Source organism: Mustela putorius, unplaced genomic scaffold, assembly GCF_011764305.1.
Source record: "Mustela putorius furo isolate JIRA1106 unplaced genomic scaffold, ASM1176430v1.1 tig00000129_pilon_pilon_pilon, whole genome shotgun sequence".
Taxonomy (NCBI): Eukaryota; Metazoa; Chordata; class Mammalia; order Carnivora; family Mustelidae; genus Mustela; species Mustela putorius.
This window is the reverse complement of record NW_025421290.1, coordinates 20,375,072-20,445,783: the sequence shown is the minus strand read 5'-3', so window position 1 is coordinate 20,445,783 and position 70,712 is coordinate 20,375,072. Positions and strand designations below refer to the sequence as shown.

Below are 70,712 nucleotides of genomic sequence, written 5' to 3'. Positions count from 1 at the left end.
GAGGAAAAGCGGTGATTCTCCATCCAACCTTATATCATAAAACCCCAGGGCCACTGACTAAAAATATGGATTGAGATTAGCACATTGAGATCAGCAGGCCCAGGGTCTGTATTTTCATGATTCTTAGACCAACAGGGTGCCTGGTATTGACTGGTTTGTTATGTGTCACATTCCAACACGCCATCATCTTCTCAGAGAGGAACAACAGCTCCAGAGGGGAACACAGGGCAGAACTGATACAATTACAAAATGTATCAATGCAAAAATGATCTGTCCAGTGCAGCTGCAAGCTCCCCAAGCAAGAGAGAGCCAGGCAGAGGAGGACTCAGTGGGTTGGGGGTTGGGAGGGGGAAGAGCGGGCGGGAGATCGCAAGAGAAACTGAGAGGGGAGCTGATAGAGCTCAGGGAATGAGAACTGGGTAAATCCAGCCATCAAAGTGGGATTTTTTTTTTTTTTAAATCATTGTAGAACTTAGAACATCAAGCTTTTTTTTTTTTTTTTAAAGATTTTATTTATTTATTTATTTGACACAGAGAGAGATCACAAATAGGCGGAGAGGCAAGCAGAGAGTGAGAGGGAAGCAGGCTCCCTGCTGAGCAGACAGCCTGATTCCCTAGGACCCTGAGATCATGACCTGAGCCGAAGGCAGAGGCTTTAACCTACTGAGCCACCCAGGCGCCCCTAGAACATCAAGCTTTAAACCAACTGTCTTATTTCTCCATCTGCATTCATCACAGTTGAAAACAATGGTGGCTCCCATCATGGGGCAGGAGGGACCGGCTTCAGGTCAATGGCAGGTTCTCCAGCAGCATAGGGGGCCCATGAGGGAAGAGACTTTGGAGTTCTAAGAAGTGAAGGGAACTCAGGCTAGTCAGGGAGCTGGTTGTGGCACCTCAGCCCCTTTTCTGCCTCTCAGTGTGTGGCAGCTTCATATATGTGAGTTCTTAAGACCACAGTGTGTTGCCTCTGGGCTTCTACTTCCAGAGTTCAAATCCCAGCTCTTCCACTTAGCTCAGTCCTGGCAGATAGCAAGTGCTGAGTAGACGCTGGCCTTTATTATTACTTCTTCAGTTGACAACAGATCATGGGAGAGGTCTGGTGGGCTGGGGTTCTGCTTTCATATATTGAGTATGTGCTTGGTGAGTGTCCACTGTGGACTGGGGAGGAAGGGAGGGAGAGCAGCGAGGAACATGTGGCTCAGTCCTGGGCAAACTGGACTGTGGAGGGCCTCTTTGTGCGCCTTGGTCTCCCCTCCTCTGAGTGGCTGCTTCACCTGACCAGGCGGAGATCTACATGCAGGGCGATGAACAGGAGTCCTTTGCTTCAGGGACAGGGGAGCTCCCTTGCAGGGCATGTTCCAGGCTGAGTGGTTCCTGTCAGAGCAAGCTGACAAATGCCCCTGAATTCACAGGGATAGCAGGATGTGAAATACCTGGAAGGAAATAGAAGACGTAACCTTTGCAGCTCTTCCTCCCTCCTTCCCCCAGAGGTTTAGTTATGAAACTGATCGGTCAATTATCTGCTTTGGTCAATCAAAACTTCATATGTCATGCTTATGATCGCTGTGCTCAGATTCAGCGGCTTTACCAATGTCAGGTCTTAGATTTTACGGGAGGCTGTCTTTGCCCCTTTTAAGAAGGGTGTTTAATCCCGGCAACATAATCTGTCTTCCTTCTCAAAATCCCCAAAGCGACTAGCAGTTAGCTAAGACAGGGGAGGCTGTCTCTCAGCGCCATCTAGTGGTCAGGATGGCTTGTTTTCGTTCTTCATCTTCTTTTTTAAAAATATTTATTTGAATGAGACAGAGCCAGAGGGGGAAAGAGAATCTCATACGGACTGCACTGAGCATGGAACCTATTGTGGGGACAGATCCTACAACGCTGCGATCACCACCTGAGCTGACACCAAGAGTCAGTGGCTCAACCCCAGCACTACCCAGGCGCCCCAGGATGGCTTTTGTTTTCTTTCTCTTTCTTTCTTTCTTTCTTTCTTTCTTTCTTTCTTTCTTTTTTTTTTTTTTATTAAAGAGCGTTTTTTTTTTTTTTAAGATTTTATTTATTTATCTGACAGACAGAGATCACAGGTAGGCAGAGAGGCAGGCAGAGAGAGGAAGGGAAGCAGGCTCTTTGCTGAGCAGAGAGCCTGATGTGGGGCTCCATCCCAGGACTCTGGGATCATGACCCGAGCAGAAGGCAGAGGTTTTAACCCACTGAGCCACCCAAGCACCCCTGCCTTGTGTTTTCTTAAAGAACCCAAGCTCCAGCTTTCCTACTCCCAGCTACACCTAGGGCCCCTTCTCTTTCCTTCTGATCTGACCAGTGCATGCTTTGGTCACCTTGAAAGGAGGTGGTTAATGGAGGGCTTTTACTTCTGTCTAAAGTGGAGACTTTAAACCTTAAACCACATACTTTGTTCCTGTTCAATGTTGCATGGTTTCACGGAAGGGGATTGGAAAATTTCACGGTACTAAAGGATGAGGTAAAGTAGAGAAAGATGTAAAAACGGTCTCTCTTTCCCAGCTCTGAACACTGGGCTTCAGCAGTTCACAGACCATAGCTTGGCACTTCTTCCAGGCATCTCTCACCTAGTCATGGCACAAGAGCAGGAACAGGAAGTCTCTGCTGCTGGTTAAGGCCCATCTTTGCTCTGACACAGGTAAAGTGATGAGACATGGAGCTAGAACCAGACTGCTCAACTCAGAATACCGAGGGAATCCACAGATTGGGAGATGCGCTCAAGTAAAAGTGAGCTTTGGACAATGTTCACAATAGGCAAACTATGGAAAGAACCTAATTCATTCTAGGATAAAGAAGATATAGTATATATATACAATGGAATACTATGCAGCCATCAAAAGAAATGAAATCTTGCCATTTGCGACGACGTGGATGGAACTAGAGGGTATTATGCTGAGCGAAATAAGTCAATCGGAGAAAGACAACTATCATATGATCTCCCTGATATGAGGAAGTGGAGATGCAACGTGGGCGGTTTGGGGCATAGGAAAAGAATAAATGAAACAAGATGGGATCAGGAGGGAGACAAACCATAAGAGACTCTTAATCTCACAAAACAAACTGAAGGTTGGGGTGGGGGGGAGGAGGTAAGAGGGTGGTGGTGGGGTTATGGACATTGGGGAGGGTGTGTGCTATGGTGAGTGCTGTGAAATGTGCAAACCCGGCGATTCACAGACCTGTACCCTTGGGGATAAAAATACATTATATGTTTATAAAAAAATTTTTTAAAAATTTTAAAAATGAGCTTTGGAGAGTTCAGAGAGTTGGTATGGACAATGCACCTTTCCAAAATGCAATTTCTGCATTTCCAGGTTCTGAATTTCCTGATTCAGGTCCAAAAGAGGGTCTCTTGCCAATTATAGTGAGGGGGCCACCCGAAGGAATGAGGTGGAGCCAACAGGTCTCATACCTAAGAAGGGAGGTTGGTGATGGAGCAGAGCACACAGATTCCTAGGATCAGAAGCAATGGGCATTGCTCTAGGGGTAGCACATGACTGTTGTTCCTTCCAAACACTACATGTTTCTCCACTGGCCACTGGGGAGACTCTCAGATGGCTCTGGAATGGTCTGATCTTGAAAGCAGGAATTTCCCTACAGAGTATAGGGGATTATTCTTACATGGACTCAGGATCTCTCAGGAAAAAATGCTCTTGGGAAGAACATGGCTCTTTGGGAAGCAAATTTATGTTAAAATAAATCCATTAGAATATTCAGAATAAGAAATTTCCCTAAATATCTTCACCATTCAAACCACTGGGAGATAATGTCCATATGTAGTAGTACACATAAGATTGGAAGCTATTTATAGGTAAGGAGCACTAAAATTTTTCTAGGATCTTTTCCTCTACTCCAAATCCCTGCTTTCCCTGACACAGTTCTATGATTTTTTTTTCTCTTTTTTAGAGAAGGAGAGAGTGGGGAGGGGCAGAAGGAAAGGGAGAGAGAATCTTTTTTTTTTTTTTTTAAGGTTTTATTTATTTATTTGACAGAGAGAGAGAGAGATGACAAGCAGGCAGAGAGGCAGGCAGAAAGAGTGGGAGAAGCCTGATGCAGGGCTCGATCCCAGAATCCTGGGATCATGACCTGAGCCGAAGGCAGAGGCTTTAACCCACTGAGCCACCCAGGATCCCCAGGAGAGAGAATCTTGAGCAGACGCCACACCTAGCACAGAGCCTGAGTCAGGCTCAATCTCACTCACAACCCTGAGATCACAACCTGAGCTGAAATCAAGAGTTGGAGGCTTAACCGACTGAGCCACTCAGGTGCCCCAAAAGGTATTTGTATCTAAATGTGAAGTGAAACAACTTCTAGAAAAGTGTATTTAATACAAATTATTTTATGTAACACTGTAGGTATGCAGAACTATGTATATATTCATGTACATAAATATGAATGGAAGATTCTCCCCCGCAAATATTAACAGTGATTATCTTTGGGTGTAGAAATTTGGTGTAATGCTTTTAGTTCCTGCTTTGTTCTTTTCTATATGATTTTAATGTTCTAACAGAGTATGAATCATTTTTCTAATAAAGCTATTAAAATGTTTTTCAAGTATTGATCTCATCAGTAATGTAGAAAGCTGAGATTCAGGGAAGTTGACAACTAACTCCATATAGCCACAGTCTGCCAGTCAAAGAGCCAGAATTTGCCCTCCTCTCTTCCCATCCCTCAAGTTTAATGTCAACCCCTTTGAGTCACAGCTTGAACTGATAAAGGTCCTGGGGAGCGATATTGCAAACAGACACCCGAGAGAACTGGGGGTCCGTGTTGAGATCAGAGGGGACTCACATGTTTTTGATGTTGCTCAGATCCCTGCTACCTCTTCAGAGCAATTAAGCTGTGACCACAATGGCGTTACTGGGTTCCTGTTCTGCACTGTGTTCATGTGGTCTGGCAGTTGTCCAGGTCTTGAAGACACAGACACAAGTTTGGGTTCAGAGTTAACTTGGGCCCAGTTCTAATCCAAGACCACTTACATCCTGCAAGGGAAATGATGTATTCAGCCACGTTCTCCACTTGAGGGAAGAAGGAACATGTGGCTAGTTGGATGGAATCCAGAGGACTGACTTCATGGGGCTCTTGGCAGGAGCAGTATGGTGAATGATCTCAAGGAGGAAGTCCAGAGTCCGTCTTCCTTCCCTCCACCACTTCTCCCTTCTCTGCACTCACCCATGTTCATCTACACTCCTTAACAGTAGTCCTGGAGACCCTCACACCCTTCCCTTGATGTTCTTGGATTTCTGGGACATTATCCTACTCCATTCAGCCTGCTTGTCAAGTGGCAGGACTGGGAGTGGGACCCACTGAGCCCAGTGTCTTCCTAGAACGAGAATTTGGGTTTAAATAATGAAAGCTCAGAGATAGGCTACTGTAGTAATTTCCCATTATACAAACACTCCAAAGGGCACTTACTGGGTCAAGAGGAGGCCCCGAGCAACTGGTTCCCTTCTCAGCCTATGCACTCTGAACGCAGACATGCAGTTTCTAACAAAGCACTCAGCAGTGCCGCGTTCCTTTTTGTGTCATCAGAAACTGCACTCTTCTTCCCTCCCTGTCCGCAGACCTTCTATTGTCTTCCCTGAAGGAGGTCACAGCTTTATATACTCAACATAACAACCCACAGATAGGAAAGAAAATCCATCAGAAATCACATTGCTTCCTTCCTAGGTATGTATCTTGCTGAAAGACATAAGAGAAAGCAAACCTTGACCTAAGCTGTGGGCAAGAAAGAGGGGCAGACTCTTTTGACAGAAAATGGTGTATATATTTGCATGTATGCGTTAATCTTGAGCCATGGTGGAGAGTTTTCTTCATTGAGTGTGGTAGAGAGAAAACCAGGTCATGGAAACAGCTCTGTGTCATAGAATGCAAATGATCACAGACCTTCCACAACATGGGAGGTACAGAATTTAAAGCTAGGAGCATGGGGGTAATGCTTTGTCGTTATAGACCATTGTATATGGCTCTCATATCCACGTGCGTAAGTCTCCATCTCTTTATTTGTGTGACCCTAGACCTTAGCATAATGCAGGGTACATTAAAGGTTGTTGAAGTGAATAACAAGTTCTTGAAGTCAGGTCAGCCCTCACAACAGCACATTGCTTGGGGAGAGAAGACACTAAATACACACTTATTAATTAGCATTTGAGACTAATAGGATGCCTAATTGAACTAATTCCCTAGACAACTCAGAGTCCCTGGGATCGTTAACCTATCAGGCTTATGCAACCTTTCCTGAAGATGGCAGAGTTCTCCTAGAAGGGCCAACACAAGGACGGTAAAAAGAATCAAAACGGGATTTCTCCTACCCTTGGTGATGCGATCTGCACACCCCACTCCCACCCCCACCCTACCTCCAATCTGGGCTGCCACAGAGCCAGCTCCTAAGGCAGAGACCTTTCGCCTCAGATCTACAAGAAGAAAGATCTTCTCACTCTCACCCATCCGAGGGCCAAGAGGGGCCCCGAACTGGGACTTGGATGAGATGCTGTGATAGAAATTCTTAGCCTATTAGTGTTGCCAAGTCCCAAGATACCCCGCTGCAATCGCCTTGTCTGGCCGAAGGTTCTCTTTGAACTGATACAGTGAGGTCGGGACAGGCACACAGTGTCCCCCCAGGCAGAATGGCTTAAATAGCAGCATAAAAGCTTTTAGTTGCAAAGCCTTCTCATAAGCAGGCTCGCCTTAACAATATCCCTTTGTCCCTCCTCAGGCGACTAAGCTCCTTGTATCCTGGCAAAGGGAGGCACGGAGGGGAGGTGACCAGCCTGGAGTTTGGTTTCTAATCTCCAGGGCAGAAATTCTTTCCAATTTGCCCAGCACCTGGGCTGACTGCTAAGTTGGAAATGAGAGCAGCTGGAGAGTGGGGGGTGGCTCTCTCCATGATTCCCAAGTTTTATAATAAACTCTATCTCACCCCCCACCACCAAATTTACAACCTTCACTATTAAATCCAACACTTAGAAGTATGAGGCAGCATCATCTCAAAGTATAATTTTCGTATTTTCATTCTCCTTTCTTTTAGATTAGCCTCCCCCCCACCAATTTACTGCTAATCTCATGAAACGGCACTCATTTCCAGGGCTGTGTTAGTGCACACACATTAATGTCTTAATGCTTTATGGATGGATTCACATTATCACAGATTGGTGAGTTCTTCATTTTCGGGCTCGAGGTGTTCATGAATACTGCATGGTCCTTATTTGTTGCATTATTTTTGATGGCTAAATAAAGAGAGAGGACACGACTTTTAAATATCCCCAAAGAAGCAGCACACACATTATTTTGAGACCTATGTTTAAGTTCCTACCCCTTTCCCACATAGACATAAGGCGAGCAAAACTTCTGATAAATCTGCAGTCAACGGGGGTTTAACCCTGTTCCCTGGGGTTTAACCCCTCCTCCCCACTACCGGTACCCCTCTTCCCCTTTCAGAGGCATTTTATAAACATTTGAGGACATTCGTAACAACTTTTTGCAGCTCGCCTCCCCTTATCCCAATTCACCTGTTGCCGAGCATAGCTCAGAACTGGAAAAATCCATGAAACATCTGCCTGTTCCTAGCTCCATACCAACCCCAGCACTGGCAGTGATTGTATTCAGCAACCTTGGCCTTCCTGTCCTGGTACTTTTCGGAGCTTTCTGCTGCTTTTTCAGGCTTATGTCTTTCTCTCCCTTCACCTTATTTCAGAGCTAAGCGCTCTACTAGGGCACCGAATCAGGTGTGAATTCCCCCGCACTCTCTGCCCTGCCCTCCGCCGTGGCATGGACATTTGCTGTATGGGGCTGCATAGCAGTCTTTGGCCTTCTTTGGGAACCACTCTTTGATTTCTCTCTCACTGCATACTTCTTGCTCGTGATGGGGGTGCTGGGAGAGCCTGTGTCAGAGGATCCTGCCCACCCTTCCCTGGCCAAGAGGTGGATGCCTGATCCAACTTAGGTAAGTTTCACTCTAACAGGAGCAGAAGTGATAAAAAAAAAAAAAAAAAAAAGACTGAGGTCCTGGGAGCCTGGGTGGCCCAGTCTCTTAAGCGTTTGCCTTTGGCTCAGGTCATGGGCCCAGCATCCTGGGCGTCGGGCTCCTTGCTCAATGCGGAGCTGCTTCTCCCTCTCCTTCCTGCTCATGCTCTCTCTTGCTATCTCTGTGTGCGTTTCTCTCACATAATACCTAAAATCTTAAAAAAAGGCAAAAGAGATCGAAGTCCAGTTATTCAACAGCAGAACCCTGAGAAGACTCTCAACTGTTTCCTACTACCCAGGCTCCCAAAGCTGTTCTGGTTCTAGCCTTTTTGAGTCTGTTTTGCCATCATTCCCTTCAATCATGTGAGCCATCTGATCATATCCTTTCAAGAAATTCCTTTCAGACTTAAGATAACTGAAGTCGGTTTCTATTCCTTGCAACCAGAGAATCCTAAATAATGCCAGTTCACTCTTTAGTCTCTCTATGATCCTTTCCTTCCTATTTCCAGAAAGGACTGTTACAAAGAGACCCCCTCATTTTCAATTTCAAACTCCGGATGGTTGCCTGACCTCCCCTTATACTGCTAAAACCATGTTCATCTTTTTGGTTGCCTGACCTCCCCTTATACTGCTAAAACCATGTTTATCTTTTCTGAAAGACAAGAACTCTTCTGCCTTTCCACTAAGCAAACCATCCATAAAGGGGTTGCTCTTGTCCACCACAAGCAATTTTCTTGATGAAAGACTTCTTTTTTTTTTTTTAAAGATTTTATTTATTTATTTGACAGACAGAGATCACAAGTAGGCAGAGAGGCAGGCAGAGAGGGGTGGGGGGGGAAGCAGGCTCCCTATCGATAGAACAGAGAGCCTGATGTGGGGCTGGATCCCAGGACCCCGGGATCATGACCTGAGCCGAAGGCAGAGGCTTTAACCCACTGAGTCACCCAGGCGCCCCAGAAAGACTTCTGTATGCTTGTCAGGATCAGTGGCCTGAGGTTTCTGCTGTTGTTCCTCACCCAGCTGGTTTTCCTGCAAAACTGGTCCATGTTATTCCAATCTTGAGATTGCCTTTGCCTTCAATGCTTCCTCTGTGCCTATCCCACTTATCGCTTTCTTGCCCCAGCATCTGGGATGAACTATGCAAATATACACACCATGCAAGAGACAATTCTCTCTTGGCCTCCAATTTTCATGCTTTGGTCTCCCTCCCAGGTCCTTCCTGATCTGGCTGTGGGCCAGTCCCCCCACTGAAATCACTCTCTTTTTTTTTTTTTTTTTTTTAAAGATTTTATTTATTTATTTGACAGAGAGAAATCAAAAGTAAATGGAGAGGCAGGCAGAGAGAGAGAGAGAGAGGGAAGCAGGCTCCCTGCCGAGCAGAGAGCCCGATGCGGGACTCGATCCCAGGATCCTGAGATCATGACCTGAGCCGAAAGCAGCGGCTTAACCCACTGAGCCACCCGGGCGCCCCTGAAATCACTCTCTTGAGCCACATCTCTCCTGACTTGTGGTCAGAGGGCAACCCCCAGGGAACCAATTCTCTCTAACAAGCACATAGAAGTCTTTCTGTTTCTCTTGAAAGTCATCAAGAAAATTACTTGTGGTGGACGAGAGCAACCCCTTTATGGATGGTTTGCTTAGTAGAAGGGCAGAAGAGTGCGTGTCTTTTGGAAAATATGGTTGAGAATCTAACCTATTCAAGGCACTTGAGAGACTACAGAGACACTTGAAAGACTTGCTTTTCCCCTACCTGATGGTAGAAGAGAGATGTGGTGAGAATTACTACTAACTGCCCTATTATAGCAGGGACTTGTCACTATGTATATGTGCCTGACAATAGGCTAGATACCTAAAATTATCTTATTTATGCTTATAACAGCCTGGGGGGCTGGGGATTATTGCCATTCAGTTCTCTAGATGAGGATATAGCCTCAGAAAGTTTAAATAAATAGCCTTAAGACATCTGACTAGGATGTGGAGTCTGGACTCAAATCTCCCTTGCTTTGATAAGTCAGGAAGACAAATGAGGGGCTGGCGTCCTTTGGTGTGTGTTTAGTGCAGCAGAGCTTGGTCTGTCCCATGCCTTTCACCTTGAATCTGTACTTGAATCACTAGAATTACTATAACTGTGCCTTCCTTCACGTGGGGTCACCCTCCCCACCCACTCCCACAACACAATGGGTGAAAAGCCAGAGGATCCACCATTGCCACAGATGCTATTTTTAGGTCTGCTTCTGGAACTGACTGCTTTCCCCTGTACATACCTAATCTTATTGTAAATTTGTTGGGTCAGACAGCCCTAAAGGACCAGGGATGGAGTGTGGGAAGACCTGAGTTTGGCCTGCCTTCTGTCTTTACTAGCAGTATAACCTTGAACAAACCATGCAATCTCTCTAAGACTTGATTTCTTCATTTATAACACGGCGGTTAAAATAGCTGCCTTACCCAAAGAGAAAAAGATATGTTAATTGTAAGACACTTTATGAATTTTTGTTAGGAAGCAATGATTCCTAATATAGAAACGAGGAAAACCCAGATCGTGCAGTTAAGTCCACGGGAGAGCTGGATACCGTAGAGACCGGCTGATGCCAAGCCTTGTTCCTTGGTTCCTTATCCTTCCTTCTTCTTGATTCTGTAACTGGCGACTTGGTTTCTACACTAAAGATGAAAATATTAATATTATATATGAAAACATTTTCTATGATCTCAAAGTTTATTTTTTTGTCTCTGGTTTTGAAGGAACTTTAAACATTTTTGTGGGCCCTAAAATATTTTGGGCACTAAGCATTGCACATGCTGTCCATTAGTGTAAGTCCCCTGGAATTCAGATCTTCTGCCTCCACAGCCCATTCTGTGTTCTTCTGTGCAATGCTGCCTCCCAGAGCCAGGGACAAAGCCCAGTCAGCTACCAGCCACAGTCTGAGAAGCAGTGTGGGAGAACCTGGGCCTTGGAGACAAGAGGGCACAAGGGAGGTCCCTCTTCAGTAGGTGGGCTTTGCTGCCAGACTAACTGAAGCCCCTTTTTGCTAAGACGACTCTGGGAGGGGGCTGTCTCCTCTCTCTCTGATAGTGTCCCAAGGACAGCCCACGAGCCTCACTGCAGCCCTGATCCCTTCTGCCTACTCCCTGCCTTATTTCCAGCAGAAAACATTCTCCTGTTATCGAAGGCCTACTGTGTACTGGGGACTGTACATGGAGTATATCATTGGATCATCACAATGGACTTATTTTTAAAATTAACATATAATGTATCATCAGTTGCAGAGGTAAAGATCAGTGATTCATCAGTTGCATATAACACCCAGTGGCCATTACACCATGTGCCCTTCCCAGTGTCCATCACCCATTTACCTCATCCCCTCTCCTCCTTCCCCTCCAGCAGCCCTTGGTTTGTGTCCCAAGATTAAGAATCCCTTATGGTTTTTCTGCCTCCTTGGTTTCATCTTGTTTCATTTTTTCCTCTCTTCCCCTATGATCCTCTGTCCTGTTTCTCAAATTCCTCATATGATAGTTGTCTTTCTCTGACTGACTTATTTCACTTAGCATAATACCCTCTAGTTCCATCTACACTGTTGCAAATGGCAAGATTTCATGTTTTTGATGGCTGTGTCATATTCTATTATATATATATCACATCTTTTTTTTCAGATTTTATTTATTTATTTGATGGAGAGACATAGTGAGAAAGGAAACACAAGCAGGGGGAGTGGGACAAGGAGAAGCAGGTTTCCCACTGAGCAGGGAGCTTCATGAGGAACTCGATCCCAGGATGCTGGAATCATGACCTGGGCTGAAAGCAGGGGACTGAGCCACCCAGGCACCCCTATACCACATCTTCTTTATCCATTCATCTGTCGATGGACATATGGGCTCTTTCCATAGTTTGGCTATTGTGGACATTACTGCTATAAACATTGGGTGCAGGTGTCCCTTCAGATCACTACATTTGTAGATTCTATTTATTTATTTAGAGATTCACAGTGAGAGAGTTCCCTCTCCCACAGCAGGTGGAGTGGGAGAGGGAGAAGCAGGCTTCCTGCAGAACAGGGAGCTTGATGTGCACTGGATCCCAGGACGTTGGGATCCTGACCTGAGCTGAAGGCAGATGCTTCATGACTGAGCCACCCAGGCATCCTGCTACATTTGTATCTTTGGGGTAAATACCCAGTAGTGCAATTGCTGGGTCGTAGGGCAGCTCTATTTTCAACTTTTTGAGGAACCTCCGTACTGTTTTCCAGAATGGCTGCACCAGCTTGCATTCTCACATCACAACATTCTTATGAAACAGGAAACTAACTAAGGGGAGCCAAGAGCTCGTGCTACTGGCACCACATGGCTGAGTACTTCCTACACTGGTTTGAGAAATCCAACCTAACTCCTTCTGCCCTCATGGAACCCCAGTGCTTTCTTTCTGGAAAGAATGGCTCAGCCAGCCTAAGAACTAGGTATGGATGGGATGGCCTTAGATCTCTGTCCATATTGCCTATCCCTAGTTGGAAACACCTTGGTTGATCTTTGAATAGCCTGGCTGGGGACAGGAGGTTGATGAAGGACCCATGGCACCATCAAGCAATCAGAAGACATAGGATCAGATTAGGTTCAGGTCGTTGGAAAGCAGCCAGCGTCTCCCCCAGACTTGGGGAGACCAGCTGGATCCTCATGTTCCTTTTCTTTGAAGGAAATTTAAACATTTGACACTGTTCTGGACTTGTGAGAACTCTTTGTCGTTGTGGCATGTGGGAAAAACAGGTTAGAGGGCTAGGAGAGATCAGGCCTAGGCACACACCTAAGGTGTCTGTGTGTGAATTAGAAAAGGACATCTGCCCCTTCAGAATGGACTGTCTACAAAAGACAACCCCAGGGGTCATTACCTATAAATTAAACAAACCAAAAAGTCGTTTCCTCTTGCTGTCATACCCAGTGCCAGAATTGAGGCTTGGGCTGGGGACAGGAATTGGATTACATTCCCATTCCCTGCTCAGTCACTCTACAGGATCCTAGGACCTGTCTGACCCACCTGTCTGACATCAGGGCCCTCTCACCCATTTCCCAAGATCTGTATTTCCGAATTTCCAGGTTTTTCAGATGACATTCATTATTTTTCCACCTTCTAAGAGAAGAGATCTAGACTGACCTAAGAACAACGTGTGTTTAATCTTTTTGGTATAAACTAAATGTGGGCCTTCCAGCTTCAGACCCTGCTTTAGGCCAATTCCTTAATTTCCATAGGCCCCAGTTTATCCATCTTGAAAATGGGGATAATAAAAACGACCTTGCAGGACTGATTCAATGAATAGACAGCCCGGAACACAATGCCGGCACGTAGTGGGTCTGCAACACCACGTGGTCCATGGTCCTCAGGTGGGCGAGACCTGCAGGATGCTCACAGCCGGCATTGTTCGCGCAGTCCCCCACAACTCTTACAAGCTGGGAGGTGAGGGGCTCGGGCCGGTCCTCTCCCCCGGGGCTCCTGCGGACACCTCCGTGGCAGGCAGGGAGGCCGGGGCAGGGAGGGCCGAGCAGCTCTGCACTGCAGCCACCTGCGCCACGGCCGGGGCCGAGGATGCGCTCCCAGGCGCCCTGGTGCGGCCGACTCCCGGAGGCGGAAGGCGGCGGGGTCGGCGGGGCAGCGGACGAAGCGGGCGAGCGGGCGAGCAAGGAGTTAAGCGGGGCCGGAGGCAGCGCGCCTGTCAGACGCGAGCATGTGCAGTTTGCACAGCATCCGTACTATGGGTGAGTGCCGCCGCCGCCGCCGCCGCCGCCGGGGGCTCGGCTCGGCCCGGGCAGCGGCGGCTGCAGCCCCCCGGACCCCGCGCCGCCGCGGCGGGCGCCGACACACAATGCGGGACTAGGCGCGGCGCGGAAGGGCCGGCGGCGTGGGGGAGAGGCACGGCAGGCAACTCGACGCGGGGGGAGCCGGAGCTCCGGGCGTGGGGGCGGGGAGCAGGCGGCGCAGGAGAGCGCCCCGAGTCCCGGCGCGGGAGGAGGAGCGGGAGCCTGCCGGGGAGACGGCGCTCCTGGCCGCACCTGCACCCGGCGGGCGGCCGGCGCGGCCCTGCCCTTGCCCGCTGCCTCGGCTCCGCACCGGTAGGTGCCCCTGATGCCGGCGGAGAGGCCTTTTCGCCGCTCGTGGAGGTGGCCGCGCGGGGCGGGCAGCGCCGAGTGCGGGGGGCCCGGGAATGGTGCGGTGATGGGGAAGACGGGGCTGCCGGGCTGGGGGCGCTGCCCGATCCCTCTTCCTCTTTGCTTTCGGTTTCGAAGCGGCTGCCCGGGCTGGAGCCCGAGCCGCAGATTAGAAGGTGCGCCCGGGCTTGGCTTCCCTGCGGGGGATGGGCGCACAAGGGGGCGTGTTGGGGAAGGGGTGCACGTTGGCAACTTTCCCCGCTTGAGACAAAGGGGTATCGGGGAGGTGCGGCGGGGTGGGAAGGGGCTAGCGGGGATCTCCGGCCCGGAAGGTTGACATCCCCCCTTTCGTCCGGGGGGAGAGCACCTCTGAGGCCGCCTTGGGAGCGCCGAGGGGGGCGCCAGTTTCAGTGGGAGCTAGGGAGCCAGGGCATGGGAGTGAGGAACACCGACCCTTCTGAGTTTGAGGCTGAGGACTTTCCTGTAGGGGATGGAACCGTGCCAAGATGACCCTGCTGCCTTCTCCCCAGGTGCATGGGAAAACTGGGTGATGGTGGACTGAACACCTGGGTGTCCTCCCTTCTCCGAGTCAGTGCCTTGGGGACCTGGCGCAGCCGCCTCGTCGTCAGCTCTCCATTTGTCCTCTCTGTTTCGAGGTTCTCGGTGGGAGAGGCAGGTTTGAGACGGGGACCGTTCGAGCCCTGTTCATGGCAAGGACAGGGAGACATTGGCCTCTTTCCCAGGTATCTTCTTTTCCCTCTTTCAGCGCCAGTCAGAAGCTGACCCCCTTTTCTTCCTTCCTGGGACTTTCTCCAGGGTTTTCTCGGGGGTATGTTTGGTTGCCTCAGGTACTGAGCTTAGGGTGCTGGGTTGTTCTGATGCCACTTCGAAACCTCCCTGGAGAAAGGGATCACAACCCCAGGGAGCTGTGCCAGTGTAACCTTGGGGGCTCTGCTCACCAATTCTGTGCTCTCAGCACGGAATAACAAAGGAGCTGTGACTCTGGCCTTTACACTTCGGACCACCTGGTTGTCTCTCTTGGCTCTAACCAGGAAGAAGAGGAAAGATGAGGGATGAATGGCTTGCCTAATGGGGATGGGGTCCAGGTGGCTGGTGTCTCCCTCCCTAAGCCCACTCGCATGTGATCACTGGCTTCCATTCTGTGGTGGGACTGCCCACTGCATTTCTTCCTCTTAGAAAGGACAGCCTCTTGAGAGTTGGGTTTCCCCGTGGTTGCAGAGCAGGACTACATCTGCAGGACAGAAGCCACTGAGGATGGTGGGGAGCTGGACTGCTGGGTGCCTCTCTTGCCTGGTGCTGTGAATGGGCTAATGATACGAGTGGTTGGGCCAGGGGTAGGCCATGTTGCTCTGGAGACATGGTGGGGGTGGGCTGGGATGAGGTTTGGCCTTCCACTCCAAGGCTTTGTATTTGGGGACAGAGAGGGGTAGCTGGGAGACAACAGGTCCTTGGAGGCCGGATGACAAGCTGATGTAAGGTCGACTTTGGCCACTCAAAGGCACTGGATTAAGGGAGGTTCCAGGACCAGTAAGGGGTGGCAGAAGAAAATGGAGTCCCCTGAGTCCTACATGTGCGGCTCTGGAACTTGTGGCTGAAGTCTGGGGCAGGTGCTGGGCTGGAGATCACCCCTACCCGCCTTGTAGGGATCTTTCCTTTCTAAATGGGTGGGGTTGATTTTCTGCTTAGCCCCCCACTGGGTTAGTCACAAGCTGTTTACTCAGAACTGAGAGTAAGGATATGGAGGCCTGACCTTCCCTCCCCTGGTGGTGAGAGCTGTTCCGGACAGTTCCTCAGATGTAGGGACAGTAAGATGGGAAAACCATACTCCCCCGACTCCCTCTCTTAAAGCAACAAGGCATAAAGTTTTACCTTTGTAAAGTGATTTAAGAGGTTTGGGTCCTTGAAAAGTGTTAAAGGAGTTAGGGAAACTTACACTGTGTTTATTTCACTTGTATCAGATTTATATATTGTTTCTAAAGGGAAAGGTGTCATTTTGCAAGAAAGGGCTAAATTACAGCTTTTGTGAGAGGGAAGGCTCAGCACTAGTTTTCAAAGTGTGGTTTTTAATTGGAAGACACTTGCTGCGGCGCACAGGCTGCAAGCGTTTTTCTGTCTGCCTCCGTACTCCCAACATCCTAGGGCTCCTTCTGAGGAAGATTTTCCCCCATAGACAGGGTCCAGCCTGGACACCAGCAACAGTCACCTTCCAAGCTCTGAGAAGGGTTTCTGTTGATGTCGGGGACTCTGATGTTACAAGTTGAGACCTGGGCGGTAAAGCGAAGCCGTTTGGTCTTATCAGAGGCCATATCAGATCTGGCTGTCCTTGAGGGAAAGGAAACCTAACTCCCCTTCCCCTGGCATAGCCTTGCCATTTTCAACTTTTTATCTCTTTACTCTCCCTTTTACCTCCTCCCCTCACCCTTAATTTATAGACAAGGTGGTTTGGGTTTGTTTGTTTTTTTTTCTCTTTTTTTTTTTCTTTTCTTCTTTTATTGCAAGAACATTCCTCTTAAGTTGTGGATAATTTCTGACTTGGCGAACTCTCAGCTTCCTTTGTGGCAACACCCTGGCTAAGGAGGGAATGTCAGAAGGGATGTCGGGAAGAAATACGGCCCTTCTGGCCAGGTCTTCTGTTTGATCTACCAATCCACCTCAGAAGTCAGGGGCTTTGAATTTGAAAAGTGAGGTGTAAACGGATTTCTGGTGAAGGGCTAGGAGGCAGCGCTTTGGCTGTGGGTTCCTTAGAGGGAAACTGAGCCACACTGAGAGTGAGGCCAGTGGCAGTGGCATGCGTGAATGTCTGTGGGAGGCAAGTATTCCTTTCCTGTGACTTCACCGTGTTTGAGACAAGTACTAGAGAAGTCCCTAATAAGGCGAGGATGCACCAAGGGAGTTTAGGAACCCGTGTGCTTGGTGTCCGTTGTCCCTGTGTCTCAGACTCTGCACCGTGGGATAGTTCATGCTGCTGTGATTTTAGGAAAAGGATGTGGTTTGCACACCTGCAACTCACATCCCTAGACAGAGCTGCAGCTGAATCAGTCAGGTCTCGTGCCCAGATAAAAAGGAGGGCCTGCTCCCTCGCCTGGGCTCACACCCATCTGGAAGGTGTGGGCCCCCACTCTCCTCCACCCAAGGCTGTCCTCAGTGTTCATTTTAACATCAATCCCCCTATATATAAATTTAGTGGGGTGGAGGTCACAGAGTGGTATTGGTCCCCTGCTCCTTCAAAGGAAGGTTCTGAAAGATAGCTTTCTACCCTCCTCTGATGTTGGTGTTTCTATCTTTGGGGTTGGTCACAGTCCTGTTGGCAATGTGAAGAGTAACCAAAATCATTGCCAATTTCTGTTTCTGAACGTCCAGCTGCCCATTATCTTCTACTGTGCTGGCTCCCCAACAGAGAGCTTGATATCCCTTCAGGACGCTTGGCCCCAGTGTGACTGGTACTGTAGAAGTTAGGGCCAACAGTCTACACGGATAAGACTTGGGTCTCAGGTTGCTCCTTCCTGCTGCTCCATCCTTTAGAAGCATAACAGTTAAAAAAGAAAAACTTGCATTGTCAAATCCTAACCTCATGTAGGGAGATCTAATAGATGTGAGGGGGGAGTGCATAATCTAAGAGCATTTTTCGGCCATTCCTTTCTGCTTCGGAAGCCCCGCCTTCAGAACACACTGGATTCGCCATTTCTGATTGCTTCCGCGGTTGAGCTTGAGTGGTGAATACTTTCTAGCCGGTTCATTCATTCACTGTTTCCTTTCAGTTCTTAAGACGCACCCCATCACATGAGTTTCTGGAATGGTCCGTTTCCGTCAGAAGTGTCACTCACCCGGAGTTTTCATGAAGGCCTTGATACCAGCCCTGAGGATGTAGGGATGCCAGCCAAGAAGGAGACTGAAGAGCCACAAAGAGAGGATTCTTTTCTGGACTTGTGAAGGGTGATTCATGCTTCGAGATAAAATGTGCTTCCTGGGCTCCATGGCTTCAGTGCCTGCACGGGCGGTGGAGGGCCAGGCCCCGGGGGGGCAGCGAGAAGCCCACCTTAGAGACAATAATCGATGTGCTTTGGAGCGGTGGTGGGAACCTATTTTTAGCCTACTGCCAAACCCTACCTTCTTTTTTATAGCGGTCCTTGGCCACCCCCCATTCCAATTTCTAGGTTCCCCCTCCCTCTCATTCCCAATCCCAAAAGCCTTTTGAAAACCGGGAGCAAGGCAGCCAGGGTACTGGTCTTACTTTCAGCTCCTTCTAAAACAAATATGGACGAGAAGTATGGTCAGCACTGGGTAACAGAAGGAGACGCTCCAGATTTTTTTTTTTTTTTTTAAGATTTTAAAAGCTCCAGGTTTTTGTTTTGTAACTGTGTTTTTTGCCTTCTATAAACAAGGGGATGACTTTCTTACATGGGCCTTAGGAGACTTAAAGCTTCCATAGAACCTGCAGTTTCTAGCATGGGGTGAGTGCTGGTTAAATCGTCAGGTGTGGTACCTGGATGTGACCAGATATTCAGATTTTTAGGTCATTGGGCAATGACGCCATTTGTGCAGGAGCCGACAGCTGGCAAAGACTTCCAGAATCAGGAAATCTTGGATTTCCTCCCTTACTGACCTGTGTGAACTTGGACAACCGATTTCAGCCCTCGGAGCCTTAATTTCACAAATGGAGCTTTGGCTGGTTTCAATGATCATAACAATGATAGTAGTGACAGCCACCATTTATTAAAGACTTACTGTATGCCGGGCATTGGACTAATCACTTGACATACGTTCTCTTTCTCTCACAGCAATGTTGAGTTAGCTACCATTAATTATCCCCATCTTATAGCTGGAAAAACCGAGGCCCTGAAAGATAAAATGATGGCACATGGCACATGACTAGCAAGTGTCCAAACTGGGATCTGTCTGATTCTTTTATGTTCTATAACCTTGGATCAGGGGATGAAACAAGTGTTGAGGAGAAGTTAAACATGGTGATAGTGTCAGTAAGATAGAAGGAGAGCTGATGTGGACTGTTAAAAGGTGTGGAGCTAGTTAAAAGGAGATGGAAGTACAGATCCTTATTTGAAAAACAACATCCCAGTGAATGTTCGGGAAGGAGAGAGAGGTTGGTACCCTGCACTGAGGAAGGAGACCAGATGGCCTGGGAGTTACTATAAGGGGAACCAGACTCTCTGCTTGGCATAGGAATGTGTCTCATAAACCCCATTTCATTTTGATGCCAAAATTTGTCTCTCGCTGAACAGACTCTGGGCAGCATTTTTCTTTCTGTCACCCTACTGCCACGAGTCATAATGGCTTATCTTTGCCGATCTTAATGCCAGACCTCATCCTCTAACCCAGTTTCGGGGCCTTCCCCTGCTCACTGTTAAGAGTCCAGCTGTGGAGACCTGATTCTGACTCTGGGGTCCCAGGTACACTCTGGAAAGGGTAGAAAGCATCGGACTGTCCTGTTCTTCGGAGAAAGTCTTTGTGGCCACCGAGTACTCCCTTCAAAGTGACCGGCTGGTTCACTAAGTTGATTCTTATCATTTTCGTCCTTATTTGTTCCAGGCAAGTTAATGCTAAGGCTCTTCTACCATTTTGAGGTGTTTGTGGAAGAGGAATGGAGGTGAAGGTGGTGGCCTGGGGAGGTAAGCGCACCCCACTCTGAGAGTTAGTGTGATGGTGTGTAATGGAGCCTCATTCTGGAGGGCAGGGGGATTTGGGTTCTCTTGGCTCAGGGACTCTGGTCACATGACATGGGTGCTTTGGCCTTTCATTTCCTTATACGTAAAATGAGAATGCTGCAAAAGAGATTCTGGAATATTCTGGAATATTCTCCAGCAATAGTGCTGGCTGATCCAACAGAGTCTGGACAGTTTGGTCCTTTCTCAGGGAGTAATTCAGCTGAGGTCTAGAATTGGAGGAAGTTAGATCTGGGAGAACAGAGGTGGAGTTGAAGGAGAAAGATGCCAAATTAAGGGACAAAATCAGAGGAGGAACAAGTCCCTTCTTCTGAAGGGGACCTGGATTAGGTCATTCCTCCTTTGATTGCTAGGAGGCCGCATGTTTACCCTGCATTCACCAGCTCATAAATGGTGAGGAGCATGCCTGTCTCTTGTCTTGAAACCTCAACTTCACACCCCCCCATCTCAGACTGTCCCCAACTGAAGGCAGCAGGGGAGTTGTGTATTGGTGTATGTTTCACATTCTGCACTTGGATTCGGCAGACTCTATGGCATGGTTCAACCCAGGATACCCTCCCCCCTGCCCCACCACGAGGCTCCGGGACCTGGGTGCTTTGACTGATGCTTTCTGGGTGACTCGGTGTTAGTAAGAACATGTCTCTCTGGCTTCCCTCACTTCCCCTGGAAGCTCAGCCTAGGAACTCAGGGAGTCACAGCTCTTCCGTTCCTGGATTTGGGTCTTCTCAATTTCCCTTTGAACAAAGCCATTTGTCCAAGGACCCTTGGATTCTGCTGTCCATTGGTACATGGTCAATTTTCATTTCATCATATTCAAGGTTGAGGAGCAAGTGAATTCCCAGTGAACCCACCAAACCAATCTCTTCTTTCCACACCTGCCTTCCTTTTTCTCTTAGTTCCTTATTGCCCTTAATCCCATTATTTGCAGGGGTGGTTACCGTACCACTGCGAATGTGAGAGATGATCTTTGCTGGTACAGGGACAAAACGTTTCATTTAAATAGCTAGGTTTCACGAGTTAATGAGTATAAAGAAACAAGATTCATTGGGTTGTACTCAGAAAGTGACTTAGTTTTGTCTTCCACTGTTCCTTTGTGCTTATTCAGTGGGATTTGCTCTTTCCCTGCCCTGGGATGAAAACTCAGGCCCTATAACGGTTTGGGTCATTCTTAGGCAGTAGACGGTCCTATAGTCACTTTGAGTCACAGAACACAGCCGGAATTCAATACTTAATCTGTCTAGTCCTTTGTGACTGGGCTGGGAGGGACGAGAAATGGCTCACTTGGTCAGCACCAGCGTCTGGTGGCTCCCGGCTTCCAGCTTCCTGGGCCTAGCAGGTATTTTGATGCTGAATCTCTCTTGTGGCCTTGTTCATGGCTTCCTCAGAGACAGCTCCCCACCAGCTGCTGGGATATTCACTTCCAATTGTCTTGAAGAGAGCAAATTATCCTCTATTCTAGATCATTGTTCTTTCATCAGCCCCTAAAACCCAGTGATTTACCTCCAGTCTCTTCCAGCTAAGGTCCTGCAGTCTGTCTGGGTGGCCCTCTTGGACGAGACCTGCTTGGGTCTCAACCCAGCCTTCTGTTGCACATCGCCCCATTAGCCAGCGGACATGGTCATGCATCCTTTGGTGCAGTGAACCTGGGAATACAGGAGGACCCCCCCCCCCACACACACACACACTCCCTGCCAGCTCAGCCGTCTACCTTAGCTCCTCTGACAGCCAATGGCCAGCCTGTGTCTCTCACCTGGAGACCTAGGGTGCCTCGGGTGGTGGTCAGACGCCAGTCCATTGTCCTCCAGTTGCAGGGTCAGACATCCAGTTTCCCGAGCTGTCCTGTTGAAGCCCCTCTCGTGGGCCTGGGAGTGTCAGACCTGTTATCCTCAGTGCCCTAGTTAGGACTTTTGATTTAACCTCTAGCTATCTGTGTATCAAAACAATAACTCTTACAAGAAGTTCATGACGTCACAGATACGATCAGGATAAGGCTGCAGTACCTATTTAAAAATTTAACTTAAATAAAAAGGTTAACAACGGCTAACACTTAATTGAATGCTCACGATGCCAGGCACTGTCTGCAGTCCTAGAAACATGCTCTTCCACTTAACCCCCATGGGGGAGATGCTTTTGTTTTTTTCCATTCTACAAAGAGAGCAAAGAGAGGTCAAGCGGCTTGTCTAAGGTCACGTCATTGGCATCAGAGCCGGGATTCAGATGGGAAGGATCTGAGCCCTGAGTGTGCTCCTTTAGCCCACTGCACGCTGTCTCTGCCTACAAGGGCAGTGGGCAGCCGTAAGTCATGAGGTAGAAAGCAAATGGTTGGCAAATGCTACCTCTGGGACCTAAGTGTAGGTTCTTTACTCTGGTTTTCAAGCTCTCCACGCATGGCCTTTCTGGCAGCTCCTTCGGTGCCCTTTGCAGGAACCTCAGCCCCTTGCCTGCCACCTCTGCCAGGCATGTGCCCTCCCCTGCCCAGAGAGCCCTCCTCTGCTTTTCTCCCTCCCCAAATCAAAGTCCTTTAAGTCAGACCCATCTTTGCTGCAAAGGTGTATGTAACCAAAAGCACTTCAGCTGGGATCTTTGACTTCTCCTGGAATTTCATTACTATATTGGCAATGAATATGGGCTTTTCTGCAAAGCGCTGTGAAGGGCGGTTAGCAAACCCAGATTCTGATCTCTCTGTGCAGTTAACTGCCTGTTGCTAACTCATGCAAGACCCGAGACCTCGCCGAACTTTGGTTTCAACATTTTTTTCCTCCAGATTTTTATTTAAATTCCAGTTAGTGAACGCAATGTATAATAGTTACAGGTATAGAATTTAATGATTCATCACTTACGTAGGACCCCAGTGCTCGTAGGAGTGCCCTCCTTAATCCCCATCACCCATTTCCTCATCCCCCCATCCTCCCCTCCAGTAGTGGTTTCAACATTTGTGAAGTGTGAGTGTGGATAAGCTGCCTTCAGCCTTCAGTATTTATGTTTAAAAAAATACTTAAATCAGTATTCCTGATTTATGTTTACCTTCTTGTCCCCTCAAACCTCTAAGCTCTTGAGAGGTTGAACTGTGTGTCTTGACTGTCTTCTACCTCCCATGACTCTGCACAAGGTTTTATGCACAAAATGGACTATTAGTCGGCTGACTGGTGGGAAATGCTGCTCTAGGTCTGCCCTGAGCTTGACCAACTTCTATAATTCACCTACTTCTGGGTGATTGCCAGCAAGGACTTGGCAGTTTTCTTTTCTGCATAAGGTTTGGGTCTAACCTGCTGCCTTTTCTCTTTGAGAGACCTAATGTAATGCCTTAAGGTCCACGTGCCTTGATGGGCAGCGTCAAAATCCAAAACATTCTAAAACCAAAAAACTTTCTTTAATTCACGCAGTGGCCATACCTGCTGTAGCCGTGTCTGGTGTGTGGGGTGTGACTATTCACAGGTCTGACTGCAGAAATGTTAGTGTGTTGAAGTGCTTGGCTTAGACCCTGCTGGGGGGATTACATAATCCATGGGATGGATGTATTCTACATCACTTCCTAAAAAAAAAAAAGAAATCTAAAAAATTCTGAATTCCGAACTTGGGAAAGCGATGGGAGTTCTGGGAGGTGTTTGTCCACAGAGGTTCAGGACATGTCTAACATCTCTAACAACGTGTCTCATATTGCCCTTGCCAGCTCAACCTCGACCTAATCCCGGCCCTGATTGCAACACAACAGCTCATGCCTTAGTTTACCAATTCGATTTTTTTAAAAAGATTTTATTTATTTATTTGTCAGAGAGAGAGAGCATGCACAAGCAGGCAGAATGGCAGGCAGAGGCAGAGAGATAAGCAGGCTCCCCACCGAGCAAGGAGCCCAATGCAGGACTCGATCCCAGGACCCTAGGATTGTGACCTGAGCCGAAGGCAGCGGCTTAACTGACTGAGCCACTCAGGTGTCCCACCAATTTGATTTTTTAAAAATATTGCATTACAAGATCATATGTCTTGATTTGTGAGTGTTTTGGGGGCCTTCTTAAAGTTTGTGCTCTCTTGCCTCACCCACTTAACCTAATCCTAGCCCTGCATGACTTCTGAACCTTAGTCTTTCCTCTTCCCACATCCCTATTTCTGGGATGAACTGGTGTGTCCTGAGAGTGGGAGCCGTGTGCTGGGTATTTGCAGATCAGTTGGTTCTGTGGGGTCCTGTTGGCTCCTTGGATGAATGAGGTCTGCAGAGACACTTGTAAATTGGTTCCTGGAGACACTTCCTACATCTGGATGTTTCCTTGGAGCACAAGTGAGCATGGTTCCTCTACTTCCTTCTAGGATATGATGTGACCTGATGTTTAAAGAAATAAATTAATTTAAAAAATATATATATGCCCACAGATACTCCTGTGAAATAGAAAATTATACAATGTTGGAATCTAAAGTGTTCCGTTGTGTGTGTGTGTGTGTGTGTTTAAAGTAATCTCTGTACCTGATGTGGGGCTTAAACTCATGACCCTGAGAGCAGGGGTCATGTGCTCTACCAACGGAGCCAGCCAGGCACCCCTCTATTGTGTTTTACTTATCTTTTTGATGAGGAAACTGAGAGGTGATGATAGTGTTGCAAATGTCTGTAGAAGAGCCAGGCTCAGACATCTTGTTTCTGGAACTTCCATGGGCACTCCAAGCTGAAAGTCTGTTCCCTTCTTCTCTTTCCAGGCCCTGGTATCCTCAGATGGTGAGGAAGACTCATGAATCAGTTAGCTAGTCCCTCTTGATTGAAAGACACATTTTTTTTTTTCAGTCCTTAGTCCCTATTTGGCAGTGATGGGTGTACTTACGGGAATTCAGGCTGTCTTTCTCCCACCATTAAATAACCATTCCTCTCAGAATCTGAGCCCGAAGTATTTCTGGCTTGCCTTTTAACCTAGTGGAGGTCCTCTGAGATCACTTCTGTATCCCTATTCCTGTCTGTGCTTCCTCACAATATAGCATTTTCCATAAATATCCATAAGCACCCTCTTACATACTGTTTATTCATCATCTCATCCATTAAGAAGACATTCCCCAGACCAAACCTGGCACCAGTTTCTTTGACTTCTTCTAAACACATCTTTGCCTCCAGACGTTGAACCATGTGTCATTTCCCTGGCCCCTATGGATGCCTTGTGGTCTTTCACCTATTGTCCTCAGGCTAGAAGATGCTGAGATATAGTATAATTTAAATTAGTCATGGAGATGAAATTTTCCAAGATGCCCAGTTGAATAATCTTTTTAAGCCCCATAGGCTGACCACATCATCTGTACCCCCATCATTCAGAAGCCTCACGGCAATATCTGTTAACAGACCATTAAATTTCTTCCATTTTGAAGAAATGGAAGGAAGAATGGGTTCCTTTTGAAGCCTCCATAATTCTGTTCACCCCTTGATTCCTCTTGGCACTGCAGTTTCCCTTGATTCTAGGGACACATGATGTGGAATGGTGGCCCCTTTTTATCTAGCAGATGTTTGTAACAAATAAATTTCCTAAATGATAGGACTTACCTATATACATGTTTAAAAAAATCAATATAACACCCTAACTGTAACATCAAAGAGAAAAAAGGGAAAAAGTTAGTTGTAATACAATATCATGTATTCTAGTAGGTAATTGCTTGGGCACGACTACACGGAAAACAGAAGGAAGAAGTCAGATGCTTGAACCTGTACATAGATTCACTGCGAACATAACAGCCACAAATACCCACAGATACAGGTGTGTTGTGTGGGCGACTCGGATACCAGGAGAGGCGCCACTGAGGTTGACGTGATTTTCCCAGATGGTCAACCACTCTTGGTAAAGTTCCAACAAATAGGAGGTACAGTATTCCCTCAAAAGGCACTGTGATGACATTCCCAGGCAATTCAGTATCTGTTAAAACCATGCAAAAATCCTCTGTATTTATTTCAGAAAGGGAGCTTGGTTCTAGATGCAGATGATTATAAGCGGGCTTTTCACTTCTGTGAATATTCTAGTGGGATGTTCTCAAGTCCTATGGGAGAGTTTGTTTGTGGACCACTGTGGGAATTCCAGGTTCCCACTGCTAAGCACCTGTAAGCACCCCCATCCACCGTGGCCCTGACAGAGGCTCCCTCCAACCCCGGGGAAGCCCCGTGGAGAGCTACCAGTCTGGAAGTCTGGAAGAAGGACCAGGACCAGGAACTGGAGACCTGTGTTCCAGGTCCGGGCTCTAGCACCTCAGGACTTAAATGACCTTAACTCCGGCTGCCTGGCTCTGTGAACGGGGTTATGATGACGCATGTGTCCTGCTGGTATTTGGGATTGGGGCTCACGGTGCTCCCCTCCACGGCCAGAGCATCCCTGTGTACCCCACAATACATTTCCTGTTGACAAGCTTTCCCTTTCTGTGTTTTTTTTCCTTAACATTTCAACCTCCTGAAGTCTCTGTGATCTAGGAAAGAACACCCCCCCCCGTCTCTGCTTCTCCAGCAGCTTTTCTGTCTCGGTCCCTTTACAAGCAAACTTCCCCAAAGCGTTATCCTCCAGAATCAGCGGTACTCACTGTCTCTGTCACCTGCTTGTGTGGGCGCCCTTCCTTACTGACTGGCCCCCAGGACCTCAGTGCGGCTAAATCTCTCCAGCCCCTGTCTGACATGCCTCTGCAGCTGACCATGGTCCCCCACAGTCCCCACCCCTGCCTCCCTCATGGGGTCCTTTCCTGGAAGTCGTCCTCCCTCGTTGGCCCTTGCTCAGGCCCCTTCACAGAGCCCCGTCCTTGGCCAGCCTGGATATCACTCCTCCCCAGCAGGCTCGCTCTGTGTAGCTTCAGAGACCAGACCCGCTGCAGCCAGAGTCCGTGGGCCCTTCAGACTGGAGCCTCTGAAAGGCAGTGCGTAGTGGGTTGTCTCTTCCCCTCTTCCTTCAGAGAATAACGCCGCTCTTGCCCAAGTCAAAAGTCTGAGTATCACCCTTGACCCCCGCCCCCTCCCCCCGCAGAAATCCCTGCCAAGTCCTGTCAGTCCTGGGTGCTTTATTTTATTTTTAAAGAGAGCCAGAGTGCGAGGTGGAGTGGAGGGGCAGAGGGGGAAGGAGAGAGAATCTTAAGCAGGCTTCGGGTCAGCGAGGAGCCCGACAGGGGCTTGATCTCAGGACCCGGAGCTCAGGACCTGAGTTGAAATCTAGAGTTTCACTGACTGAGTCCCCCAGGTGCCTTCAGTTCTACTTTCTTAATAGAAGAGCTCTTCCATCTTCACTGATTTGAGTTGACTGCTTGACTCTTGTCAGCATTCAGGACTGCAGACTCTGCTTACTGTTCAGGCTAGATTAGGATCTTTCGAGGTGGTCAGCACGGATGCACTTATGGTCCCATAAATAATTAAACATAAATTAATATAATTCTAAGTTATAAGATAGAGTCATGTTTCCAGAAATGGCAATATTTATTGGCACACTGAAGCCACAACAGCTTCTTTCTGATGCTCTCTCATTTTTTCTCCTTTTAAATAATTTTTGTTGGTGCCCCATTGTGGCTGGCACCATGAGCACATATGTCCAGGTCAGCCGGGCCATCAGGAGCCAGGTAAAACAGTGGCTTCCTGTGGCCCAAGTGGGGCCTTCACCTCTGTGGCCTTTGTGTGTCCCTGGTGGCACAACACAGGTCCTGAGTAATTGTTCATTGAATGTGTGAATGAATGCCTGAATCATGAGATGAACTTGAAAGGGCTCATTTATTTTTTATTTTTTTAAAGATTTTATTTATTTATTTGACAGACAGAGATCACAAGTAGGCCAGGAGGCAGGCAGAGAGAGAGGGGGAAGCAGGCTCCCCACTGAGCAGAGAGCCCGTCTCGGGCCTTGATCCCAGGAGCCTCAGATCATGACCTGAGCTGAAGGCAGAGGCTCGACCACTGTGCCATCCAGGTGCCCTAAAAGGGCTCATTTAAGTGAAGAGCACTGTGAGAGTCAAAGTTACCGTTACCATTTGTTTTCTGGCGTTTGATAGTGGAATTTCCAAGATTTTTTTTTTTTTAAAGATTTTATTTATTTATTTTTTATTTGACACACAGAAAGAGAGCACACGTAGGCAGAGAGACAGCGAGAGAGAGGGAAGCAGGCTCCCCGCTGAGCAGAGAGCCCGAAGCGGGACTCGATCCCAGAACCCTGAGATCATGACCAGAGCCGTAGGCAGAGGTTTAACCCACTGAGCCACCCAGGCGCCCTGGAATTTCCAAGATTTTATAATTGCAGTGTTTTGAAAACAATGAGCTGCACTCTTGTGCTTCGGTTTTCATATTCCAGCCTCCTTAGCCCTGAGTGGTCTGCACACGAAAGATGTGTATAAGGTCATCTGAATTAATAAGTGAATTTGTACAGTGTGATGGTTTGCTTGATTCCCCTTAGCCTGCAGGAAAGCTGCTTCTAGAGACTGCGGCACCTGTACGTTGTGACCACACCCAGCTGTGGCAGACAGGACACCTGCGTGTGTGTGTGTGTGTGTGTGGTGGTGCGGGAGGTTTACTGTAGAGGCAGGTGGTGGTGATGGCGGTGGGCTGTGGGAAATGGGGCATGCACCCTAGAAAAGTCTGTGTGAGATCTTCCAAGTGAGGAATAGGGCCTATAAAGGCCTAAATTCAAGCCATATGAATAGGACGAGCCACAGGATTTGAGGGGTGGGGGAAATGAAATGTCATATAATACCTAGAAGGCTGCGGCTTAACAAATATAACCAGACTCGTTATCGTGGGCTTGTGGATGAAAAAGATGCCAAAACATCTCCAGAAGATATTAGCTTCATGTGATAAGAATGGACCCAAAGGTTGAATCAGTCCTATCCTCTGGTATTAGTAGGGAGGCCTCCTGAAAGATGGGGAATCTTGGGGAGAGGAAGGAGTAAATGGATGGAGAAGTAAGACAAGGGGAGGTTGAAACTGGGAGAGGAAATATGTCCACGCGTGACATTTTGGCGGAGCTAGAGTTTTTGTGTCCTCCCTGGATTCCCCCTCTCTGTGTGCACCACCCATGCCCCACACCCTGTCTGGTGGAAGGGGCCCTTTTGTTGTGGTTTTTCTCCAAAATTTTTTATTTGGAAGTCATTTCTTTCTTTCTTTCTTTTCTTTTCTTTTCTTTTTAAGATTTTATTTATTTGACACACAGAGAGAGAAATCACAAGTAGGCGGAGAGGCAGGCAGAGAGAGAGCGGGAAGCAGGCTCCCTGCTGAGCAGAGAGCCCGATGTGGGACTCAATCCCAGGACCCGGAGATCATGACCCGAGCCGAAGGCAGCGGCTTAACCCACTGAGCCACCCAGATGCCCTGGGAATCACTTCAAACTTAGAGAAAAGCTGTCAGCATAGTACAAAACACCCATATACTATAACCAGATTCAGTCTTTTTGACCTTTGACCTCCTTTGCTTTATCATTTATGTTCCTTTTCTCTCTCAAGTTTTTTCTGGACTGCTTAAGAGAAGGTTGCCTACATCATGGCCCTTTCTTTGTAAACCCTTCAGTGTGAACTTTCTAAGCATAAGAATGCCATTTTATATAACCTTCAGCAAACTGAAGGGTGGGATATGATATTTTATGCGATATTGATATGATACTTTCTGTGATCTGCTGGCAGTATTCCAGTTTTGTCAACTGACTCGATATCGTCCTTTATGGCACTTGTCCCTCTCCAGTACGAGGTCCAGTCTGTAGCCCCATTCTGCATTTAGTTGTCACGTCCCCTTGCCTCTAGAACCATTCCCAAGCCTGTCTTTGTCTTTCAGGACATTGACATTTTCGAAGAATATAGCCTTGTCCTCCCCCTTAAAAAAAAAAATAGAATGTTTTTCTCTTTGGATTTTTCTGGTGTTGCCTTATGTTCAGACTCTGGGCTATATACTCCCGAGGGGGTTATAATGAGTGACATTGCATCCTTTTCAGTGTTTCACGTCCGGGGCACTGGCTGGACATCTGCCCCTTATATGTGATGTTAAGTTTGATCTCTTGGCCAAGGTGTTGTCTAATTCCTTCACTGTGTGTTTACTAATTTTCCCTCGCTACTAACAAACAATCTGTGGGGAGACAACTGAAGACCATGTAAATATCCTGCTCATCAACATTTGCCCTTAGATTTACCAATCATACCCTCTGGGTTTACAGGTATTTCTGGATCCTAGGCCAGGGGTAGGAGTTCAAAGCTGTCTGGGACCAAACCAGGCGGGCCATTTCAGGAGCTTCACCCAGGTGCTGTGTGGGCCCAGCCCTGTTGAGTAATTTCCAGAATAATTTCCTCTTCTACTTCCACTAGGGAGAGCAGCTCATTTGTCATTTACTCAACTGACATGTAAGCATGTTCTTGCAAAATCTTCTCACCTTTACTCCGGCACAGCAGAGCATAAAAAGAAAGCTCGTGCCCTCTCATTGTCTTTAAGAAGCCTACGGTAGAGTAGGAAGACCAGACTTGGACTCACTGGAAGGTAAAGGGCAGATAACTTGTTCTCAGCACTATGACCCCAATGGGCAGCTCAACCAGACCTGTCCCATGTTCCTGGAGAATCAGGTGGCCTTAGGAGTTTGGGGAAGAGGGATGAGTGGCTTAGGGGGGATGCAGGGACCTTTCTTCAAAGAGGGTAATCTCTGAGTGGGCACTGAAGAACAGGCAAATACAGGTAAACAGAGAGGAGAGATAAGGGCACTCCAGGACGGGGGCTGTGTGCTCAGAGGCAGGGAGATGGGAGCGTGGATGGTGTGACTGGGGAGCAGTAAGTTATGGGCTGGCCTGGATAGGGCCAAATGTTGGCACAGCGGGCAAGATTGTGCGACCGAATCTTACTGAGCACCTATCTTGTGCCAGACATTTAAAAAATAACTTTTCCAGTTCTCACAGTAATAGTCATTTGATAAAGGAAGTTCAGAAAAGCAGACCTATATAGGGTGCCTGGGTGGCTCAGTGGGTTAAAGCCTCTGCCTTCGGCTCGGGTCATGATCCCAGGGTCCTGGAATCGAGTCCCGCATTGGGCTCTCTGCTCAGCGGGGAGCCTGCTTCCTCCTCTCTCTCTGCCTGCCTCTCTGCCTACTTGTGATCTCTGTCAAATAAGTAAATAAAAAAAAAAATTTAAAAAAAAAGAAAAGAAAAGCAGATCTATATAAAGAAAAAAATTTAATGAGATTGTTCTTTCATCCAGAGATAACTGGTCAACCATGGTGTATTTCCTTCACTTGTAAGGCCTTTAACATTCTTCTGGTATCAGACTTGTTTTGGTTCATGGATTCAGGAGCTCTTCTTATCCCTCAGGGAATACTAATTGTACCTTTAAAAATGTTTCCTTCTTTTGACTTTATTTTGTTTTCTACCTGTAACTTCTGTTCTCAAATTTGGTGCTTCTTTGGCAGTTTTGGTTTGGTCAAATGTTTAGTGAGTTATGGTTATGTGTTCCTCTCTTGGTACTGTGAGGTTTTTCAGTGCGAACCCCAATTCTGGGCCAGTCACTGGTTGTGGGCAGGAGGGTGGAATGTGCCTGCTAGGGACTGGTGTTGAGGTGTTCCCTTTGCTTCCCTGCCCCCGTGTCCAGGACACAAGTCTGGTGGGAGGGTGGGAGGGGCCCACTTGCCCGGCTACTCCAGATCCAATCACCAGCTGCTCGGGGCTTCTGGTGTTCCCCACCCCTGCTGGTGACCTGGCTCCAAACTTGAAGCCCTCACAGCCGCTCCCCTGACTGAGGCACAGAACCCTCAGCCCCAGCTGTTGGGGTTCAAATCCTAACCCAGCACTTATCAGTACTCTGACTTTGGGAAAGCTAGGTCACTCTGGGTCTTATTTATAACGTGAGGATGATGATCTGTATATCAAAGGTTTTTGTGAGGGTTACATAAGATCATGCATGCAAAGTTCTTAGACTAGTGTCTGTCATAGATATGCCCTGGATGGGTGCCTGTTACTAGGATTATTATGTGATTACTTGTTTTCATGGTTTTATTTTGGGGGGTTGTGGTTTCTCCATCAGTTGAATTCCTTTTACCTTACCATCTTACCATCTTCAGGGAACCCATATCCATTCCTTCTTGTTTTCTGGTGCTGTAATGGATTTATTCTTCCTAGAGAAATGTCTCTTCAGTCATATTCTGGGGCCTTGGGGGAGGGAGGCATAGGCATTTCCTTCACGGGCTTTTTCTCTGAGTATGTGCGAGTGTGTTATTGTTGTCTGTGATACACATCTGGGGACATCTGGGCCAGGGCAGGACTCACCACCAGGTCTGGGTTACCAGATGCTGACTCTGTCCTGGACAGGACTGGGAGGGATGGCTTCTCTTCTCAGCCTTCCTCAAGCTAGTTTGAGGCTGTCCTAATGAATGTAATGGGTCCTCTGTTTCTTTTGTCAAAAGGAATGTTAATTATTTTCAGCAGTCTAATTACGTGGCTAATGAGAGACTGACTGTGATAACATCCCTTTAATTACTCTTGCCTAAGTGCTGTTTGGAGCCCTATTTTGAACATGTTGCAAGCCTCGGTGCTTTTGCTGTAGATGGAGCTGTCCAGCGAGAGGCTGAGTCAGGGGTCCAGGCTGCTGGGCTGCGTGGCTGCTGCCACGGGTCCCCAGCCTGGTGTCTGGGGGCCTTTCCTCCGAGCCATCACTTAAATGAAAGGGATATTCGGACTGGATCACATATAGCGCAGACAGAGACCGTCACAGCTCCTTCAGAACAACTCGTTCCCATCTTTCTCCCCAGCGTCTCTGCCCTATAGGCTCCTCTTGGCCAGGCCTCCTCACTCATGGAGGACCTGTGCCTTGCCTTTTCCCCTATTCAGCACTTGGATATTGAGTACCTACTGTATGTTTTATCCAGGACATGGGGATGCAAAGATAAGAAGATCAGGGTTTGTGTAGCTTTCTATAACAATATTTTATCATGCTCCTTCCTTTGCCCAGGAGAAATGCCACATGTCTGGGTTCCTACCCCTACCCCCTTCTCAGATTTGTCCTCTGTAGTGTGGCCTTCCTGGGCCTTCATGGGCAGACCCTTGGCAGCAGCTCTCCCAAGGCCCTGGGTGGACTTGAGCAGACTGGGAGGGGCAGCTCACGTGAGACCGTCCACCATGAGGACCCACTGTGGGTGTCCCCACCCACATGAGGACAACTGTGGGTGGCCCACTGCTATGGGTAGGTAAATGAAGTCCCCTAATTCTTTTTTTTTTTTTTTTAAGATTTTATTTATTTATTTGACAGAGATCACAAGTAGGCAGAGAGGCAGGCAGAGAGAGAGGAGGAAGCAGGCTCCCCGCTGAGCTGAGAGCCCGATGCGGGGCTCGATCCCAGGACCTTGGGATCATGACCTGAGCCGAAGGCAGCAGCTTAACTCACTGAGCCACCCAGGTGCCGCCCCAAGTCCCCTAATTCTTGTCTGCACATTCCCTTTTCTTGTGAGTGGTGTAAGAGAAAAAGTGCTAGTAAAAACCTTGGCCCTCCCATCTTCTAGCTGTTGTTTAACTTCTTTGAGTTTTCCTTGCCTCCTGAGTAAATCTGAGTTAATGTGTGCCTCACAGACTTGTGACGTGAATCGATGGGATGGTCTGTGTAGAAGCTGCCTGGCACACAGGAGGTGCCTAATAAATGGTCTGGACTTCTTTTAAAACTTCAAATAGCACCCCTAGACGGAGTTATAACCAGAGACACAGGGGCTGGCCTCATTCACCAAGAGCTTTCTCCTGGCTCTTGGATGTCAGTCATGTAAGTCGCTGTTCAGACAGCAGAGACTTTCATGGAACAAGGGTTCACAGTCCCCCTGCCCCCTCCATCTCACAGTGTTAACTAGGCCTGAGCCTGAGAAAGAGAGGGAGCGCAGGGATGTCCCTTCAGAAAAAACTCAAAATGTGGCTAGTGCAACCGAGGGACAGAATTTTAAATTTTATTCATTTTTCATAAATTAAAATTTATTAAAAAAAATTTTTTTAAGTGGGCTCCACATGCAGCATGGAGCCAGACGCGGGGCCTGAACACATAACCCTGAGATCAAGACCTGAGCTTAGACCAAGAGTCGGACACTTAACCAACGGAACTACCAGGCACCCCTAAAATTAAAATTTAAATAGCTACATGTAGCTAGTGTCTATCAAATTGGACAGTGCTGTTCTGGGGATTGTGGAAAAACAGTCTAGTTGTGTATTTCTTGTTCTTGGCTGAGGCCTCCCCTTCTGGCTTCTAGTTTTCTCAGTCCTCTTTCTAGAAGGTAGTGAGAATGTGCTAGGCGGCTGTCAAGGGTCATGTGAATCGAGGAGAAATAACAAAGTCTGGGCAGGACCCAGAAGGGAGATTTGGAGCCTCCAAAGCTATAGACATCCTGCCGAGACGGACACACCTTGCTAGGCCTCTGACCTTTCTTCTTCTGCCCCTCACTGTCTGCAAGGGCAGAGCTGCTGGTTTGCATGGTGGCAAAGGTGAGAAGGTGGTGTTCATTGATGTGATTCTCATGTCAAAGAGGTAAGGTCCAGATGCGGAGGGGCGGGGGGCGGAAATCACCTGAGTTAGTTAAGATTTTCTTCATTCCAAATGACAGGATACTTAAGCTAGCTGGAGTTAAAAAGGAACACTGACTTTCTTGTTAAAGTGAGACCGCCTAGAGAAGGCCTAGTGAAGTCACTTCAGTTCTTTTGATGAGCTATGGACAGAAATTCCAAGCCACAGGTCAAAAGATTTCACTTTGCCTTTCTTTGTTCATAAGTGCAGTGCCTAACAACTGACTGGACCTGCAGTTTCCAGCTCTGCCCACAGGGGGGGCCTCAAGTTGTCGTGGCATGTTTCCTTAGCAGCTGGGACTTTGCTCTGGCCCAGCTGGCACCTTAGGGACAACCAGATGACTTTTGCAATCAGGGGCAGGGAACGTTTGACCCCTTAATTACATTAACTTTAGCTGCTCTGGCCTTGCTATTTCTCAGACTTGTTTTTTTTTTTTTTTTTTTTATAAAGTAGGCTCCGTACCCAACACGGAGCCCAGTGTGGGGCTTGAACTCACGAGCCTGAGTCAAGGCCTGAGCTGAGATCAAGAGTCAGACACCTAACTGACTGAGCCACCCAGGCAACCCCCAGACTTGTTTTTTGGGGTCTTTTAGGTACTGTTTCCTCTGCCTGGAATGCTTTTCCCAAAGCTCTTTGAAAGGCGTCTTTGCATCTTTCTGATCTATGCTGAAATGCTACCTCCTTAGAGAAGTGTAAGACTTGCTCTCTAGCGTTCAGTGTCTCTGTCCCCACCGGGCCTTTTCCCTTTTTTGTGGCCTGCTGTCAGACATTCCAGTATGCTTTATTGTCTGTCCACCCGAGGGTGGTGGACTCCTGGGGGCAGGAAAGCTGTCTTGTTCACACTCAGGTCAGTGCCTTCAGCAGGTATTCCATCCACATTTGCTGACCACTGAAACACAACACCTTGAATAAACAAATTAGCCCTGGAAGAGGGTTCTGTTGTTTAGAAACCTCTGGGGTGGCTTGGCTGTAGAGATTTGTGAAAAGCAGGGCACTGGGTGTCCTGCTGTTCAGGGAGCCCAGGTTTATCCTCCAAAAGAGCCGCTGGGGTTTTTTCTGCCCCCGCTGGTAAGGCAACAAAGGGGCAGTGTCTGCATTGCTCCAGAGGTCACCTGTGCAACACCCCAGAGGACGTGGGCAGTAAGAGGGAGAGCCTGGATAAATAAATTCCTGGTCACTGAGTCGGTGAGGCTGTGAGGCTGCTGTCTGTGCCTTCCTAGCTGCCGGGAGGAGCCTTCCTGGTCTCATGTGACCGCGATTTCAGGGCCCCTCAGCTGCTGCCTGATGGGATCTGCCGAGGGGGATTATTCAGGGGAGGGGGGCAGCTCTTTACTGTAACATGGGCCTTGCTCTGGGACGGCAGCCAGGCAGCTAATTAGAGAGCCCAGCAGCTGTCCAGCCTTCCAGGCAGCAAGCAGCAGCTACCCAGTGCTGGGGGGTAGGATAGGAGGGAAAGGAAGGGGCATGGGACCAGAGACCACCCTCCAAGGTGAAGGAGATGGATGGTCTGGGTTTGTTCAGAAGGGGACATTGAGGAAGGTGCATAAGATTGGAGGGGCTGGATGGGAGGAGAGGAGGCTACACAGGTGAGACAGAAGACAGAAGGGTGAATTGTCGGCTGGCAGAGAAACCCAGATTTCAGGAAAACAGATAAATGAGGGAGCGTGGACGGACGGGGTCACATGGAGTGTGTGGGCTGTCTGTTCTCCTGTCTCCCCCCTGACCTTCCCTCCGCCAATCAGGGCCAAGGGCCCGGGTGTCCTTGCTTCCCAAGGGGAGCTGAGCAGATGCGGCCTTTGCCCTCGGGGGATTTGGAATTCCCTTTGCATTCGTGCCTTAGCATGGTCTCTCAACTTGGGAAGTTGCCAAATCCAGTTGTGTTCAGGGCTGGTCTTACTATAGGACAAGTTAAGAGCAGTGCTTCGGGGTCTCCTGGAAAGAACCAGGGCACTTTGAATAATTAGAGAGCTCCCCAGTGGGTCCTGGGGGCATTTTCTCTTCATTTCCTGGGCACCTGGGGGTAGGGGAGATTTGGGGAAGAGGGGAGAGAGAAGAGAGAAGGGATGGTGTTTGCGGGCCACTTCCTGGCCCCAGTCTTAGGTTCCAAGCCGTGGAGATTGCACGGAAATTGGGGGTAGGTTTGGTTTATGGGTTCTGGTCAGAGAAGTAGAGCTTCAATCCCGAAAGCCCAGCTTACCCTAAATAGTTATAGGGGAGGGGAGAGAACGATGCAGAGGGGAATTTCCTGCCAGCAGCTGCTGGTTAAACCTCTTTGGGAAATGAATGCTATGTGCATGAAAACTGAATGTGCCTTTTGAGAGTACCAGCATTTGTAGAAATAACAGAATAGGCATTGTTTTTCTCTGACCCGAGGCCGAGCCTGGCCGCTTGCCCACATAGGAGCCTGCACTTTCTCTGGGGACACCTGGGACGCTTCCTCGGGCGACGCGTCTTCTGTGGTGCGCAGACCCAAGGCACCCACTCATCTAGCTTCACCTTGCTGTCCAGGCGATGGCTCTTGAAGGTGGGAGAAAGAGAGCAAGTGCCCTCCTTTCTTCCCTCATTGGCAGAGATCCCCCTGTTCCTGTAAGCCAGCATTTATGGTCCTTTGTGGGAGACCGCCCTGTCATGACAGTTGCTAAAAATTAGGGAAGAATGTGAGATATCCTTGGTTAGTTAATTACACTGGATAATGCCATCACCCAGGAATTTAGCTGGGCCCTTCTCAAGCTGATTTGTCCATCCATCCAAAAGAAATTCCCTGGTCTTGAATTCACCGTGTGGAGGGGCAAACAGACAATAATAACTTTGAGATGGGACAGGATGTTGCAGGGCAAGGATGTTCAAAGTCCTGCGGGAACATTGGTGATGGACTAGTTAGGGGCTTAGGATGGCATCACAAAGGAATGAGGAGGGCGCAGGGTTTCAGAGGAGACCCCGGGAGCGTTGATGAAGCTGGATAGAGGGACTCGGGCAGTATGTTTACAAATAAGCAGCTTACAGAACGGACTAAGTAGATGCTGGGGAATGAAAGGTGTACACAGGCAGACACATGGGAAGCAGCTTGAAGACACACTGTGTGGGGAGAGGGGGGACTCTGGAGCCAGGGACAGCTTGTGCACTTCTCAACAGAGGTGGGACTCCTGTTAGACCATCGTCTCCTTGTCCAGGCCCCACCAACTCTCTGGCGGAAGAACCTGCAGACCAGGAAGCAGGAGGTGTCCAGGGCCAGGCCGGCCGAGGCAGGGAGCCTGTTCTGACCTCAGCGGCCTCACCAGCCAGCCGCGGGTTTCCAGGGCTGACTGCTGCGACCAATAGGCTCTGCTGCCAGGATGTGGGCTTTGGTTTCTCTTTCTCTTTTGTCTTGTGCTTGCTGATGTGGCCCGCTTAGGGCCCTGGGGAAAGGGAAGTGCCGGTGGGTGGGATTGAACTCCCCAGGCACAGGTCCTGGCGGTGCTGGGGGTAGAGGGGGTGTCGGACATGCCCCATTAAATCCCCTTCCTTGAGGTAATGGGTATGTGCCAGGCAGACTGGGAGAAGCGGGGAGGATGGACAGGTGGGGCAGGTCGAGGCTCCTGTTTGGGGAGGAGCCAGGGAGGACCTGGGGAGGACTGGGCTCCGCTGCCCCGCTGCACTTCGCTCTCATCCTTCTCTGGTCTCAGTGCGGGGGGGGGGGGGCAGGGAGGGTACTTTGGGGGTATCCACCCTCCAGCGGATCCCTATCCCCACCCCTTCACTTCTCCTCGGCTCCCTGCTGCTTCTGGGGAGCAGAGGCCCAGTGACCCCAGCTCACCTGGGAATTGCGGGGAGGGAGGGGGAGTGAGGAAGCTGGCCGCATGCACCAGAGGTGGTGCCCCCTCTGATAACTATTGCTTGGCTGTCCATGGGGTGTGGCGAGGGGGTGTGTTGGGGGGGTGGAGGGCGCCAGTTTCTGGCTGGGTCCTGCTTCAGGGACCTGAGCTCCATCTTTGGGCTCGTGCACATGGTGCTGCATCCAAGGGGTTTTTCTGAGAAGCTGCAGGACCTTCACATTCAAGTCAGAATCTTGATCAAATGGTCAAATCTCAGGGATATATTAAAAATGTGTCTGTGGCCAGGGGCATCAGAAAGTCAGATTTGTATCGGTTTGTAGTCGGTTATTGATGTTAACAGGAAGGGCTTTAATAAGAATAGTGATAAAATAGAGTGAAATAAATATTGGGGTGGTGGGATTGTGGGGAGAGGGATCTGGCACACCTTTTGTTGGTGTGCTTGTTTTTCTGTGTAGTTGTGCTCGACTCCCCAAATGCCTCCGTTATCGGCCTTCTGGGAGGTTCCTGACCGCCCTTGAGAGCAGATGTGGCCACTGCAGGGCGAAGGTGAGAGTGTAATTTGAAGCTAAATGAAAAAGGCACTGGAGTCTAAAATTATACTCCCTCTCAGATTTACAAATGTGCACACATTTACTTGCAGAGTAAGAAGCCCTAAGTCCTAACCCCGCGTGTGAATGGCCTGGGACGCACCCCAAGCTGTCATTGCTGGATTAACCAGACCTGAGCAAACAGGACAGTACAGAGGAGGGAGTAATTTCCAAGAGAGGCGCTCAGGGGCCCTGGTGGGATGACTGCCTGGTGCTGAGCCGGGAGCCTGGGCAATTGTCGTGATTGCCTTGAGGCTGCCTTTCCTTCTGGCCCAGGGGGCAGTGGAAGGTAATGAACGCCTCCTCTTTTATTCCCAGGGACACATGGAAGCCTCCTGCCGACCAGCCAAGGATCAGCTGAGCCCTGGGGCTGATGCTTGCCGCCACTGCTGAGAATGGCACCGAGGCCCAGCCAGGCACCAGGACAAAGGTTAACCGGGGACACTCCTGGACAGTGACCCTGATGTCTGTTCTGAGCCGTGCACTCAGAGGTCTGATAAGTGAGTAATGTGACAGGCTCCCCAGGGATCCCGGGCCCTCCCTGCCTCAGGGGCACTGACGCAGGTCTGGAGGTTCCAGTTCGGAGCCTGTGTTGTGTCCGAGGGCCCGTCACGGGGGCCGTAGTTCCAGGATAGGCGGGGAGGGCCAGGCCCCTTCAGGTCATGCCCTGTGTTGGAGCCGGCTTAGAGCCATGTGGCCTCTGAAATATGTGCCCCACCCAGATGGGCTGAATGAGTGAGGTCAGACACCCAGCACGGGGGAGATGACATCCTCCCACACTCCCTTTCTTATCTGTAGGCTCCTGGATGCTTTGGGCCTTGGGCTTCACCTCTGTGCCATGAGAACTGTACTTCATCTGGGATTGCAGACTTTGTCCAGAGCCCATGAGCGGTTCATGCGGCCTTGGGGAGAGCATCCAGGGCGCTGGGAGGAGTGGGATTTCTGGTGCCTGAGCTGCTACAGAGGTGGCCACCAGGGGGTCAAGAGGAGCAAGCCTTCTGCTGCTTTTGGTCTCCTCCTAAGGCCAGACATGCTGCGTGTAGAGCGTGGGACCCCCTGACCGTGGAGCTTCACCTGTCCTCGTATGGCCTTTCTTTCCAGACTTGGTCTCTGGCTTTTCCTTGATGGTGCTTTAAAAAATGATGATTGGCTGCTTTCCCAGCCCCAGAGGTCTGTCTAGCCTGAAGGCCGTTGTCTGCGTAGGGCAGACAGTCCCCCTCTGGGTCAGCCAGCAGAGAGCTCGCCTGGAAGTCACAGCAGGGAGAGCACCCCCAACGGGACAAGCTGTTTGGGAGCTGCTGGACTGGCCCCCGGGGACCTGGAGCCTTAGATTCCATGCAGGAGCTTGCGGGGAAGGAGAAGGGCGACTAGGTAATTCTCAGCTTTAGCCAGAACTTGCCAGTTGACAGTTGAAAACTTAGGGCTGGCATCTATGTTTCCCTCAGCCTGGGCTTGCAAAACCAGTTTGTGGTTGGAGGGCTTTTCAGGAAGTGGGTCTCTGGGGCGATCTGTAGCCAGGGAGGTGTGCACCTAAACTCGGGGGTGCGGTGGGGGTGCAGAGATGGCCGTGGAGGCCATGGCGGGAACCCGGTGACTCAGATCAGAGACCTACGACCCACATCACGCAGGATTCCCCACCCAGGGCAGTCTCTACCAGTGGCCTTGGGACTGTTGTACCCTCTGGTCGGTGATCCCACTCCAGAATTACTCATTAGGAAATCTTTTCTTAGGAAATAACCCCAGAGAAGAAAAGGGCTGAATTCTTTTTTAGAAGCATAAAAAGGATGTTTCTTATGGTGTTGTAGTAATAGTGGAAATGGGAAACAATTGTTCTCTCTTTGTTGATCATGTAGGTTAAGGAAGTTAAAGTTTTCCACCTGGTGGAATAGCATACTGCCATTGTACTAACGAGGACACAGACAATATAACAACTTGGAAAAATGATTATGATATACTAAGTGAAAATGTCAGGTTACAGGAGAAGTATATTAAGGATTAAGGTAATTTGTAAAATAAACACATGAGAAAGATGGCCAGGGAGACATGATGGTGGCTGCTAGTTTGGTGGACTAGGAATTCCTTTTCTTTTTCTTTTTTCTTTTTTTTTAAAGATTTTATTTATTTATTTGACAGAGAGAGACACAGCGAGAGCGGGAACAAAGCAAGGGGAGTGAGAGAGGGAGAAGCAGGCTTCCGGCTGAGCAGGGAGTCCGATGCGGGACTTGAACCCAGGACCCTGGGATCATGACCTGAGCCAAAGGCAGCTGCTTAACGGCTGAGCCATCCCCTTTCTTTCCATGATGTGTGGATTTGCTTCTTGTGAAACTGAATGTATTCTGGATGAATATACGACACACATTAACAGTGACTTTCTCTAAGGTGTGGGGGGATGGGGGGCTTTTGCTCTTCAGGTCGATCCTTTCAGTGATGTTTAAATTTTAGGTGTGAGCACATGTTACTTTTATAATCAGGAAAAATAATAAAGATCTTTAAAAATGTTAGAACTGAAATTTTAAAAAGACCATATTTCCCAAGAAAGAGAAGAGAGAAAGGCTGAGGGAAGCTAGTTGTTTATACTTGCCCTGTGTGGGCCCATTCACCCTCCCATTCATTCATTCACCATGCCCCCGGTGTTAGTAGGTCTCATTGCCAGGCACTGGTCTAGGCACTGGGCACCCAGCACTGAACAAGGCAGAGCCCCTGTCCTCCTGGAGCGTTCATTCTTGTTGGGTGAGATAGACAGCAGACAAGTAGCAAAATACCAGAAAGCGAAAGTGCTGTGAGGACTGAAACAGGATGATGTCAGTCACAGGGAGGCTATTTTGAACTGGAGACTTGGAGAAGGTCTCAGGGGTGACTGGTTGAGTTGAAATCTGAATAACAATAGAGAGGCAGGCCAGTGAGGTCTGGGAAGAGCCTTGTTGGGAGGGGGCGGGGGCAACACACAGGATACTCAGCCTGAGGGCCCCGCCCGCCCGGTGCCCTTCCCTGCCTGAGCCCTGCTGACTCTCTGTGCCAAGCTGACTCTGTTCCCAGGGCCCACCTGCCCCCTGTGCCTGCCAGCTGGGATTTGGTTAGCATCGGAGGCCTTCTAAAATCCTCTCCAGCTTGCTGCTTTGTGTGGAGTGGTCTGCTGCTGCTCCAGGCGCCAGGCTTGGATGGAGAGTGTGATGCTGGTCACTGCTCTTGGCTGGCATTTCTGTGGCAGAGCTGGGCCATCTGAGATCCCCAGCCATGCTGGGGCGGGCTCGCAGTCAAGGACACTCTGGACAATGTGTGTCCTGGTGAAAGGTCTTTGAATGGCACCTGTCTTGAGGCCCTCTGTGGTGGTGGCCGCTGTGGTCCTCTGAGGTCAACTATGACCCTGGAGGACCATCCCATGGGTCTTGCCGGAACTTGGGCTTAGAACAGAACTTGGCCTCTCAGAATAGGCTGAGAGCCTTCAACAGCTTGGACACCAGTCCTGAGCTTCACTGATGATCTTTCTAGAAGCTCGTGTGTCCTTTTTGCTTCCTGTTGTCTCTCCATACACCATCCTGGCTTTCCCGAAGCAGAAACTCAGAAACTGGTGGTGCCCGCAGAGGTGGCTGTAGTCAGCTTCAAGGGCGGTGTGCTGAGAAGGCTCTGGAGCCAGACTCGCTGGCTTTGAATCCCAGCTCTGCCTTTTAGAGCTGGAATTACTTAGCCTCCCTCTTCCTCAGTTTCCCTAGCTGTAAAATAAGTTTGAGTATTATCTGAGGTAGTACATGGTAGGTGCTGGGAAGAGAGCCCGATTATTCCTGTGACTTGAGAGGTGGAGGGAGGACCAACTTCGGGGACTTTCCTGGGGGATGCCCATAGCAAGAAAGGGTGGAACTCTATGGCATTGGGGTTACCCAGTGACCCCAAGTATTTAGCTCTACTTGCTTCCCTTCTGGCCCTGGAGCAAGTGCATGGGTTTCCCCCACCCCTACCCCACCCACAATCTGACAACCACAGAGGAAGCTCAGGACGGCTTCAGAACTTGCACCTTTCACCCAAATATTAGGACAACTACCCCCCCCCCCTTTTTTGCACTCACTTCCAGCACAGAGCCTGCCGATGGTCTGGACTCAGGGTCTCTGCCACTGCCTTGCCCTCGGGGGCCCCTGAAGCCTCCAAAAACTGAAGCAATTTTGGTGCCTAGAAATGAGGAAGCGAATGAGGTGAAAGAAGGAGGAAGGCCTGCCTAGTCTGGCTGCATGGAAGGGGAGTCCCGGTTTTCTAGCAAGATGATTCTCTGCACAGAAATTCCCAGAGTCATTTTGTTGTGGCACCTTAGCTTCCTGGGACAAGATGGGAGTTTGGGGTAAAACCAAGGGCGATCATCTCATTTGCTTTTGCCTGCAGCCTGTCTTGGACTTTTATGGCGCTCTCTTCATCCTTCTCCGCTTGCTCTGCTCTCTAAGGAATGGCTCAGTGGGTTCCAGGACTCGGTGAGATACTCTTAGGGAGCAAGAGTCGGTACCCCTCCCTCCCAATCACCTATCACCCGTGCCCTTGGAAGGGCAGTGCCCTGCTCTGACAAGTCACCTTTGCGGGCACTCTGTGTTCACAGGCCCTTTTATCAACAAGTATGAGGGCTCTTTACTTGAGTGTTGTTCCGCAGCATCCTGCTTGTGAAACCGTCCCCAGCTCTCCAAATTCCTTTCTCTCATTTTCACCCTTGCCCATGCTCTCCTGTTTTCTTCACCTTGAGTTTTCTTTCCCTGACTGTCCTCTGTGTCATGGTCCTCAGGACAGGTGTGTTTGTCACCAGGAGAAAGAGACTGACTTCCAGTGAGCTGCTGGTTCTTCCTGGTGCGGGACTTCACAGGGCTTTGATCCCCGTGCGGAGCAAGGAGGTACTGGGAGAATCTGGGGGCAGAGTCCCCGTTCAGGTGTGGGGAGGCATGGCCGGGGCCAGGAGAGCGTGGGGGAGCTTGTCCCAACTCAAGAGTTTAAGCCCTCCCGTAAGTGTTAGGAATGGGTTCAGGGAGTGGAGTTTTGAAAATCCAGCCAAGCCAGTGTGGCCTCTCATGTTAGTGTCTGTGGGGCTGTCCCAGCTGATGACACTGTCTCATGTCCCTCCTTTCTGTCTTCGCCCCCATCTCCTGGCCCCAGTCAGGACTTCCAGCTTTCCCATTTGTCTCATGCAGAGTTGGCATGTTCTTCTGGCACAACCCCTAGGACGTGGCCTGACCTTGCCTAGGTATGCTTCCCCTCTGCCTACCCCTGTTCTTCCAGTATGGAAGATTCCAGAAATGGGATCCTATTCTTGGGCTCACCTTGTTCTTTCTCCCCCATCTTCTCTTCTATTTAGCAGCTTTCCCTCCTTCACCCTTTAACAGTGGCTCCTTCCATCCTGCTTCTGTTCATAGGGTTTGGAGGTCCAGCTCTTCCAAGTCACCTGCTCCAGGGGTGACTGGAGCCCCTGGGTTGTTGGGAACTCCAGTTGCCTGGGAAACCATCCTCCGCCATGTCTAAAGATGAGACCATGAGGCAAGGAGAGCAGGGTTTTTAAGTCAGCATTAAGGTGGGGCTGACCTGAGGGGTCCACTAGTTCTGTCAGGCCACTGTGTAAGTTGAACAGGGAGTCCCTTCCCCTGGATCCTGTGGGCCAGAGGGGCCAGAGGTTACGAGTGCAGGTCGGGTGGACAGACCTAATTTCAGAGGAGCCAGAGTTGGGCGGGAGGCAGAGTGGTCTCCGGGCCACCGCAGCACCCCCCTCCCCTGCCTCTGGTCATGGGCACCTCCTCATTCTCAGCCTGGGTCTGTTCTCTCCCACTCTGGGGGAGGCTAACAACCTATTGGGGTTTCAGGATAAAAGGAGGGTGTGGGAAGCTCTGCCAGGAACACTAGCCCTTTCGTTCTGCCCTTCTTGTCAAACCTGGACCTCAGAGGGCTAGTTCTGAGACCCCCTCGCCCTTCATGAAACCTCCCGAGCTACACAAAAGCTGGAAGCTCGCCTTGCCTCTCCTCAGCTTTGTCTTTGTTCTCCTCTGGGCTCTACATGCAGTTATTGGTTAAGGAGGGTTGCTTGGCTGCTGGGTTGTGCTCTGGTTGGACGTGAAGACCTGACTTGCCCGGTAAAGAAAGCTGCCCAACCACTAGTGAGAGCAGGGGCAGAATGACCCTGCCTCAGGGAGGAGGGAGCGCTGGAAGCAGAAGCTGACCAGGAAGCCTGGCTCTGTGCCAGAAATGGAGCCACCCTCTCTGATCATTTGCTGTCATCTTAGTAGTGTCTGTCCCCTCAGTCACCCTTACGGTAACCCCCAGAAGTAGTTACCCTTATTATTCTCACTTCACCTGTAGGAAAACCGAGGCCCAGAAAAGTCAGGTAACATGCCCTACATCCCACAGGGGAAGGGTACCAGGAAGCTGGAAAGGAAAATACAAGGTGGGGAGACCAGGAAGTTAGGATCTGCAGCCCCTGGACTTAACCATTTCATGCTATTCAAACCCAGGAATCATGGTTTGTGGTTGGTGATGGTTCAGGAGGGTAGGACCTGTATGAACAGTATGGGACATGAGGTTTTCTTAGATTTGTCCGGCGAATTTGTTGAGCATATTCTATATACAAGGCACAAAAATGACTCATACATAGTGCTACAGCAAATGTTTTTAAGATAAATTTTTTTAAATAAAAGTTTAGACATACTTGTTAGAAAAACATTTTAGGTTATACAGAGAAGTTTAAACAAGGAAACAAAAATCACTTGTGATGTCAACCATCCAGAGATGATTATGGCTAATTTTTTTGTACATTTGTTTTTTTTCTCCAAGATTTTATTTATTTGACAGAGATCACAAGTAAGCAGAGAAGCAGGCAGAGAGAGAGGGGAGAAGCAGGCTCTCTGCAGAGAGAGAGAAAACTGGGACTCCCCTTCCATGCTCATCTACTAAGAGCATGATCCCAGGACCCTGAGATCATGACCTGAGCCGAAGGCAGAGGCATAACCCACTGAGCCACCCAGGTGCCCCTTTTTTGTACATTTGTACAAAATCAAAATCATATTAATTACTCAGTTTTGAATCCTGCCTTTTTTTCTCTCTTACCATTATATTAATCAGTCACCAAGCGGCCACTAGTGCAAAGCATAGTGCAAACTGTTGTCACAGAAGTGAACTGGGTGCAGAGGTGGACAAACAGGGCAGTTGAGGAGGATTATGGGTCATGAGCCATGGGTTAGGGGTGGTGGCGCCAGTAGCAGTTGGGAAGGGCACCCCAGGTAGCAAGAGCAGTCATGAAGAGATCCAGAAGACAAGATCTGAGGCCATGGTATCTCACGAAGGGCTTTGCCAGCCGTCCCTAGGGGTTCAAACCTTCCCAAGTGGATGGTAAGGACACACTAGTGGGCCTTATGTGGGAAGAAGCATTGGATTTGTGTTTTAGAAAGACTGCTGTTTCTATACGCACTTTCCTAGCTGGGTAAGTGAATTGGAAAGGAAAAGGCAAGCGGGGAGACCAGCTGGCAGATGACTGAGGGCATCCAGGTGAATGACGGTGACAGCTTGGAACAGAGCAACAGCAATGAGAAAGGAGGGTCAAGGGGAAGAGATGATTTCAAACATAGTTAAGTGGTAGAAAGGACAGGAGGTAATGGCCGATTTGGTGGCTTTGCCATGTGACTTGCTTTGGCCAGTAAGATGTTCCTGGGCACGACTTAAGCAGAGTCTTGAAAAGCGTGGTGCAGTAGGGTCTGCTTTTCCATGTGCCTCTGCCCCTGCATGAGAAAGCCTGATGGGGATGAGAGACAGGTAGACCAGAGTCACCCAACCAAGGATAGGACAGAGCCCCAGACAAGCAGCCATTTCATGATCGAGGCCAGCCAAGATCTGCCAACCCACACACAAGCTGTGATAATAAATGAGAGCTGATTTACAGCACTGAGTTTTAGAATGCTTTGTTATGAAGCATGAACTGATTAAGAAATGTCTTCTTAAGTTGAATGCGGTGTGCCAGGCACTGTTCTAGGCACTGGGTAATGCAGCACTGAACTGGACAGACAAGGTCCTTATTCTCAGGGAGCTCATGTTGGGGGGCGGGATGCAGCAGAGGAAGCTAGAATGACCTCAGGGCCTCCTGCTGCCAACTGGGTGCAGGGTGAGATCACAGAAGGGAAGATGAGCTTTAGGGAAAAGATACTGAGTTTGAGGTGTCTATAGGACGCTTAGGTGGAGGGGTTGAGGTAGGAGTGGGATACATAGGTGTAGGACACAGGAGAGATATCTAGATGGGGACTGGAAGTTATCACCATAATAAAACAGGAAGTCATCTGGACCAAAGTGAGATAGAGGAAGTGCTCTGGCAATTCAGGCGAGGAAGAGAGGGCTGTGGGGATGAAGATGATTTTATTCTGAAGGTCATTTGGAAGCTGGATTTGTACTTGTGGACGGTGAGAGGAAAGGCACAGGAAACATACAGACAGGATCTTACAGAGGCAGGAGGGAAAACCAGGAGAGCAGCCAGTGAGAAGAAGGCTGAAAAAGTGGGCTGGAGTGAGATCCTAGAGAGTCTTAAACATCAAGCCAAGGAAGCTGTGGCGTTTCATTAGGACCGGGGATGGAGTCGGGGGGGGGGTGCTGGGAACTGAATGCTTTTGAGGAGGGGAGCAGCACTAGGCAGGCATGTCTAGGAGCCGGGCAGTAGTGTGCAGAGGGATGAGTGCTGAAGTAGAAATCGGGAGATGTGGATTCTGGTCTCGGCCTATCCATTCACCGGCCCTGGGGTATGGGACAAACCCGCTTCTCTCAGCTCCAACTGTCTCTCTGAAAAAATGGGAGTGAAACTACCTGCCCTTCTTCGCATGAATCTTAATTTTGTAATTACCAATGACGAAAACTGGGAACGGAAGTGTCTGGAAGGGCTCAAAGCGATACACCAGGGCGAGTAATCTTGTGACGAGGCCTGCGTTAGCTGGAAGGCGGGGCAGCGAGTCCCAGAGAGGGAGGCCGACTGCAGGTGCAGCCTGTTCACCTCTGTCCCCTCACCCACCTTGACAGAGGGGTCAAGCCTGGGGTCCACGGGCAGCTGGCAGAGCTGGGATTTGTGTTTTCATGCCCTGCCTTCCCATTCCTGATGCTCCCCTGATCTCTCCCCATCATGAAGAGAGGGTCTGCTCCAGAGAGGCCTGTGACCAGAACAGAGGAGTGCAAAAGAGGCACTTCTCTTTCGGGGAGGACACGGGCTAGCAAGGTGGATCGAGAGGGCACACCCTTCTAACAGGAAACGGGGTAGCACTGAATAAAGGACAAGGAAAAGTAGAGAGGCCTGTGGGCGAGGCCAGCCTTCAGGGAAGCTGTCTGGGACCTTAAAGCCCAGTGGGGCTAGAAGAGAGGAAGTAGAGAGGAGGACTCTCTCCTCTGTCAGCCACTGGTTTCCTCTCCGCATTGAAACTAAACACCCAAACCCGCTTAATGGAGCAGCTAAAGACAAATGTGACCACGACGAGCTGCCACTTTATACCCATTAGGATGGCCATCCTCAAAAAACCAGAAAATAACAAGTGCTGGCAAGGGTGTGGGGAAATTGGAAGCCTTGTGCATTGCTGGTGGGAATGTAAAATGGTGCAGCTGCCGTGGAAAACAGCAAGGGTATGCCTCAGGAAATTAATGTGGAATCACCATGTGATCTGGCAATTCTCCTGGATATAAATCCAAAAGAATGGAAATCAGAGACTAGAACAGATATTTACATACCTATGTTCAGAGCAGCAATGTTCACAATAGCCAAAAGGTAGAAACAAACCATTAATGGACAGATGGATAAATCAAATGTGATAGATTGATTGATCGATCACAAAGAATGAATATTATTCAGCCTTGAAAAGTGAAGGATATTCTGACACATGGTACTACATCAATGAACCTTGCCGACACTATGCTCAGTGAAGTAAGCCAGTCACAAAGGGACAAGTACCATATGATTCCCCTTAAAAGAGGTAACTGGAGTAGTCACATTCATAGAGAAAGAAGGTAGAAGCACCGGTGGTTGCCAGGGGTGGGGAGGAGGTGGGGAGTTAGTGTTCTGTGGGTACGGAATTTCAGTTTGGGATGATGAAAAAGTTTTGGAGATGGACAGTGGAGACAGTTGCACAATAGTGGGAATGTACTCACTCCACTGAACTATACACTTAAAAATGGCTAACATGGTAAATGTTAGTATATGTTAACACACACACTCCCACCACCCAAGGACAAATGTGAGAGATTGCTTAGAAAGATCTCAGAAATATGAGTGAGGTGGAGTTGTTTGAGAAATGGAGGAGGAGATGGTGACCCCAGTGGGTGGGCCTGATGAGAAATCAGCTGGTAGCCTAGAAATGGAGGTGACTGGTGCGTCGGGACAGTCAGCTCTTCATCTGATCACAGATAATTATTTAAAAAAAAAAAAAAAAAGGTCTAGGTTGTGTAGGAGACACCTTCCTCCAAGTAGCATTTGAGTAGAGCTGGTCAGAGGAAGCCAGTGGGACTTTTAAGTTTCTTGCCTTCCTTTCTCATGCCCACCTGGCCAAGATCCGGAATAGGGCGTAAAGTAATGACCAGGAAATAGGGTCCGGAGTGGGACTGGTAACCAAAGAGAACAACGGTAGCCACGGGTGTGGAACCGCCTGGAGCCTGGTCATAGCGGAGACTCGGGCTGGGCGTGGGTGGCCAGGAGCGGGGGCTCCCTCCCGCCCTCACCTGTCTCCTCTGTGTCGCAGCAGCCAGCCCCACTAGGCGCCATGGCGTCGGCCGAGCCGCTGACGGCGCTGTCCCGCTGGTACCTGTACGCCATCCACGGCTACTTCTGCGAGGTGATGTTCACGGCCGCCTGGGAATTCGTGGTGAACTTTAACTGGAAGTTCCCGGGGGTCACGAGCGTGTGGGCGCTCTTCATCTACGGCACGTCCATCCTCATCGTGGAGCGCATGTACCTGCGCCTGCGGGGCCGCTGCCCGCTGCTGCTGCGCTGCCTCATCTACACGCTCTGGACCTACCTGTGGGAGTTCACCACCGGCCTCATCCTGCGCCAGTTCAACGCCTGCCCCTGGGACTATTCCCAGTTCGACTTTGACTTCATGGGCCTCATCACTCTGGAGTACGCCGTGCCCTGGTTCTGCGGGGCCCTCATCATGGAGCAGTTCATCATCCGCAACACCCTCCGCCTCCGCTTTGACAAGGACGCGGAGCCCGGGGAGCCCGGGGGTCCCCTGGCCCTGGCCAACGGCCACGTCAAGACGGACTGAATGGGGCTGGTGGGCGGGGCCCGGGGCTCTCTCATGGACACGGGGGACAGAGGTACCGAGCTGGTGGGGCTACATCTTCTGAACAGCACAAGCCCTGGCCCGGGGCTTGCCTCAGCGCGCTAGGGCACACATGACATCGGCCTCCCTCCAGCACTCTCCGCGGGGGGCGGGTGTGGAGGGAGCCGAGGGACTCTGGGAAGGGTCTGGGTCTCTGCGTCCAGCTCAGAGGCTGGGGGCCGGAGGCCTGTGGCTAAGCAGCGGCTGGACCCCCCTGGGTGACTTTGGAAGCAGCAGGCCCTGTCCTGGCTAAGGGGCTCTGAGAACGGGTTAGAAGGTGGAAGGCGAGGCCTGAGGAGGGTTGGGCTACTGCGAGGCCTCCTCCCTCTCACCTGGTTCTCACCTCCTCCCTCTCACCTGGGCTTTGGCTGGTTCCATTGGCAATATTCAGGTGCTTGCTTGCAACCAATACCTCCCCGGGGGCCTGCTGAGCTGCGGCCTGAAGGGAGACTGGGCGGCCAGGAGGCTGCTTGGCAGCAGTGCTGGTGTGCAAGGGCTGGAGGCCTTCCCTTGGCTCCTCTCCCCTCCCCCAGGGCTCTGCCCCTCCCTTGGCCTTCTGGGGGCCCCCCTGGTGCTGGATTCCCACCAACCTTGGGCTTTTGGAGGTTTCAATCCCTGTGTGTTTGGTGGTGTTTCCCCCCCCCCTTTTCTCTCTTATTTTCAAGGCCTTTACCACTAGCGGCCCCTTTATCCTGTCAGTCACCACACCCACCCCCTTCCCCAACTCCCTGGCCAACACAGCAGCTGCCAGACATACAGCCCTGAGAGCGACCTTCCCTCCATTGTGTCCGCTGCCTGAAGACTGGGAAGTCATCCTTTTACACCGCCCCACCTGTCTGATGGGCTGTGGCAGCGCCCCCTCCCCACAGAGGCCCAGCTGAAATGGAATGATGCCCTCCCCAACACACAGTCAGGCCAAGATGCCCCCCCCCCCTCAGATCCACAATGGGGACCTAGAGACAAATCAGCTTAGGAGAGTTGGGGGGTAGGGGAGAAGGCATTTCTCTTTTCAAGTCAGAGTTGATAGAGCTTTCTAGGAGATGGCAGAGCAGGCATCCAGGGTTGGAGACCCACGCAGGGTGAGTGAGAGAGAAAAAGGAAACAGGCTTTGAGCTTTGGGAGGGTCTTCAGAGCATCCTTAGTGGGAAGGGAATGACTGGTCCCGCCATAGCCCTAGCCCTGCAGCAAAACCTCCTCAGGGCCACCCCGTCCCACCCCTCCCAGGCAAGACCGACCCTTTGAGCTTCCCCCTTAAGCAGTATTGACCCTGCCATGCTCACGGGCGTTGTCATCTTGGTTGCCCCCCTTCCTCTGTGACGGGTCCATTGCTGGCAGTGGACAGGTGAAATCCTCACTCCAGCCCACTTCTGGCTCTGCCCCCCACTCCCTGAGGGGAAAGGCCCATCAGAATGCAGCCTATGCCATGGTACATGGTCTTGTCTTGACCACACGAGGACTCTTAGATAGAAATTAGCCTTTCCCTTTTTACGGATCATTAAAAAATGACAGTACCACCTGTGGAGAGAATCTCCTCTTCCGTGCTCTGCTGCTCCACCGAGACTGTGCAGACAGCCCCAGCCAGGGTGTGAGCCAGGCCTGGGGGGCTGGGGGACTGGGTAGGATTGGGAGAAAGGCTGGGAGATTCTGCCTTTGATAGGGTTGTTTTGTGCAGTTGACCCTGTCCAGAACAGGATGAAGGGCATCTCTCAGCCTCTGTGTCCTGGTCAGGATCCTCAAATCCAGCGGTGAACATTCTGCAGGGGCCAGACCTACCTTCAGTTTTACTGTGGCCCCAATTCCAGAGCTCTGGGGCACCCAGGGATTCAGGTTTCCAGCTACAGGTGGAAGGGTTTCCAGAAGAAAAGCATCACCTGGATTCCCTGTCCCGTCTGCAGAATTATTTCCTTGGCCCTGTCCCCTAACTCTGTGCTATCTCAGTTTTCTGGACCCCAATACCCTTTCAGGCCCCCAGGTGGGCCCCTAGACCGCACCACCCGCCTTTGACCTCCCCTCCCATGACCAAATCTGGGGTTGGCTTGTTGATGTCTGCCAGCACAGGGTCTCAGTGATTCTCAGCCACAGCAAGCCCCTGTATGGCCCATCAGGTGTGGCCACTCCAGATGCCCCATGGGCCACTCCAGATGCCCCATGGACATTTCCTGGCACCATCTTTTCTCTGGGCCCTACAGATTCCCAGGGACAGGAGGGCCTGCGATAAACCTGCCTGGTATGTGCAGAGCACTGTTTTTCTGCTTCATCCAGGTGCCCCATGGCTCTTGCTGTCCCTCATAGGGCATAGAGTCCCCAGGAAAGGGAGGCAACAATCCAGGGCTTGAGCTCAGGGTCGGTAGGCTCAGAATTCACCCGGGGTAGTCCAGACTTCAACTCTTGCTTTCTTGGGTATCTTCAGGGCCCTCATCCCTTAGTGCCCGTGCACCCCAGCTCTGCCAAACAATGGGGGTGCTGGCAGGAAGAGTCTGCTGACTCTTTGTGACCCTCTGGTGTCCTGGGTCTCTCTCCACTGGACATGGCAGCATTTCTGAGTTACTTAGGGTTGTCATATATAAGGCTATTGCCTTAGAGCTGCCCTGCATGGTTGAACCGCTTCTGAGGTCTGCTAGGCACCCTGTCCCTTGTGCCCTGTCCCCTCTGTTGCCAGTAAGTCACAATGGCCTATGCTTATCTACAGCAATAATATATAGGGAGTGCCCATGAAATCCTCTTGTCCTAGTCCCTCACTCTCTGCATGGGTCTCCTCCTTGGGGAGGCAGTGCTGAGTAGGTCAGTTCCTGAGAACCTGCATTTATGAAGCTCTGGGCCATGCAGACATCATCATGGGGGGATGGAGAGAGGAGAGATGCCCAGCCCCCAAGCTATGGCTAAGGCAGTGAGGGTACCTTCCACCCTGAGACCACCCCAGACCCGGAGGAGCTACAGGTCCCAGTTCTCCCACTTCAAAGTGGGCAGGACTGTCTCCCAACTGCAGCCCCTCAGGACACTTGACTGGTTTGTGCGCCCATCGCCTGCTCTGTCTCCATCGGTCTCTCTGTCTCTTCCTTTTCACATTTGTGCACATCAAATATACTGGTGTTTGTGTTCCAGGACTGACTCTGATTCATCTCTGTTTCTTCTATTTTGGAGCCCCTTTTCTAGGGGCAGCTGGAGGCCAAGCCCTTCATACTGTGTCGTGCTGCTGTCCTAAACCAAGAGGACTGCTGGGGGGAGCCACCTCATGGGAAGGGCAAGTGGGACTCCCTGACAGTCCTTTTCACCATCTCTGCTTTGACCCTCCTGGGTAACCAGAATTCTCCCCCTAACTCCCCACTTCTCACCAGTAACATGATCTGGTCCATAATTTTGCTTTGGTCCTAGGCTACAAAGCAAATGGGGAGGCCTGGGCAGTTATCCAAGTTGGCTGCATTGGCTCAGGAGATGAGCTCCTCTAGAAACAGACCAGCCATGACCTGGGCGGGGGGGGGTCTCATGAGTCAGGAGGGGCCAAGGAAGGAGGCTGAGTGTACTTCAGAGAGTTGAGCCACCAGAGCTCCTTACTTTTCATTACATCAAAAGTGATGCTTTGAAGAAACAGAGCTCTGCACTCCTCCCTGGCAACGTTCCCAGAGAGGTGCTTTTGGGGGGAATAATCCCTCTCTACTTTGTGTACCTCTGTTCTGTCTACTGTCCCTTGTCCTCCTCTTCCCCCACCATGCTCCTGCCTACTTTCCTACTTCTAGCAAGAGAACGTAGTGCTCAGAAATTGTTTGGTCAGTTCAACTCAACCCAAATGGCTTGGTCCCCACTGCCACAGCCACTGGCTTTCTGGATGGAGCAGGTAGTGTGCTTTCTGAGTCATTAGGAAGGGCCTCTTCCTAACCCCACTCACTTGAAGGTATTCATTTCTTTCACTGAATCCTTTTCCCGTTATAAAAACAAGCAAGCATAAAGACCCAACAACCATTTACATGTTACTATAAACAAATATATAAGGCTATTGCCTTAGAGCAGGTTTTTAGAGAAAGAGGCAAGCATGATGGAACACGGTCTACCTTATGAAGCTCTAGAGAGAAGGCAAGAGGTAGGGCTCAGAACAAGAAGTCTGAGGGGACCCAAAACCTTTCTTAACTGGCCAATGACTTCTGTATTCTACTCAAAGGATGGCTTTCCTTTCTTGATATTTTCCTTCACCACCTCTGCTCCACCCTCATTCATTCCAAAGGGACCTTCTGAAGACAAAGCCTTGAGGCAAGTGCCCCAAGAAAGCTAATGCCAAGGACCTGGGCTGCATCTTCTGACATTTGCCCAGCCTTCACAAGGGCCTAATATTTAATAACAATGAGTGAATGACCATAACCTTGCCTTTCCTTCTGGGGTGCCCATCTCAGAAGGGTAGCTTGGTCCACAGCCCTGGTGCTCCTGGGGATGACTGGACAGCCTGTGTATGGTTAGCAGGGAAGTTGGTACAGGGAAAAGGAGCAACTGATTGATGACACTCCAAGTTAGAGGGACTGGTCCCAATAATTTTAACAACAGCTGTGGTACTGACTACTGGGACTGCAACTGGGCACGGCACTGAGTGTGTACGCATGATCTCAAATGTTCTCCCACTTGAGATGGGTACTGTTTTTCACCTTTTCAGCAGAGGAAATCTGGTGGCAACCAGTCTGCAACATGGATTTACCACATTTCTCTCCAAATAGCTTTTTCGTTTTCATGTAAGAAGGTGACCCTTTGCGGGGGGATTTGTGAAGAGCCAGGTGTCTCTTTCTACTTTGATGGGATTCTGGACATCATTAGAGTCCAGACCATCTGAATGCTATTCAGAAAGAAATTAATCTTCAGGAGGAAGAGAGTTGGGGGGTGGGAATTGGGGTTATAAGGAAGGAGGTATAGGGTGTCATCTTAACCAAGACCTAAGAAAAATTGGCGAGGATCCCTCTTACGGAGGGAGGTTTGTAAAATTTTGGCCTCTGGCAGCCCTGGGTTTAGGATTGACGTCTTCTTCCCCTCCCACATATGGCTTTATTTTTGCCCTTGACCTTTTCCCTTTGATTCTATTTCTTTCTCTTAAGATGAAACCTGAACCCTGAGCTGTTGGCACTCTCAGTGGGTTTGAAATGACCAGATGAAATCTTTCTCCTTCTGAAAACTCAGGGGCCCCGAGAATTGGCCTGTTTCATTCAGATTCTTTTTTTTTTTTTTATTAAAGATTTTAATTTATTTATTTGAGAGAGCATGGGGAGGGAGGAAGTTCAGAGGGAGAAGTAGACTCCCCGTTGAGCAGGGATCCCAGTGTGGGATTCAATTCCGAGACTCCAGGGTCATGACCTGAGCGAAGGCAGTTGCAATTGAGCCAACCAGGTGCCCTTCATTCAGATTCTTACGGGACACCTACAGTAGGCCAGGGGTAGTCATGGGGGTGTTTATAGCTAAGTGGGGAGAAAGACACTGAATGGGCACTCACAGAGATGGTGACGTCATTGCAGTGTTGCTTAGCCCTCCAGGAGAGAAACTTATAACGGAGGAAGCTGGCGCTTCTACAGGGATAGGTGCGATTCCCCAGGGAGGAAGGGAGGACACACACACACACACACACACACACAAACACACACACGTGTGCGCACAGTGCAGACCTTCAGGTCAAGTACTGATGTTTGCAGAGGTGAGCTGGCTGCTCATGTCTGGAAATGCAGACGTTGACTGTGCCTCGATGGATACAGTGCAGAAGGCGGCCAGTACACGGTGAGTATGTTTAGGAACGCTTAACGAATGAAGCGTTGGCCCCATGAAGCCCACCCTAAAGACCAGACTGACCATTCCAGAGCTCCACAGACCCCTTTGGGAAACCCTAAGCTACAAATCCTATTTGAACAATGACCCTTTCTGCCATATCTGTGCTCACCCCCATTGAGCAACTCACTGTCCCCCCTTTTGCCAAACCCTTAGTCTCCACAGAGTGCTGCCAGCTTTTTTCTCAGGGTCTTTGGCGCTTGGAAGCACCAAGTGGAGTTGACCCAACTCCACTGACTTGTCCACTGCTTCATTCTGGTGATTCATTTCTTGGTGTGGTCCTTTCAGGGCCAAGCGCTACAGACAAGGATCCACTGAAAGGCTGGTCTGGCTCCATGCTTCTGTCACAATCGTACCTTCCAGAACAGAAAGGAAGTCTTCTGATTTATGAGGGTCCACCGTCGGGAAGGGTCCTGAGGCTGAATCTTCTTAGTTGGAGGATGGAGTTGTATTAATTTCCTAGGGCTGCTGTAACAGATTGCCATACACTGGGGGGCTTCAAACAACACATATGTGTTCTTTCATGGTTCAGAAGTCAGAAATCTAAAATTGAGGTGTCAACAGGGTTTTCCCTCTGGAGACTCTAGGGGAGAATCTTTCTTCTCCTCCTCCAGCTTTGGGCACTGTTGGTGCATCTTGGCTTCCCAGCTTTGTGGTGGCCTCACGCCAGCTCCCAGCCAAAGGGGCTGCTCCACTCCTGTCTGGGTCTTCTCCTTTTCTGCCTCTTCTACAGACGCTTCTCACCAGCTTTCGTGCCCATCTCAGTAATCGAGGGTGATCTCGTCTCAAACCCCTTAGCTCAATTACATCCTCAACGACCCTTTTTCCAACTAAGGGCACGTTCACATGGTTCCAGGGGTTTGGATGTGATTCAGTGTTTTTTTGGGGGGGTGGGGGGGCACCATTCAACCTACTATAGGGATTAAGGGGGGCGATGTCCACAGAAGCCCTGGCCTCCTGTACCGATTAAGAGCAAGAAGGAGGACAATGCGGGGTAATCTGGGGGAGAACGCAAGGATTTAGGTGGAGGACGGAGCTCATCATCCCAGAACACATCCAGCTGCTGTGATTTTTCAGTTCCGACGCAGATCTGACCATTTCTCTCCCTACTCCAGACTCTTCAATGATCTGCCATTATCTTTAGTCTCCAGCGCTCTGCCTCCTCCAGGCTTATACAACCCTCTGTGGTTTGGCCTCATTCCTCACCTCCCCCTCAGTCCTGCGCAATCTGGAGAGAACAGCGCGTCATTTTCCCGCAGCAGCCCCTGCTCCTGCTGGGTGCCGCTCTCGCTGGAGCCCTCCCACAGCGAGAGCACGCCCTCCATCCATCCACAGCAGCTCTCTGGGCTTCAGTCCGGCCAGCTCTGGGTCGGAGCGGTCTCCCTGGAAACTCTCCGTGTGACAGCCTGCCCGCGGCCGTGGATGCGGCGGATTTCACGTGTCCATCCACCCTACTGGGTGCCAGGTCCTGCGCTAGGCCCCCCGCGCAGCAGGGAACAAGGCAGACTTATCTCTGCCCTCCCTGAGTGATGCCCTCCCCTGCGTTACGGGGCACCGAGAACCCTGATGGGCTGGCGGAGGGGAGAAGGAATGAACTGGAGTGAGGGGTCGACAGCTGTTTCTATGTCTGATGTAGCAGGAGGTGGGGTGGAGAGCAGCCTCCAGGGAGAAAAGAAGCCAGGTTGAGGCTGGGAATGCAGGGAGGGCAGGGTCCCTGAGGGTCCCCAGGGTCCCTGGGGTCGGGGTAGGGGGACCATGGAGTTCACAGGAAGCCAGACTGGATTTATGAAATGTCTTGTGAACCAAGGCAGGGAGAGACAGATGATGGACAAGAAAATAACTGGTTGTAATACACTGAAACAGAGGGGTAGGCAAATGAACAGGCAGCTCCTTTAGACTGGGAGGCAGGAGAGGTCTCGGGGAAGAGAGGACACCTGGCCTGAAATCTGGATGATGAGGAGGGTCAGCCTGTGGAGAACGGGAAGACGTCATGTGGAGGAGACTGCTGGTCTGAAGGGCCAAAGTGGGAATGAGTTCAGATAGTCTGAGGAACAGATAAAAGGCCACTGTGTCTGGGGCTTGGTGAGGAAGGGGTAAGGAGTATAGGACAGGGACGGGGTCAGAGCGTGGAGGCCCCTAGAGGCCTTGTCTCTGGGGAGGGGATGGGGAAGAGACATGGAGAGAGTTCTTAAGGATGGAGAATTGTAGGACCTGGCCTAGTCCCCTCCTGGGAACCCCTCATGAGGGACAGGACCAGGCAGGGGAGGACTGCAGGCAGAGCCTGGAGTCCCTCATATCCTTAGCATACGTTCTGTCCTCCTAGAGGCTGGGGCATGGATTCAGTAAAAGGATTAACTGAAAGGTGGGTCTGTTTGGTTTCTGCCAACCCTTCTCGCTACCTGTTACATAAGCCTTTCCTGCCTTGGGGAACAGTGCACAAGGCCAGGTCCTGCCAGGCTCTACAAACTAAACTACGCTCTCTCTCCTCACCATACCCTCGCCTTGCCTTGCCATCTCTGACCTAGAGGCCCTTCTGGAAAATATACCTGGAAGCTCAGGCCGCCATCCTGCAGACCTTGGAGTCTCCAGGCTCTGGCAGTATCAGGACACCCCCCGAATAGGGCAATGGTGGGGAACACACACAGGTGCAGAATCAGACAGACTTAAGTCTAACTGTCGCTCTGCCACTTACGATCTGTAGGACTTCTGAGGAGAAGCTGAGCCCCTCTGGGATCCAGCTCAGTGGATGTAGTTCAAATTTAGTCAGTTTAGTTTAATTCACTGGGAGTGCATCCCAGCCTCCCCTTTAAGACTGAGTGTACAAGCAAGCAGGTTGCAGGCTTGGAGTGACCAGAGAAGGCGTTAGATTCCTGCCCAGACTGGCAAACATTTTAGATGGAATATTAGGCATCACTGTTATTAAAAGTTTTGTGGTAAGCTGTGGGTGGGCTCCTGGGTAGCTCGGTCATTGGAGCATCTGACTCTTGATTTCGGTTCAGGTCATGATCTCCGAGTAGGAGACAGAGCCCCATGGCAGGCTTAGTGGAGAGTCTTCTTGGGATTCTCTCTCTCCCTCTGCCTCTCCCCAGTTTTCAGATGCTATCTCTCTCTAAAATAAATATATAAATCTTTAAAAATAAGAAATAATAATAAAAAAAGATTTCTGGGCATTGCCCCTAGGGGATTTTTCACGGGTCAACTCTGGCCCTCTACCCTGCTGGTCGTAGGGTGACCAGCCATCTTGGTTTGTCTGGGACTAAGGGGTTACCTATATGGGACTGTCTGTGCCCAAACTGGGAAAGGCTGGTGCATATTGGGGCCAGTTGGTAAGCCTAGCTGGTAGGAGTTTAAAACCTCCCACTATTTGGGTTTCTTTTGTTTTCTCAGCATGTTTTTGGCCTTCCCTTCAACCCCTTGAGATGTTTCTCCCAGTGTTCCAGTGAACTCCTTTTCCATTTATGTTAGTCAGATGATTCTGTTGCTTGTAACCAACTCCTCCCCTATGCTCTGCACAGGAGTGAGAATCTTCTGCATGTGGACAATCCGATTCCTGCTACACACCTGAATTCTTTTAAACATCTGACTGTCACCTCCCCCTTCCTAACCTTCACAAGATCCTGCTCAGGCCTTGAACTAATACCCCCTGTCTTACTCCCGCCCCACCTCTAGGAGACCTTGCCTCTTATGGTCTTGGCTTGGCAGCCCTGCACCTGTTTTTGAGTCTGAGGTTGACTGCTGAGCCCTGGAGGAAGCTCTGACCTGGGAGCACCCCAACCTAAGCCCTTCTCTCATAAACTCTAAAGCACCCAGAAGTGCAGATCATGACCTCCCACATTTTGTAGATACCCCGGGATTCAGTTCTAATCCAAATGGGATTAATCTGATTTAGGAGCTGTCCTTTTCTGCAGTAGGGTCCTTGGGAGTGCTTTAAAGGTAGGCAGTCTGCCAACCACCTCTGGGTGGACAGTCAAGGACATCTAGTGCCTTCTGCCTCTTCGGCTTGTCCACAGGCAGCTCCCAGAGACAGTCTCTCCCAGCAAGCTTCTTCCTTGGATTGCTTTATAAATGAAAACGCAATGACATGAGGTGTGATTTTGCTGACTTTCACCCCAGAGTCTTAGGCCTGCTGACCAGCAGGACCAGATGGTGCCTTTTGCAGGAATATCTTCTCATTTCCACCTTTGTGTAGGCCCTGGACATCCTAAGAAACAACTTATTTTCTTCCTCTGATGGACCTACCTGTGCATCAGTTATATTTTTCGTATATTCTTCCTTTCTGTGACTCTGTTAAAGGCACTTGGCAACCAATCCTAGCTTACGTTTCATGTCCTTGAGAGGACAGCTGACCTTGTTGCACAGAAGGAAGAAGGCGAGGGGAAGGGAGAGGAAGGAAGGGGGAAGACAGGAAATGGAAGGAGCTCTACGTTCATAGCTCTATTTCGCCACAGCCCCTTTGTCTTCTACATTCGGTGTTGCCCTGATAACTTCCTGATTGTCTGATGAAAGATGCAACATCCCAGGCTTTGAAATCATCAGAACTGATTTCAAATCCCAGGTCCCTGGCTTACGTGGGCATGTTATGTAACTTAAGCCTCAGTTTCTTCATCTAAAAAGGGGGTTAATACTAGTCCAAACCTCCCACGATTGTGGAGATCAGATGAGACAATGTTTGACAAGTTTTGGCATGCACTCAGTGTCCAAAATTACAAGAAATATTCTCCTTTGTTATCTCACAAGTCAAAAGCAAGCAGATGTCACTCCAGCAAGCATTTCTGCTGATGTAGTCATGGTGGCCAAAATCATGGGCTTTGAATGTTTCTGATCTGAACTGGCCCACTTATTTCTAATAGGGAGGCAGATTCCTTCTCTCTAGACACACAAGTTTTCTCATCTGTAAAATAGGAATGATAAAACTTATTCTGTAGAATTGTTGTGAAGGTTAAGTTAAATAAAATAATATGTTTAACGTGTTTTGGTACGTGCCATGTTTAACGTGCTTGGTACAGGTCCATGATTCCTTATTCAAAACCCATGGGATTTGGCAGAGCTTTTTGGATTTCAGAAAAATAGAAACATTTATATGCTGTATATTTTGTAGCTTCTGGGCCTTACTTCATGAGACAGGGCAAGTATAAAATTCCCAACTGAAGATCAGGATAGTGAACTGTTCAAATCACATTGTTCAGGGATGCCTGAGTGGTTTAGTTGTTAAGCGTCTGCCTTTGGCTCAGGTCATGATCCCGGGGTCCTGGAATCCAGCCCTGCATTAGGCTCCCTGCTCAGTGGAGAGCCTGCTTCTCCCTCTCCCTGCCACTCCCTCTGCTTGTGTTCTATCTTTCTGTGTCAAATAAATAAATAAAACCTTAAAAAACAAAAAGATCATATCATCCCTAGTTGACAGCATGAGGATCCCTAGGTCGTCTGAGTCCTAGGGACTCTCCCCATTACACGACACAGTGTGACAGACCCGACCCTATTACTGTTCTCTTTCCTTAATGAACTTTAACCGCTCCCCCCAACACAAAGGGCCTACCAAGTAGTCAAGTTTGCTCATCTTTCTAAAGGTATGCATGTATATTTCTCCATTCTTTTCATATTCTGCCTTTTTTGCTTTGGTACCTGGTACACATTTCTCTGTGGGATACCATATCATCACTTTTAAAAGCTATAGAGTCTTCCAGAATCATAATATAACCCAGATAGCTTAGCTATCCCCCGTCACTGAGTATTTGCATGTTTCCAGTTTTACGCTGCTCTAAAATAATGCACAGTCACTCACTTTAAACTTTGCCTTGGGGATGAGCAAGCACTAGGATCTGAAAACACCTGTCCCCTGAGCCCCTGGCTGGCTGGCAGCCTTTGGGAGATTGTATTTCCAGGCACTTTCACTATGTACTTGTTGTTCCCAATCAACTAATCAATTAGGGTTTATTGAGTGCCTGTGTGGGGAACAGGGTGCTCTTTCGTGCTTGGAGGAAGGGCAGAAGCATAAATACAGAAGCATGGGAGTCTCTGAAGTGTGTGGGTATGTGTAACCGAGCAGGTGTTTCAGCTTCAAACCAAGCTGGGTTTGCGTCCGGCCAGTGAGGTCTTCTAAGCAGAACCGGTCAAGATGGACACCAATGTGTGACATCAGTGGTAAAGAGCAAGAACTTTAAATAGATCTCTGATCTGTCCTCTCTCCCGTCAAGGGTGTTGGTTCTGTTCAGGAAGAAGGTGTTAAAAATGAAATAGTGGGTAGGGAAAACACGGTCAGGGGCTCCATGAAGCCTTCCCTAATTCATCAAGTTTTACTTTCAGACTCTTAAGGGTGAGGGTGAACCATTAAAAACCAAAATAAAGTACCACTCCCTGACTCCCCTTGGTGGGGCTCAGCAAAGGGGTAAATAAGACCTGGTTGCTGGTTTTTACCTTGTTTCCCCTTAAGCAAATTACTGACCCTCTCTCTGCCTCTCTTGCCCATCCATCCGAAGGGAAGGACAGTGATGCTCTCATGGGACTCACAGGACTGGAACAAGGATTGCTTGAGATCCTGACAAGTGTTTTAGAAAGGACAAAACATTGTCCAAATGATCTGAGGGAGGCTGGGGGCCACATCCCATTCAAGTACCCAGCACAGTGTGGGTCTGGCACATAGTAGGAGCTCAATAAACATCGGTGGTGTGTACAAGGGAATTGGCAAATGTTACCATGAGCCCTTAAAGGGCAGAGAACCGCACATCACTCTGTCACCTCAGGGCCCAAGGAAGCATCTCCCTCCCCTCCAGCTGCACCCCCATATCCATCCTCCCAAGAGCAGTCCCCATCCTGTCACCTCTGGATCTACCATAAGGAGTCCTACATTCAGGGAAGCCGATTCAAAGCCTAAAGTTGACCCCCACTGGGGGAGCAGAGGCAAGCACTGACCTCAGCCCATCTCCTCAGGTTTCAAGGGCTGCAGGACTCACTGTCACAAGGGACTGGCCAGCTCAGCCCTCATTTCCCGCTCCTGGCTGCTGAGGCAGGGGAATGTCAGGCCATTGTGTCAGCAGCCAGCAAAAACCCTCTGGCCAGTGGAGGACACGTGGCACCAGACAACAGCTGTGCCCTGATCTACCTCTAGCTGGGGCCTCAGGTGCTCCATCATCTCCTAGCCCAGCCAGCCTGCCCCCGGGACATTTGGCATTGACAGCAGAGACCCTTCCCCTGGCTGGTCTGTGCTAGAGAGCCCGTACAAGGTGACTCAAGCCCAGGCCGCCGGCTGGACTTTCTCAAGGAGTTCTCCTGTATTTCTTTTCCTTTTTTTCCTTTCTAAAACATTTTATTTATTCATTTGACACAGAGAGATACACAGCTAGAGAGGAAACACAAGCAGGGGGAGTGAGAGAGGGAGAAGCAGGTTTCCCGCCAAGCAAGGGGCCCGATGTGGGGCTCGATTCCAGGACCCGGGGCTCAAGACCTGAGTTGAAGGCAGATGCTCAATGACTGAGCCACCCAGACACCCCATTTCCTATATTTCTTGAGTCAATGCCATCCTTCTCATTGTGATATCCAAGAGGACAGGATGAGCTATGAAGGTCTGTGGCTGTGGGGTTGTGACAAGGAGTCACTTTCCAAAGCCTGATTTGTTTATTCATTCATTCCTTCCTTCCTCCCTCTATTCCTTTCTTTCTTCCTTCTTTTTTTTTTTTCTTTTTAAGATTTTGTTTATTTGACAGAGAGAGACACAGCAAGAGAGGGAACACAAGCAGGGGGAGCGGGAGAGGCAGAAGCAGGCTCCCCGCTGAGCAGGGAGCCTGCCACGGGCTCAAACCCTGGACCCTGGGATCACGAGCCACCAAGGGACCCCTCTTCCTTCTTTTTTAAAAGATTTATTTACTCGACAGAGAGAGAGCATAAGCAGGGGGAACAGCAGAGGGAGAGGGAGAAGGAAGCCCCCTGCTGAGCAGGCAGCCTGATGTGGGGCTCGGTCCACATCGATCCCGGGTCAGGGATCATGACCTGAGCTGAAGGCAGGCACCTAATAACTGAGCCATCCAGGTATGCCCAAAGCCTGATTTCTGTCCTCATGCTTTTGTCTCTTCACTTGCTTTCCACCCAAATACAAAGTCCAGAGGCAGGGCACGTGGCGAACTCTTTGCTGCTTTCTCATCCCAGTGCTGAGAACAGTGTCTGCCCCCAAACAGGTGCTTCATTAATATTTGTGAGCGGAGGAGTAACAAGTGAAATTTTTGCAATGTGTACTATAATAAATGAGAGTTATTATAAAGAAGGGATTATTATAACTAACTTTAAAACGAAGTCACAGGGGCGCCTGGGTGGCTCAGTGGGTTAAGCTTCTGCCTTCCGCCCAGGTAATGATCTCAGGGTCCTGGGATTGAGCCCCACATCGGGCACTCTGCTCGGCAGGGAGCCTGCTTCCTCCTCTCTCTCTGCCTGCCTCTCTGTCTACTTGTGGTCTCTCTCTTTCTCTCTCAAATAAATAAATAAAATAAAAGAATAAAAAGTTGTAATTTCCATCATCTTTCAGAATTAATATACATACTGCCCTGCTTTACTCATTGCTTATGTGTTCATGCAGTCATTCAGCTGTTCATTTAACCTTGTGTTTGATCTGCAGCGGCTGGGAACTGAATAGTCATATAAGGTAGTCAGGGCTATAAAATGGGGGTACGAAGTTCTAGGGGTGTCTCTTATGAGGAGATTGGACCTAGCCAGGGAGGTCAGTGGAAGCGACCTGGGGAAATCCCATTTGAACCAAGAGCTAAACAAAGAAAGTCATTAACTGTGAGCCACAGACTACTGTAGGAGGAGGGATGCCGTGTGAAAGGCCCAGTGGTGGCAGAGAATGTGCTGGGAGAGGAACTGAGGGTTGGCTGGGAAGTAAGGAGTGAGGGAATAAACTTGGACGTGCTCAATGGGTGTCCTGGGCCAGGGCGGGGTGTCCTGTAGGAGATGCCCCTCCTTCAGGAGACCATTGCCAACCCTCCAGTCCTAGGTCAGGGCCCACCTTTGGATTCCCATGGGATTCAGGGCTTCCCTCATTGTTGAACTTGTCGAAGTCTACTTTAACAATCTGTTTTCTTCCTTTTTGGCATCCTCATCTCTGGCTATTCATCTGTTGCCACTAGGACCTAGCACAGTGCCTAGGATGGTGTCCCCATTAGTGTCCGATGAATGGATCATGAACCCATTGGACAGATAGTTGAATTTCTGTACACTCAGGGAGCTGAGCCCAGTGCTGCAAACAGGAGAGAGTGGAGGAGAAGGGAGCCAGAAGGCTGGGAAAGAGAAAGGTCAGGGGATGTGATGCAGTTAGTGTTACATGAAGGAAAGAAGGATTTAGAACACCAGCCTTAGTAGGAGGGAGGGATGACAGTTTCAAGGAAGATTTATTTACCCAATGCTGAAAAGAAATTTCAACAGGTGAAGTTGCATGAGTTTACATGGATGCCAAAGGACATCTGGTACTTAACAGATTTTCATGTATTATGTGTCAACTGCTGTTCTCAGGGTTTTGCAACTATTAAGCCATTTTGATCCTCATAATGATTGCCTGAAGCACTTAACTATGACTATGTCTATTTTATAGGTGGGAAAACTGAGGAGCGAAAAGTGCTCCTCCCCCACCCTCCGCCCAGGCCAAGTAGCCAGGAAGTGACAGAGCCAAGCTCCAAACCCAGGCACTTTGACCTGGAAGCCAGGCTCTTATGCCCACCTCGTTCTGCTCTGAAGCCCTTGCTTTGCTGCTGGTATATCTGATGATCTGGTATCTTTTCAAAGATCCTCCTGAGATGGAGGCATGATTCTTTCCCATTTTGCGGGGAAGCAAACTGAGGCTTAACGACATGAATTTACCAAATGTCTGCCAGTGGGTAAGTGGCAGGATCCGTAATGACAGACACCCGTATTGCCTCTTATGCCCTCACTGCTCTCGGCTGAGCTCTACACCAGGCTCATCTTCTGTGGCACTCCCTTGGCAGCTTGGGAGCCTCAGCCAAGGCCTGGCAGATGGCCGTGCCCGTGCATATGGCTGACTCAGCAGCCCCTCCTCTCCTCCCCGACTTCCCATCCTACCACTGAGCCTCTGACCCACCATTGCAGAGACGGGGACATCACCCCAACCTGGCACAGGATTAGGAACAGTTAAATCCATCAGCAACTTTTGGGCAAAAAAAAATAGGTGCAGTTGAAATCTATTTATACTACCCCGATGGGCAGGATGGCGTCAGCCAGATCTAGGGAAGGTGGGTAAGGATTCAGCAAGTCAGCGTCCCAGGGCCCTGCAAGGCCAAAGTGAGACATTCCCGGCAGGGCTCGGAGCCTCCAGCAGACTTGCTGTCTCACCAGTTGGCTGCCAGGGTACTCTTCCTAGTGCTTCCTACCCCTGCTCTCTTGCTTCATCTCTCAAGGGCTTGCTTTGTTCGGTGGCAGACAGGCTCATGGTGCAACTGAAACCAGGGAAAGGGCAGCTGGCTCCAGGCTCTTTGACACAGAGTCCTAGGGACAAGCTGATGCCCAGGCCCATTATCCTGCAACTTGGGGTTATCTTTCACCTCGGTAACTGGACTCAAAAGACATCTGATGCAGGCTTCACTACTCTATTCCTCTTCCTAAGGTGATATGTCACTGTGACCGTCTGTGCCTCAGTTTCCCCATGTGTGAGAACAGAAACTTCTCAAGCTTCTAGCACATATGGGCTTGACCGAGTTATGTCCCTGAGATAATTGAAAAGATTTCCTTTTGTGGGCTGAGGGAGGGGCCAGGAGACACTCCGTTTTCAGGATCATGCAGATCTCGGTTCAAGCCCTGAATGTGCCTCTTCCTGTCTATACGACCTGTGAGCCCTGGAAATCCAATCCTCAAAACAGTCCTCTGAGATAGACGCTATCTCTAGTTACATGCGTTTGTTTGTTTTTAAGTAGGCAGTACACCCAGCACAGAGCCTAGTGTGGGGCTTGAACTCAGGACCCCGAGATCAGCACCTGAGCTGAGATCAAGAGTCAGATGCTTAACTGACTGAGCCACCCAATCGCCCCTCTAGTTACATCTTATAATTGAGAAACTGGGTACAGAGAGGTAACTTAACTTGCCCAAGGTCACAGAGCTGGTAGGTAGCAGAGTCAGGGGGTCTAGCTCTGGTCTGTGCTCACCGCCCTGCTTCCTGTGAGATCTGAAGAGTGCAATTCTGATCCTGGCCCTGCCACCAGCTTAAGTCACATGGTTGCTTGGGCCTCATCCATAAAACGAGGGGAGAAGACCCCTGATTCTATACAGTGTAGCACTATCTTAGCTCTAAGTTGTTTCTGAGAGTGTGTCATCTCTGCCCATCACCCCACAAGTTGCTGGGACCGTTGTGGACAGATCTCGCCTCCTTGCCCCCCTACCCCAACTGCCATACCCTGCCTCCTAGCCTTGGCTTCAGGATCAGCAGCCGGGGTAGTGAAAAAGCATCCCTCTAGGATCTCCTGGGTGTCCAGTGGCCCTCTCACAGAGTTCCAGGGTGCTGCGAGAAGGAGGTGGGCTTCTGGACTGTGTGGACCACACTGATAGGTTGTGTCTTCCCCCACATCAAAGTTTGCTTGGCTTCTTAGTCACACTCGTGACCAATTTAAAGTACTTCTGAGAATCTCAGTACTGGAGGGGAATGGGCAGCAAGGACAGAATGCCGACACGTCCTCTTCAGCAGCTCCGGGCCTGCTGGCTGGTGTGCCCTCGTAATGACCCTTCAGCCTCGCCTAGGGCTCCAGCTAGGGCTAGGAGAGTCTGAGCCCCTCCTGGCTGGCTCAAACAGAAGTTCTTCCTGAAGTTGGGCTGCAGTGTGACTTTTCTGTCATGTCCACCTTCTGGGGCTAAAGGTCCCTCTCATGGGACAGTGTTTTACCAACTTGCAGAGAGTTCTGGTGTCCCTGTTAACTCTTCTCTTTTCGAGATTAAACATCCTCATATCCTTTCATTCTACCTCTTAGGTCAGAGTTCTTTGAGGCTTTTCCCCTCACCACTCTCCTCCCTCTTTTCCCAATCTGTCCTAATAGATTTTCCAGGAATCTCAGCTCGGGATCCCTTTCAAAATACTATTCTCAGAGCATAAGACTCCAGTGCCTGGTAGGCGGAGACACTATATATGGTTTATCTTTGCCATTTCTTCTCTCCACACCCTCCAACTCCCCAGGCTTTCTTCTGGAAACAGCACCCCGGAAAACTCCATTCTCAGGGTCCTCGTAGGGCCTGCCATGTTCGGCTATGACTCCGCCCCCAAGACCAGCTGATTGGCCAAGAGATTGGCACTATATTTAAGCTGCTCCAATCAACTCATTTCTCGGGATCTGGGGATCTGAGTGCCTCTCTGGCGACTAAAACTATGAGATACAAAATTTAGCAGCTATCGGCAGCTACATTATCAGGACGGAGTAGTCTATGCTGCAGAAATGACTCAATCCCGAGATGTTAGTGGCTTAATCCAATGAAAATGTATTTCCTTTCCATGCAAAGTCTAATGGGGGCTGGGTACTTCTGGGAAGCTCTTCTTAAAGTGGTGATTCAGGGATCCAAGATCCTTCTGTCCTGCAGCTCTATCCTTAAAAGTCTTTCACTTCCAGCTGTAAAGATGGGGCTGAAAGGAATAGAGGGATGGGGGACATGGAGAAGTCCTGTCTGCTCTGAATGGGATGCCTATCACTACCGCACCCCTGCCCCCTTCTCCAGTCAGGTTTCAGTCTAAAGTGTCACTTAATTAACTGCAGGGGAGAGGGAGAGGTCATCTTTCTATGTGCTGGGGGAGAAGAGACAAAACCAAGATTGATGAAAACTGTCAAACTTGGGAGAGGACACTTGCTGTCACCATGTTTCTTGGCTGTGTGCAGAAAGCTGGTCTGTACTGAGAGAAGCAGTCACAGGCAGGAGAGGAGAGAGATGGGGAGAAAGTTCCTGATTAGACCGCTCTGGATGGTCATTGCTTTCTCTAAGTTCTTGTTTGCTGTGCGAAACACCACCACGGCCTCCCTCTAGGACATTCCTCTTGTGCTGAGCTACTCTTAGATGACTCTTGGTCACATACATCTAAAGGAGACTAGTTATCTAATACATTTCTGTCTTCACATTATAATGCTATTGATGGAGACTAAATGATCACACACTTTCTTTTTTGAATCTTTTCACTAGAGTTGTTATAAATTCAAATCTCCCCATCTGGACTTCCTTGTCTAATTCAAGTGACTTCTGACAGCAATATTTTAGACACTGTGGACCATACAATCCCGGTGCAACTAAGCAATGTTGTAACATCATAATTGTAACGTTGAAAGCAGCCACAGGTAGTAGATAAATAAATGAACGTGGCTGTGTTCCAATAAATCTGATCTTACAAAAATGACTGCAGTTTGGATTTGACACATAGGCCATGGTTTGCCATCCCCTGGTCTAGTTGGTCTTTTTAGATCTGAGTTTGGGATTCTCATTTCTCCCTGCTAAACATAATCTTGTTAGCTTCAACCCATCTTGCACGTCAGCAGACGTATTTTTGGATCCTGACTCTACCATCACCCTAGCAGCTCTCCCTCCCTGCTCTGTGTCATGTGCATATCAAATGAGCTTTCAGTGTCTTAACGGTTCATCAGACTAGCAGGCCCTTGAAAATGTAATGTGTGGTGACCGTGCTGCTCCTCCTGAGAAAGGTTACACTGGGAAACTGGGACCCAAATGGTAAGATGCTTGACAGCACTCCCTTCTAATCACTCTGTTCACCACCCCTGCTGCCCTGGGGCCAGCACCCTATCTGATTCTCTGATTTTATGGAGGGCATCTGGCTCAGGGTTGGAGTCAGAGTAATTTGGGTCTATTTTCTTTTCTGAAGAATTCCTTTATTCAACACTTATTGAGATTCAATGGGATAAACTCCATGTCTTTTCTTTCCCTGTGTCCTCTTGTAATCTCTGGACATCTTCCATAGGTTAGAGCCATGGAGCCCAATCTTAATGCTGGGGGGAATTTAACAAATCATCAAGTCCAGTACCCTTTGTCTTACAGAAGAGAAAACAGATGAGAAGGCCAAGATGGGAAAAACTTGCCCAAAAACAAAGAGGACATCTGTAGGAGAGGCAGTCTGGCATCTGGGGGCCTTCTTCCTCCTTCCACGTCTTTCCAGAAGGAACAGTCTCCAGTGAGCTTCCAGGCCATGAAGCTCCAGGAGCTGTCCTCTGATATCACTCCCGTGGATGGAGAGGATAGAAACTAGGGACCCTGTATACTACAGTGCCTCTATCTGGGCCTCCCAGATTGCCATCAGAATAAAAAGAAGATCGAGGGCACCTGGGTGGCTCAGTGGGTTAAAGCCTCTGCCTTCTGCTCGGGTCATGAGCCCAGGGTCCTGGGATTGAGCCCCACATTGGGTTCTCTGCTCAGCGGCGAGCCTGCTTCCTCCTCTCTCTCTGCCTGCTTCTCTGCCTACTTGTGGTCTCTGTCTGTCAAATAAATAAATCAAATCTTTAAAAAAATTTTTAAAAAAGAAGATTGAGTTTTTCCTGGGATGTTCTGGTTTGGGGACTGTATCTCTCATCAGCTTGGCTCTAAAAACCAAGAGGACTTTGCATTAGTTGTAAGCAAAGTCAAGTCCCTGAGCTGCTTTGTAAATTGTCTTCCTTAAACCCGGCTGATGATGTTTCCTTATGAGTTGTAATTTCTACATGCATGGCTTTTTTCTGACTCCCATGTGTGTTTTTTTCCCAACACCAAATATGTGTTGTTTTTCCACATCCATTCTCTGATTCTGTGTCACCACCTTCGTGTCTATAATTCAATTCAACTCAGTTCAATTCGATTCAATTCCGACACTATCTACCTGGAGTCAGCATCAGATCCCACAAACTAAAGGACTTGGTCCTATAAACTGTCCCTACTTTAAATATCAGCTGCAAGTGGAGTCCCCAGATGACCCTTGCTTTTGCCTGACCAATTATAAATTCAGAGGTTTCCATGACTCCCCACAAGTTCGATGATTTACTGGA

General features: G+C 49.6%; 1 protein-coding gene across 20 annotated transcripts; it reads left to right on the top strand.

Moving 5' to 3' along the window:
• The first annotated feature begins 13,593 nt into the window (after positions 1–13,593).
• TMEM229B (transmembrane protein 229B) lies at positions 13,594–53,045 on the top strand. Of its 20 annotated transcripts, XM_045070767.1 has the most exons (6): positions 13,738–14,064; positions 17,880–18,054; positions 18,504–18,572; positions 19,666–19,745; positions 38,978–39,159; positions 49,363–53,045. In XM_045070767.1, the coding sequence occupies exon 6, from the start codon at positions 49,384–49,386 to the stop codon at positions 49,885–49,887; it is 504 nt and encodes a 167-aa protein (XP_044926702.1). In that variant the 5' UTR covers positions 13,738–14,064; positions 17,880–18,054; positions 18,504–18,572; positions 19,666–19,745; positions 38,978–39,159; positions 49,363–49,383; the 3' UTR covers positions 49,888–53,045. The 20 variants fall into 20 exon arrangements, 17 of the variants coding, with proteins under 17 accessions (XP_012912757.1, XP_012912750.1, XP_044926702.1 ...); XM_013057296.2 differs by lacking the exons at positions 13,738–14,064; positions 18,504–18,572 and adding an exon at positions 13,599–13,710; XM_013057286.2 differs by lacking the exon at positions 18,504–18,572.
• The last annotated feature ends 17,667 nt before the right edge of the window (positions 53,046–70,712 follow it).

Coding starts and splice junctions, on each gene's coding strand:
- TMEM229B (XM_013057303.2), top strand. CDS start 49,384: ATGGCGTCGGCCGAGCCGCTGACGGCGCTGTCCCGCTGGTACCTGTAC.